The following is a 57,138-nucleotide window of genomic DNA, read 5'->3' as shown; positions in this document are numbered from 1 at the left end:
CGACCCAAGCCACGCAGACACAGCAGTCTGGTAAGGGCTGGGCCACCCTAGGGACAGACCTAGAGAGGCCCCCATAAAATTCGTACGTGTGAGCTGCTGGTACCATTTTGAAAATGGGACAACCGTGGTCCGCTCGCCTATTAAAGTATTCCCTACCAGGCACTGAAAACGTTTAAAAATGCAACTGGCTTTTTAAAATTTGTAAGCACGATGCTCAAGGGGCGATTTCGCTTGTTTCCCTGAAACTGAAAGCTACGCGAAGGAGCCTGTGAGACGGCTCCTGTACCGCTAATATTGACGGGAATTGTGTCTCCAGGGCCAGCGACCGCCCTTCTACGCACCGAGCAAACCAGCGCCCGTGGGAAAAGCATATTCTGCAGGAAGGATAACATCGTAACTAAACATCGTATTTTAATATTATTTCTAAAAATCCGGAGAAATCTGAGACTCGGACCCCATTCCCGCCGGACTGAGAAGGCTCACGGCTGCCCTGGAGAAGAGAAGCATGGGGAGGAGGGTTTACAATGGCATCCTCCTTCCCCCTATTCGTTACGTTTGCACTGTTTGCTCCCAAAAGCATCTTGATCGCACGCCAAACACGGCACAAAATGTTACACTTGTTACACGATGCTTTTTCTCCAGGCTCTACCCGGTGGCTTACCAAGGAGCACGGGGGAATCAAGGCGCGGAGATGGGTGGCGCTGGCAAGGTTATAGTAAATTGTTAGTAGAGGGGGGACACGGCACCAGGGCTTCGGGCTGCCAGGCCCAGCTTCCTCTGGTAAAACCAACTGCACTCAACCAGATTTAGACAACTGGGAAGCTAGTACTTTTTAAAGTTACAGCTTCAGGAATTTGTATAACTGATTTTTAAAAAAAAAAAAAAAAAAAAAAAAAAGTTTGCTTTTACTATTACGTTTTCCTTCTGCTCTCTTTGACAGCTCTACAAGAAGAAAGAATAACAACTGTTTAGGGGATGACTGCAATTTATGGAACAAACAACCTTAAAAAACATATCCTTGCCCTCCCATTTTAATCCTTTTACAGCATTCATTACAAAATTGTATTAAAAATGTATGTAATTTAAAGTTGTCTCTGCTGCCTATTTAAATGCATCTGTTACATTTTGGTGACTATAATGTTCTACCTTTTCTGGGAAACTTGTAAAAGAATCTTGTAAAAAGAAACTTGTAAAAGAATTTAAGGACATCAAGGTGCTGGAGCGTGTCCAGAGGAGGGCAACGAAGCTGGTGAAGGGCCTAGAGCACAAGTCTTATGAGGAGCGGCTGAGGGAACTGGGGTTGTTTAGCCTGGAGAAGAGGAGGCTGAGGAGAGACCCTAATTGCTCTCTACAACTACCTGAAAGGAGGTTGTAGCGAGGTGGGGGTTGGTCTCTTCTCCCAAGTAACAAGTGATAGGACGAGAGGAAAAGGCCTCCAGCTGCGCCAGGGGAGGTTTAGGTTGGATATTATGAAAAACTTCTTCACCAAAAGGGTGGTCAGGCACTGGAACAGGCTGCCCAGGGAAGTGGTGAGTCTCCATCCCTGGAGGTATTTAAAGAACGGATAGATGTGGTGCTTGAAGACATGGTATAGATGGACTTGGCAGTGATAGGTTGACGGTTGGACTCGATGATCTTAAGGGTCTTTTCCAACCTTGACGATTCTACGATTCTATTCTATGAATCAAGACTGTTTAAAAGAAGTCAAAAATTCAAATTTAATCTTGTTCTACCTACACAGTTAGAGAACTTGTAGGGAAATGTTCATTAGATGTGAACACTGAACTCACTTGTGACTCAGGGTGCTCCATAAATAGAGTACACGCTGATGCCGTATGTCAGCAGATGCAGATTATCTCCCTTTTTCATTATGCTATGTCAAAGCGTCATGCCAAGATTTGTCACTTTTTGCAGGACTTTCCTGCTTGCTCTTTTAAAGGAGAGATCAAGAACCCATGCTTGTGCTATCTTTAATTCTAGATTAAATACAGGTAATGACTAAATAAAGAGAGTAAGTAGTTAATTCTAGGTAGCTAAAAAAGTTGAAGGATTTTTCGTTGGGTTGTTCAAAACCAGTTTTGTTTTTCCCTTTTCTTTCCAATATCTTATTTTAATGAGAGCTTCACCTTCTGAAGAAAGGTAATCTGAAAAGATTCAGGTACTCCACCCTCTCCAATTAGCATCTTGCTCATCAGAAAATTTGTTCTGAACTTTCCAGCAGATTCCTTCAAGGAAACCAGGGAAGATAATGACATTTCTGAAGAAAAAACCTTCAGACTTGAGAAAAAAGTGACAATCACGAGGAGAGAAACACCCACTTGGAATATTAAAAGAACATTTGCAGGCCATATTTAGAGCAGGTTAATCTTTATGCTACAGGAAATAACAGCATCCTTCTACATGCTACTGCATACTTCAAAGCGTGCAACTACTTAATCTGTTAAACGCCAAGTAGCATTTTTCCACCAGTATAAACATATTCATTGTTTCCTTCTCTGAAAATGGCAATCGCAATAGATAATCCAATGAAATACAGCAGCCTAGGTCTCACTTTCAAACTGCTGGGGCACCTGCGTTGCTACGGGACGCAGCCACTGCATTATTCCAGTTTGCTGAGGTACTGATAGCAATCTAACCAGCCTGACCCAGCTCCGCACCCGCCCCTTTACCTGCTTCTCAGCTGCAGCAGAAGTAACTGCAGGGCTGACATAACCCACCCGGTTATTATAAGCAGCTTTGCTAAGACCATCTCTTCACTCCGACTTCACTGTTCTGACATTTGACAAATGCGTTATAGATCCTTCTTCCTCGTAACTAAAGGATCACCTGCAAGCTCCGACTCAGTTGTGAATGGGAAGGCCTGAGTGCTTGTTAAAGCCTTTGGAACAATTTTCTTCTATTAAGAAGACACAGGAGTACCAATGTGTACTTTGATAGTTTCTTTTCATTAGTATAATTACAATACATTCTGGACAGTTACAAAATCCGGGGAATCACGTTTTCTCCATAAACTTCTACTGCAAACTTCAAACATTTGGGTGCCTTTCCGTTACTTCTGCATACTTTTCCTATAATCTTAGAAAGGACAACCGGTAAAGCAACCCTTTTTTTTTTTTTGTTTGTTTCAGCAGCTTTTAGTTCTGCTTTGTGCCTCAGGCTTTGATGTCCACCTTGAATGCTGGTTTAGCTGCTTAGTTAAAAGCCTGCAGCTAGTCTCTCTCATGTTACACCAATTCAATAGAGGACATTTCCAACAGGACAGTTTAGAAAAGGTATATACGCAAAATGTACGCAAAATGATTTCTGGGTCACTCAGAGCAACAGCATTTAGTGTATTTCTAAAGCCAAATCCTGGTCTAGATCAGAAGGAATTCCAGTGAAGTCAGTCAGGTATTTAAACTTTCAATTTAGGAGAAGAATTTGGCTCCACAGAAACCGAAAGCATTGTTCAAAGATAGCAGTTTTCTCAAATAAAAAATACTGCCCTTATTATGAGCCACCTGGCATTCTCAAATACAAGACACATTCTCCTGCATAGCACTGTTAAAATGTAAAAACATCAGCTACTGAACCTAAAAATGTTTCCAACCCACTTTTGATAAACTTTAAGTACATTGTACTTAGCTGCTTCAAAACACCTCTTTGCATCAGCAGGCGTGGCTGCATATAGTTTCCACGTACAGGCCGCTGAGTTACATGATCTTGTACGTAGGAGCCGAACGGTACGCGTGCTCATTTCTAGAAAGTCAGTCCACCGACATTCTGGCCCAGAGAAACGCGTGCCCTACCTCTTCCGCCCCAGGGACAAGCGATATGGCTCTGACCATAGGAGCATACTGCAAACTAGTGAAGCGTTTAAATAGTTGGCAAAAGTGTTGAAAGGCACATAGCTTGTCCTTAGCAGTATTTCCCTGTTCCACTTGTAGGGCCCATTGAGGAATCAGTGTTGGGACCTAGCTTGAAACAAAAAAATAGTAAGAAAATGGAAGCCTCCCAGGAAAAAAAAAAATCAGGTTGCCTTTTTTTTTTTTTTTTTTTGAGCTTTAAGATTTTACTATTGCATGTTTTCCTCTACCTTTCCAGTGAAAATTAAGGAAGCTATGGATGCATGTTAACCGTACGTATGGAATTACTAGTACTGGAATACCAAATGGTAGAGCTGCTGTAAACTGTTGCAAGTACTAAAAGCAATGCTTATAATGGTCTGTACAGCATTTGCAAATATTTACTTTGAAAAGAGATTAGTGTAGTTCTTAGTTTTCTCAGCATTGCTTAGAAACACTAAAAAAACTACAACAGCTAACTGCTACTCTACACCAGATCGATAAACCCCAACAGATATTTAGGAATATATGCCATTATATTTAAAAATACCAAGTTCCTCTAAGCTGGTAAACCTAGAAGATTTTACATAGAGTTAGAGATAAAATATTAAAAATTCTTGTTTCAATTCCACACACTTGACATCTGAATAGGAGTAATGTAATCATACTATTTATTCCATCAGTGAGACAAAATGTTGTATGGAACTAAATTTCTGAGATTTTAAATAGAAAGTCATTTAACTCGTATATACACAAAGTGTTCTTTCCACAGATATTTACATGGCAAATATGTTAGAGGAGAACCACTATGACTACATCTCTACAAGTATAGCATCCTTTCTGAGCTATTCTCTCTGCTGAAAGAATTCACAGAAGCTTTGAAGTAAAATCTAGACAATTAAAGTTACCTATATTTCACAGTAGGTAAAGAAGCCATTAAATGATATTTCAGCATAAGGTTTCTGGAAACAGCTACACAGTAGAGTTTTACATCCACCCTTCTTTTCCAGCATTCATGGTGAAACTAAATCTCTTCTTAATTTACAAGAGAGATAACGGCATACGTAAAGATGTACGTGTATAATTGCAGTTCATCCTCCTCGATAGAGGCTGGTCAGCCGTTCTAGTTCTTTGCAGTTGTCCATGGACATGGAGTCTGCTTTCTTTCGGAGACGGTCATCTCGATATACTTTTGCTGCATAAAGTAAGTCTGTTTCTTTAATGAAAAAAAAGAGAAAAGATTTTTCAGGTTAAAAACTGAATATGTTGCACATGATACATTCCTTCTCAGATCTGTCCAAAACACCTCAGGTTTAAGCCTTGCCCTTTTTTCCCCTCTGTCTATTCTAACTACCCACAGACACCACCTAAAGAGCACTGCTACAGCTTCCCTTTGCTGGATCTTCACAAGCATTCGTCTTTTTGAGAAGGGGAAGTGGTAACAGCCTTCCAGCACCCTCATATTTCATACCGCAGTACCTGATTAAAAACAAACAAACCAACCAACCCCTACTACTTCTGTCAGACCTCATTAAACACTACAAATATAGGCCACGCTCAGTGATCTTGGATATTATTGACAGCTCTAGCGTCTTGTCTGTGCCCAAAAATCCATCCTGAGTGTTAAGCCCATTACTTCAACTGATGCTGCTTCAGACTGCCAGCGTTCAGAGGTATTAATAAAGGAGCTCTCTGTATTATACTGGTGTTCAATAGCTTGACATTGCTGAGCATTTTAATTCTCTAAAATCTTTTCCAGCCCTTCAACTCAAAATGGATTACCGAGGCATTCTTAAATGTTAATCAACGCTGGAAAGATTTTAACTGTCAAGGAGATCCAACACACAACAGGTATTTTGAATCCTTAAAACCACAATATCAGCTGTTTCTAGAGAAAATCTATTAGGGGATGCCTTCTCAAAATCAATTTCGGTAGTTTTCACAACCTGATACATTGCAAATAGCAAACAACATGACAGTCACCACCTTCAAGTTATTTTTCTTCTTTATACTAGGGTCAGATGTTTCTCTAGTCATCACATTTTTCCCAGTAAATATGTACATATGGAATTGTGGGCCTCTTTGCATTGTCCAAGACTCTGTTCGTGCTTAAAAAAGTAAGCATGTCAAGAATAAATGCTGAAAAATGGGAAAGGTATTCTTTCTCCTCTTTCCTTCCCCAGGTGGAAATTGCATATCAACATTTTCAAAGATATTTGGACAGTAAATACATTACAGGAGACACAAATATAACATGCCAGTAAACCTAAGTGTAATGACTAGGTCAATAAAAGCAAACTATCCTTCCAGATCTACACTCCGCTGAAAAAATGTACCAATAATATGTCCTCTTTTTATTGTGCTGGATTGTATCTTATCTTTAATTTTTTGTTAACAACCATGATCATTTTTGTAAATATTTTATTATAAGTTTACCAATCATTCATCTAGCAACCACTTGTAGATGAAAAATGGGGTATTCATTTCATGAAGAGCAAACATATTCAAACATTTCAAGATGATCAAAGGACAACCGAGCTGGAAAAATACAACAGTTTTTTATATTTGCTTATGAATTATACCCAAAAATTCTCTGATGCTTTCCTCTGTTTGAAAAATCTGGGAAAAATTATTCCGATCAAATCTCACACTCTGGGCAATGATCTGAGAGTCTTCCCCCAAAGTACTGGTGTTTCTCTTGCAAACCTGTGGCCCATCAGCAGAGTTTTCTGCCCACAGTTCTTTCCTGTGGGCGATTTGTAAAACTGTGGAGATTTACTTATACGTAAGCAATGCGTACTCACGAGTAAGGAGTGTAAAGCCTCCAGGAATCATTGGGCCTACTATGCATGGGCAATGCAGTTTGTATTTGTATATGTATGGGCCAACTGTAATGAAGGTACGCAGTCCTATTCAGGCGTTTGACTAGCTGCGATGGCGGGCAGTCTTTCACAACTGGGAGAAGCTAAGGGGCCATCTCAGCTGAAAGGTGGCACCACTGCACTGCAGAGGGTAAAGTTGCGCAGGAACACCCGATTTCACTCAGAGAAGAGCATTCTGTTTGCTTCTGGTCAGTTTACTGACAGTTCATCAACAAATTATTTATCCGGTAAGCTATTACTGAAGCTTACCAGCTGAAAAGTTGAAACCATCTTGTTTCAACACTGATGTCTTTTTAGCAGCGCTGTTCTCACAGAGCATGAAAGGCTCATGAAATGGTCACAAATAATAGAATAACAGGTTAAAGTTGACGATGATTTGGAGATGGACGATGCTATTCAGTATTCTTATGCTTTAACACTGAATTCTAGGCTTTTGAAAGAAAATAGCTCCTTGTAGAATATTAAATTAGATTGGAAAAATAGATGTTAAACTAAAAAAACCCATCTGTTTTCAAGGTCTGATATAGCCAAGCTACCAAGTCCAGGGAGAAAAATTATTCAGCATTGGCAAAAGATCAAGCACTGATTTACAGCTTATGATGTTTTACAGGACATGCTGCGTGTCCCTGGTCACCTGGAAAAGCAGTGTTTGTATGCACTGTGGTCCAAGACAGATTATTTTTTTCCTTCTCTGGAAACACCTATATAAGTTTTTGTTATATTTATTTATTTATTTACATAAAAGCACCTAAGGAAATGAGATATTGCCATGATAAAATAATGTGAAAGAGATTAGAATTCTTAGCGTTTGTCCTTAACTTAGAGCAATTTCTTTCTCATTATCAATTCACTGTAGTCTTTATTTTTCTGAGAAACGGTCATAGCTAATAGAGTAGCAGGTTAAAATCGCTGATGATTTGCAGATGGTTGTTAGGCCACTGAGTAAAACACAGATACTAAGTGACACTGGCGACACTTTCAGAAGTGAGAAACAGTAGGGAACCTTGCACTTGCTTTCTCATTCAGATACTTTAATAATACAAGCACTTCATTCTTGCCTGAGGCAACCTTCTTTTATAGTAATGAATGCTTTCACGAAATTACACATATTACCAAACTTACTTTGTTGCCTCTCCTTCCAGCAGTTATTACGAATGTTGGACACATAATCCTCTTCCACACTCTTTTCCACTTTCTGTAATGACACTCCTTTGTATTCATTTCTAAAGTCCTTGTTGACATAATAAACGACACCCAAGTTTTCTGTCTGCATTTTTATGGTCTGCCCCGTACTTCTACAAAAAAGGAGGGAGGGGGGAGAGAGACTAGTTATTTATTTCATTTTTTTTTTTAACACCACAAATACACTTTAAAAAAATATTGCTATTACAGAAGAAGAGCACATCACCGTATTTGCCATTTCAAGGCAAGTAACGAAATGAATGGCTGTATAATCTGCCAGAGAATAAAATTACTACATTTATCTGAACATTAAACTTCTGCTGCTTAAACCCGTGATCTTGAAAGAAAAACCATGTTAGTAAGACACTTCTTTCATATCTCTTTAGTTAAATATAAGCTTTGGTAATAGAAAATTACATTCAAACTCAACAGAAAGAAAAACAGGTCACTATTCTGTAGCAACCCAGTACAGGCATCTCCATTCTAAAGTGTTTTCTGCCAGCCCTGACAAATCCATTTTCCTGCTGGCATTCTGTGGATTAAAAATCAAAGATTGTGCGTAAACATTTTGGCAGAGAAGTGTTTATAAGCCTCACAACAACTTAGTCGCAGAAGGGAAAAACATCACACCCTGGAAATAAGAGAGGAGAAAAGAAACCTTTCTGTTGTGGGGATGAGAGCTCTGCAAGGAACTAAGGACCTTTAAAACAGTTATGGCGAGTGGGCTAAGGCTACTAGCTGGTTGCATGCTTGATTAAAGTTATTTACTTCTCTCAAGGAAAAAAGGTTTAAATATCCTACTGTACAAAACAGGTAAGTTTCACTAGTAGAATTCTTTGCAAGAAAATGAAGATAAGCTATTTTACCACTACCTAGAATGAAGCAAAGAATAGACAGTTTCCCCAGCCCTCATCTAGTTCAAAACTTAAATAAGGATGAGCAAGTTGCTTTCAAGCACTTCACTTGCTAGAAGCACAGATGACCCCTAAAAGGAATAATGAGCCCTGGCAGGGTTCAGGATTTGGTTAAATATGACGGAGATGCAAACATCTTTGCAAGATGCTACGTTGCATGGACCCACTGCCTTGTATTAGAAGACCTCCTAAACTCCAGGTATTGCTGACCTCTTTTCTCCATTACGTTCTCACAGCATGTTCTTAATACCTAACTTTCACGTTTTGTTCTGCTTTCTCTATACCTTCCCTCCCTTTCCCCACTGTGGGAAATCAAGGACCAACTAACGAAGACTCTCTAAAATGCTTCTAAGTGGGAGATGCTGATTACAACATCCTCCCCTCTGTTTTAAGCTAATGTAATCAAGCATTACTTACGATCTTGGGTATAAGGCGTAAGGAGGGTTAGATACCATCAACTGGCTCAACAAGGAAACAAGGATCAACACAATAATAGGCATCAGCTGAATGAACATGGAGAAACCTCCCTAAGGAACAAAACAGATTCAAGGATTTCATAAAACAGCATCAAGTAAATAGGTAAATTGGACAAGATTTAATGCTAAGCGTGACTTTCTGCTTTAAACCATCAAAAGCTGCTAGGAAAACTATAACTACAAACCTGCAAACACCATGATGTTATCTTAACTTTCCAATGCATGCACAATATTCATAGAGTGCTCAAGCTGCAAGAGTTCAGAGGTTAGCATGTAGCCACAAGCAATTACCAAACGAATAGCTGGATTCAGCTGACATTATATGCCATGATTTGGTCTCATCTATACAGTGATATGTAATTATACAGGACTATATATAATTCATATAGATGAATACTGAGCCTTAAGTACAATTTTTACCTCAGCCCAAATAAAGTTTTAAATGTAGACAAGGATTAGTGATCAGAATTAGTGGCATATTTAGGCTAATACTACCAGTCACTAGTAAGACAGTGACACAGAACAACAGATTTACAAAACCAGGCTATTATCTTCTCAAATTTGCACGTCTATTTACCAATCAGTAAGACTACCACCTGCCAAAGTTTTAAAATACGTAACTGGCAAGTAGAAATCCTCCTCTACAGTACAGAGCTCCTGTGCAGTCACATCACCAAAAGCGACTACCAGCAAATTTCACAATCCACAGTTTAAAGTCAATGGTGCTTAAACATACATCACCCCTCTCTTCCTCCCTCTCATGTCCACTCTGACGGTGCTGATTAGGATGACTGTAGCCAGCACGACCATTAGAAAATGAATGTACACCACCTAAGGAAAGAAATAGCCACATTTAAATCATGTAAAAAAACCTATTTAGAGGTCAATACAGACGCAACAACATAAAGCATTTAACAGTACTGTACAATGACACATAAAGTAACTCAACTTCAAGATATGTTACAATTTCAAAGTTGTTTAAAATAAATAGTTTAAGCTCTAAGTTAACTGATTTGTTATTTCATGTGCCACAGAATCACCACAGCAACCCCAAAGAACTGAACTCACATTTTGGGGATTTAGCAACACATGCAGATTAAAGAGTTGGGGTCCGAGGCAGGCTGGAGTAATTTTACTGGTTTATAATGTCACAAACTCTAATGCCACTCCAGGCAGTACCACTGTATCCCAATGATTATACTGATATATACAAATACCTGTTGGAAAGGCCCCTCCAAAAAACATGTTGAATAGGTCCTCTGGAGTAATATCTGCCTCACGACCTCTATGGAAGTTGAATCTGCCATTGCTAGGGTGATTGCACGTTTGCTCTTCACTGCCTGTAAGGTCATACTGCTTTCGTTTTTCTGGATTACTCAGCACAGCATACGCATTTCCTATTTCTGAAGCAAGGAATAAAAGACAACTCCCATAAATGAAAGATAAGAGCTATTCCAGCATGAAAATTGCCATTTCAAAGTCAAGAATAGGCAGCAAATTATGTCCTTTACTGTACATTACAAATCAACTATAGTACAACAAGGTCTAGAAACATCTCTACTTTTCTTATTATAGCTTCCACAAAGTTTCCCACCAACCCTATTCAAAGGCCTTTTATCCTGTTGACCTGGGCAGAAGGCAAGAGAGCTTTGATCCTTTTTCTAGGGCAACACCTACACCTGTGGAAACGTTCTCTCTCACTGCAATTACAAAAAAAGCATCAAGCATTACAATGAAAGCTTTGAAGTGGGGTAATTGCAAAGTTCAGTTTGCTCTAACAGCCTAGCTTAAAAACATCATAGACTCAGTAGGTTTTCTTTGGTTTCATTTCGTAAGTGGTGGCTTCTTCGAATGCATCAGCTTTATTGTGTACAAGAGTGTGAACGTATTTTTTATATGCTGCTTAAGATATTTTATGGATTACATTAATAACACAAAGTTTTGCATGATGTAACATGAAAAGTACAACATGCACACACAACGGGAACACGTGTGTTCCCAAGGTTGCCAATACAACCTCAATGTTTGGAGCGCCTGGCCTGGATGCCTGTCCCTGTTCACACTACATTGTCACAAATGAACAACTTCAATTTTGACAGTAGTAATGGAAAAACTGAGTTCAGTGAGCATGGAAAGAATCAGTGTGAAAAGACCACAAGCTCTCCTGACTTTACAAGCTTTCACCCTATCTGATGTGTACAGACATACAGCTCTCACAGGCTGAAGGAAAATTTCTGTTGGCACTCGATGAACAATCTTCACTCAGTCGTATCTTCATTAAACCCTTCCTGCTTTCCTTCTCTCTCCTCCAGGCCTCTCTAACAAAAGGCTTCTTTTGCAGCCAACCAACACAAGCACAAGGCACACGGACTGTTTTTCGGTGTCGAGTGCTGTTGTGACCAGCAGGTCGTGGGAGGCGATGACTCTGCCCCTCTATTCTGCTATGGTGAGACCCCACCTGGAGTACTACATCCAGCTCTGGGGCCCCCAACGTAAAAAAGACATGGACCTGGCTGGAGCGAGTCCAGAGGAGGGCCACGAAGATGACCAGTGGGCTGGAGCACCTGTCCTATGAATACAGGCTGAGAGAGTTGGCGTTGTTCAGCCGGAAGAGAAAGCTCCAGGGAGGCCTTGTAGCAGCCTTCCAGTACCTGAAGGGGGCCTACAAGAAAGCTGGAGAGGGACTTTTTACAAGGGCGCACAGTGACAGGACGAGGGGTGATGGCTTTAAACTGAAAGAAGGTAGATTTAGATTGGATACAAGGAAGAAATCCTTCACTCTGAGGGTGGTGAGGCCCCGGCACAGGTTGCCCAGAGAAGCTGTGGCTGCCCCCTCCCTGGAAGTGTTCAAGGCCAGGTTGGATGGGGCTTTGAGCAACCTGGTCCAGTGGAAGGTGTCCCTGCCTGTGGCAGGGGGGTTGGAACCAGATGATCTTTAAGATCCCTTCCAACCCAAACTATTCTATGATTCTATGATAAGCCATCAGTCATCAAAAGTTTGTGAAAGGTGCAACGCTATAACCTCAACACAGGCAAATAAGACAATGGCTTTGCATAATTAATGTTTTCAACATTATCCAATCTAAAAAAAACTTAATGAGTCTCAGCTATTTGCCTTTTAAGATGCCCTTAGAAACAACCATTAGCAGTCCCTTTAAGTGGAGGAGAAAACCCAAAGAAATGAAGCTTGGTAATTTGCACTGAGAGACACCAAATATTGCTACAAGGTTCCTCTGTTACTCAGCAGGAGGATAAAATTGGTAGTAAAAATTTAGATTTTTCCCAACACTTAAGAATTTAGGGAGACATAAATCAGGTGACTGCACATAAAGTGATGACATCATACTGTCAAAGTATGGTCAGCAATCCTTTTTGACTATTTGTTATTTGCTTTTGATTATTTGATGCTAATTCACAACAGATTTGATTAAAATATAATTTTCTTTAAATAAAGGACATACAAAATTTAAAAACTGCTCAAAAGTTTCAAAGGAAAGATTTTTTGATGAAGCTGGTAAAAGAGATTCTAAGAGATTAAAAGTGATAATATTTGCACAAACTTTTTAAATCTAAAATATAACCCCAGGGAGACTGCTTAATACAACAGAAGAGTAGTACTAGGTAGCTCAAGATCTAAGTAAGTACCGTGCCTAACATCAAACTCAATTCTGTTTTCTAATGTGGCCTTTCCTTAAAACAAAGCATTATTATGAAATAATAGCTATTATAATGAAACTCCTTTTCTCAGCTGGATGTTAGAAACTCATCAGACACCTTTAAAGGCAAATTAAATCATAAATTTACTCAGCCATACAAAAAGACTACAATAATTTCAATGCGAGAAAAATGCTAGGTTTCATTAAATAATATTTAGTCAACAAGATTCCCCTACAAAATTTTCTGTTCATTTACTCATCTAATTAAGAACCAGAAAGTGAAATTAAGCCGAAGAAATAAAAATTGTACAAAGTGCTAATGTCAAATAAAAGATTAAATAATAAGAAACTGATTTCTTACATTTTAAATATTATTTAAAATGCTATTAACAAGGAAGAATTATTTTATTCATAGGGCTGGAGACAATTTTGTAAGAATAATCTTTTTTAGATAAAGCCATCACACAGCTGTATTAAAATAATCATTAGCAATCAACCTTCCTGCTATGTTCCATCTACTTTTCACCTGGAATTGTTAATATATTATTATAATTACCCCTTAAAGTCTGTATCAGAAGTCTTGCTCAGGACTTCCCCCCCCCTCCCCCATTTAAGAGTTTTATCTGATTGATTCTTTTCAAATGTCTGCATGAAGACCTCACACAGGAAAAAATAAAAAACACGTACAATAATCAGATTGTTTATTTATGCATGACTATTTCTTACAGATTCACATTTTTCTTCATCTGTGTCTGAGATGAAGGTGTAGTTTTCTTTAAAAAGCTTTTCGTCAACAATTTTCCTTGTGCAGGGCTAAGCTTGGCAGCCTTAGATCAGGTAAAGTCAGATTGTAAATTTTACCTAAGAAATGGTCAAAGGCAACTATTAATAAGGCCATGTTTGAACCCAGGTATTTCTGTGTGGAAAAAGTAGTAAAACTACACACATACAAGGAATTCTAAGGCAAAGGTAAATTAGCGTCACATGTGATTCAGTAAAAAATGCATTTTGCTATGAAGTATTACTTTGGTTTTTTTCAAGCTCAAGTATAGTAAAGATTCAAGATAGTAAGATTCAATTGACTACATTAAGTCAACAACAGTAAAAAAAGTGCAAAATCTGGGTTTAACAGATCAAGTATTTGCTCCCTGTACCTGAAAATTACAGTCAATCCTCTGAAACCGAACCCTACTGCAAAATTCCCCATTATTTATCTACGCTTCTAAGTATATGTTAAGATAATAAAGGTCAAATATTTTCTTGGATAAAAATGTCAGTTTAATATTAGCTACAAAACACCACATTGACAATTTTGTAAAAAGTCGAGTGACCAATGCAGATGAATTTCTTTTAATCTGACAAAGTTTAATCATAAAAGAAATTTTGAGTAAAAATAGTACTTTACTTTTAAAAGCCTCTGTTGCTCCAGGTGCATGGTTTTTGTCTGGGTGGAATTTCAAAGCAAGTTTTCTATAAGCCTTCTTTAGGTCTTCTTCACCGGCATCCTTTGACACCCCAAGGACTTCATAATAATTTTTACATTTCTTTATACTGCAAAAGAAAATGAAGTAAAACGTTGTAAACAAAAAGATGTAGAAGTAGGATGTTAGAACACAGCTGCAAATGAGGTAATACATTGCACTGATGCAATACACTACATCTCTCACTTTCAATATAAAATATAAAAAAATTCCACTCTAGAAACAAAGAATGCCATTTTTCATAATAAACTCACTATTGAGCACAATAAACTACTGTACTCAAAATTACTTACAACATAGATCTATTTTACTACTTCTACTGTAGAACCACTACAGTTTTAAGAAAAGGTTTCAGTTTGCAATTACTGTAGCATTTCCTCATCCCCAATTATACGAATATTGCTGTTAATAATGCATAAAATGAAGATTCCAAATTTACTTCACAGAGCTAGTGGGTAGGAAGGCCTGTTTAGACTGTCAACAGCAAATGCACTTTGGTATGCATGGTATAAAACAAAACAAACAATACCTCCCCCTTTCTCCAAACGAAAGTCAAGTCATAACACCATTCGAACATTCACTTTTCAGGGAAATAAGGCACATGAAAATACCTCTGCTGCTGGGAATGCACCTGGATCTTAACAAACTTTCTGTAAGTGTTTTGTATAAATTCAAATAAACAATAACAGCTCCAGCAATTCAGATTCAGCTCATCTCCTATGTTCAATGTAGCATTTTTTTTTAAGCTCTGAAAACTCAGAAATATTCTTCCTATAGGCAGTCTCACCCAGACAGGAGAAGCAAAACCTGGAAATGATGTAATGATTTGGTATGCTTTACAATACTCTGAAGAGAGAAAGAGCAGTTACAGGGGACAGAGAGAATAATTTTATGTGGGCATTAATTTTATGTGGGCAGGAAGAACTGACCAAACCAATAACTACACCTTAAAATCAAACCAAGTTACTTCGGTAAGAATTCAGAAACTTAGAAAAACAAGGCCGAATCAGAAACTTGCATTGCAGAAATGAGGCACAGTGACATCTGGTGCATACCAAAAGGAAAGGGCTGGTCTGAGCAAGAAATAGAAATTACATCCATAAATATTTTAAAAGCTTCGTGTGAGTCTCTTCACACAGCTGTAACTGTGTCCACATTCTCTTAAACGCACAGATTTCTACCTAAATATGGGTTTAGTGTTACAAAGACTATACACAGGGCAGCCAAGTGGGAAAAAAGGGGGTAAGCAAGCCTTTGGCATTTTCATGAAAGAAGAATGGGTACCCTATAATTAAGGGAATAGTAGCATCAGAAGCATAACCACACCATCGTGTGTGGCCCTTCATAGTTTACAGATTGATCAAATCAAGTTTCATTTAAGGGATCCTTTTTGCTGTGTTCAAACAACATTAGCTTTTATGGAAGTCTCGGTGTAATGCTCACAAGAGCACTGAATTGAATATATGCAGGCAGCTGCCAACACGAGCATCCTGTGAAATAAATATAGCTCATTATATTGAAACAAATATAGCTCATTATATTGAAGTAACATTTAATAAGCTCCAGTTAGGAAGCTGATAAAGCTAACTAAAAGGAACACAGCTAATCCATCATCAAGAAAGAATGGAAAGAAAATACATTAAATTATACTCTGAATACTGGAAACTTTTGTTTGTTGATTTGTACAATAAGAAAAAAATCTGGTAGTGTACAGATCCCTTCATCCTTAGCCTCAAGTCCTGGATTACTTATGAACCGTATCAAGAACAGATAGCTTTATTTAAAAGCGTAACAGTATCAAATTAAGCTTTTATTTAAAGAAATTGCTATCTCGGCATCCAATCTAAATTCTTCTCTTCAATAATTCAGTATCTGAATTATCTGTTTGTAGACCAGGCTCTTCAGAACTTTGGTTGATATAAAATTAGGTAGTGAGTCATCAATGTTTAGCAAAGTTGTTATTTTATTAGCATTAAAACTGTAGTGCTAAATGTTTGTTCAAGTGTTTTTAAGCACTGTGCATCCTCAACAACTTTTTCCCGTAACAGCCTATGTTCATTTCTCATGGAAGTAACAAACGTGAAAAAAAAAAACACATGGAAGTTTACTTCTTTGCAGACCTGATATGCATTTATTTCACAACTCTAGGATGCAGAGAGGAGAAAAATGGGGGGGGGGGGAACAACAACAACCCAAGAAATGCCAAACTGTTCTTCTAATCCTCAAAAACTCACTCCAGAGTTTTTTCCCATTCATAACCAGTGTAAGTCCCCCAGTTGGAAACTCTCATGAGAAAAGCAGGAATGGTGGGTATCATCAGAAGACGTTCAGGTCAGCACATGACCCACCAGCTTCCGACACCACGATCAGCTTAGAGCCAGCGCATCACACCAGAGCTAGTTCCTGATGAGAAAGTACAGGGAAGAATGCAACCACCCTCCATGCAACAGCTACCCTGAACCTGGTCCACAAATGAGCCATTGTTCTTTATCAAGAAACAAGCGTTCAGCCAAGGTATAACACATTTCTGCTTTCTCTTAGCAAGTCTTTGCTAGTGCTAGTTAAACAAAAAATTCTACAAATATACAAGCACCTCTATTCCAACATTCCTGATTTTCTGTGAAGGTATGATTTAATATTTCAAGCACATCTTGTATCAATCACCTTCCTACCCTGACCTACTACCCCAGGCTAAACGGCTAGTCTCAAACAAAGAAGCCTTTGTGAATTTGTGATAGCCACCCCAACTTTTATCCTCCCTTGCATGTTCTTGTCAGGATGGGTATGCTCGCAGCAACATCGCCTGCAACAGCGCTGCAACCGATCCTCCAGATCATTTACGCTGCCCTCCTTTCTACTGCACAGGATCAACGCTGAGATACATAAACCCTGTTCACCGCTTAGCCCATTGTCATCTTCAGGTCTCAGCAAAGTCAGTGTTGGCTCTCAAACCTCAGCAACAAACATAAGCCACTGTAAGTACTGTGCCGGATAGCCTGAGAAGCACCGCCACATGTGACTTCATGGTGAATCACGTGGAATATACATACACATATGGCAATTTCGCAGAGTTTAGCAGGACTTTGGATTAGGCAGATCAAGCTTTAAAGCTAAAATACATTAAGTGATTGTACAAATGCACAGGGGCCAAAACCCATACCTAAGCCTGGAATTCTCAGCAATGACCTTGTGCTATGAAGACCTTGCTACACCCTGCCATCAGACAACAGTTTTATACGATTGCTTTGCCACTTCAAGGCAAAAAGCATCTGGACTGTAAGTAGCTAGCATCTAGCTAATGCAAAGTTTCCTACAGGGAGGGAGTTAGTGACTTCTGCCAGGAGGTCCCTTACTGAGCACAATTCAGGGCAATCATTACAGAGTATTGGCTCGGTTTTTCCCCCCTCAGCAAAGTCCATGTGAGTTTTACACCAAAACTTGTACTGCAGCACCTTTGTACTGGGGATGATGGGGCAAGCAAACATGATTAGAAGGTGCTTTCCAATTAAACAGAATTATCAGTGTTTGTGGTGCACTCCTGAGAGGCAAAACTTTAACGCATCACAAACTCAACCTGGTAAGTCAGTTTATAGCAGGACAAACTGTACAGGATCACCAGGGCAACCCACCAGATCCTCAGGTCACACATGTGCTGTGCAGTCACCAGGCTTCTCAAACACTGCTGGAGCACACACCACATCCCTCCTCCACCTTAAAGACATAGGGATCATGGGCTTTGCACAGAGATTCTCCAAGACTTAAGTCCTCTTCTTCCAAACTACTGCTGTCCTGATGAGAAATTTCTCTCCAGCTGCTGGGAGCTGCTGGAAGCCATGGCCAACCTGATCCTTGTCCCTCAGCAGAAGCAGTCCTTTTTGGACATATTCCTCACTCCTTGTTTCTAGTAGACTGATATCTGACAATCCTCACTCTGCCAGAATCCCTCACCTGGAGCGTTGAACTGTCCTGTGGAGATTTGTCACGGGAGGATAGCTGGACGGAAGGAACCATCCCCTTCCCACTTCTCTCCTATTGCAGGCCACACATCAGCCAGCAGAGGCTGGGAAAAATTAAGAGTAAAACCAGTGGAGATGTTGGAAAAGACCGATCACTGATGTTACTTATGGCTTTTAACTGCATCCAAAACCCCTGTCCTGCAGCACTCTTAGCATGAACAACTAACCTTCTGAAAACTGCATTTCAAATTGCCTTTTTTTTTGGTTTTGCTGCACTTAAGGCACTGTAGTCCCTAGTGCTAATTTTCTTGCATATGTAAACTCCACACAGATGCTTCTCTTGAAAATTGCAATTTACATATCACTTGCTTATGGACTGCCCCTTTTGTATAGAATTGGGTTTTTTGTTGTTTATTTCTGGCTTATTTGAAGTCTGGTGCTTTCACTGTTAATTTGTTTGGGGTTTAGTCTTTTACGAATTGCTTTTCTTGTGCTTTTCCATTCCTGGTTGGATCACTTCTGTATCTGAATTACTATCAAATTATTTCTGTTGCGTAGCTAATTTCTGTCCTTGCTGAATTGTTAGTCCCCTGCCAGCACCTTGGCACTGTCCTTCCGGTTAACAGATTTGCTGGCTGTTTTAGGAGGGCACATTGCTGGATATTCCTGAAATAATATAGAGAATATTAGAGAATAGACTTCTTTAGGCTCTTTTAGAGAATAGACTTCTCAAACAGCATGAGGGCAAGCGATGGCCTACATTCATCCACAATCTGTTGACAGAGGTATCTCGTCATGACTTGCAAAGCTCCACTATCCCAGCGTGCAGCTGACAAGCCACCTGCAGCAGAACTGGTCAGCCAGCATCAAACTGCAGCAACAGCCAATTCTGCCTGACGCTGGGCTCCTCTCCATGCTCTGACGGCTGAAGGCAGAGGAAGCCCTTCAGGTCCTGAAATGTCTGCTCTCACCTGCAGAAGTTCTGGGGCTACCACCACTGGTTCTCCTGTGACTACGAAATGATGTGATCCTACTGCTGTGCTTCTTGTTTCACTTTTCAAATCTACAATTCAGATTAGGTCAGCATCAACAGCTTTTATCAGGTTAACAAAACCTATCAGAGATGCTTGCATTTCTGTATCACATACCCGCAGTGATCCATAATCATGAAGCTTTGAGTACAACTAGGTATTTCAAAGGGCCTTCCAAAGCCTGTCTGCTTTGCAGAGGGACAGCCCAAAAGACAAATACTTCAACCGCAATCTCTAAAAGCTTGCGATGGGAGCCACAATTATTTCTCCCAATGGTAATCTGAACTGAGCAGCAATGTGAATGTTGGCGACAAAAAACTGAGCAAGAGGAAGCTACACTGACTTCTGATCCCAGAGCTGAGCAGAAAAACACAGTAAAATGCAGACCAATTTCTACATAGGTGAAGTTTCCAATGACGCCAGAGGGCCTCATGCAAATGGCATCTTGCAGCTGAATTGGGAATGCGCCAGTCACAGTTTGGATGACGTAAGCGTGGTCTGCAAGAAGATTGGGAAGAGAAGGTCACGGCATTGTCGAGGAACTCAGGCTGGTACCAGCATACCCCTAGTTTCTGAAATGAATGCACCAGAAGTTTCAGATATCTGTTTCACTGATAGATTCAACAACACATTAAGGTGCTTGTCTTAGTACCTTGCTCTTAGATATACCTGGTCAGTTTGTTTCTTCTGTGTGTATTACATGAAATATTCAAGGCTGCATTTACATCAGCATACTTCTCTCCAGATTTTGTTTAAGCTTTTGTTTTAGCTACAAGAAGTGTAGGTTAAAGGCAGGAGCTTTCTGACAAAGTCCACCTATCTTCTGTGACGCTTTTCCATGACAGGCTCTATAACTGTGATTTCCACCTTGACTTTCTCAACCATACAACTGGATATTTCAACAATTCATAGTAGTTCTAGCAGCCTAATTAAAGGCATGCCCTGATTTCTTTGCTTTGTTTTTTTTTTAGCATGTGTAGATTGCTCTTATTATTCCACTTTCAGTTAATTATCTTCTTGACCCCATGTTAAAAAAGTAACAATATATCTCTTTTTGCTGAATTTGCAAAAGTCTCAGCAGAAGGCCTGGAAAAAGTCTCTCATACAACTTACATTCCTTGCAGTTTGATCCATGAGATGCATAGAGGCAATTTTTTGGTTTACTCCATGAATTCATATCAAGTTGCTGATCATTCTTGACCATGACTGGATGACATTTAATCCTGTCTTGCAAGGTTCCTACAGAACTCATGCCTCTATTGGTTTATTTTGGTTCTAGCTCAGAGATCCAAATACAAAATTTCATTCTTGTGCTCTCTTCAGAGGGGCAGGCACTGGCAGGGCAGGAAAAGCAGTATCCCACCACAGTTTTCACAAGACAGTAATCCAACTTTAGCATACTACTAATCATGACCGTTATCTTTCAGATGTCAAAAAGGTAATATGGAATATATGCCACTGCTTATTTACTAAGAAAGAGACATCAGACACCATATGAGTTTTAAGACCATTTAAAGGGAGTCTGTATAAAGTGTACGACCTATCTATATCTCCAAAACTATTTTTTTTAAATCATGCAGCAGACAACAGATAATACACACTTCACAGCATAAAAATAAATGGGAAAGATTAATACACAGCAGGCAAATGATTTTTTTTTTTTTTTTTTTTTTAATTTCATGCTGGTCCACAAAACCTTTCCCAAGGGTCTGCACACTTGGTATGAATAGGCAGATATGATGAACAGAATCTGTTTGAAAGTAACTAAGAACTTTGATAACGGTAATCCTGATCAGCATTTCTTCAGTTGTTTTAAGTGAACTAGAAGAAAAAAAAGTTTAAATTTTCTTTCTTACACAAATGTTTCATTTCTTTATCTCAGCAAAAAATGCTAATAACCTACATCAAACAGTGAAGGAATTGCTTTAAACCAAAGACCACAGAATCCAAAGGCAAATTCTCCCTTTTTTGTCATGCACACGATTCTCATGCATTTATCTTAAGTTGACATTGCTCAGACAGCTTTCAATATTGCCTAGAGACTTCCAGGGCACTTGCTCTAAAAAGATATAAGTCTATTGTGGGTTCTAACTTATTTCTGCTAGTCTCCTGTCAATCTCTCTGATATGCAGGTCACCTAAAGCGTTAAGGCAACTCAATCCAGCCTTCAGTGACAAGATAAGCATCATTAAGAAAAAGATGTGCACGTACTACGGATGGTATTTTCAAAGCATTTAAATTCAAAAGCAACAAAGTGCTTTTGGATATCTCAAGCTTCAAACTGTCACACTGAAATAGTGAGCACCATTCCCACAAAGAACAGAGCATCACCCAGCACTTATGCAATCAGTGGAAAGATATTGCATCTTACGCTTCTCCCTGTCGAACAACTTGTTTGCAAGCTCATGTAATGCTCTACAGAACTGTTATGGTAGCTTGCTAGTGATCAGTGTCCCCTGTGTACGTGGAAAAAATACAAACAGCACAGAGGTGTTTGTTTGTACTTATACCTACCCACATTACTAGAGTAACCCTGAAAAAAATCAATGCAGTTAAAATTAGTTTTAACTGCTCCAAGCGTGTCTTCGCTATGCTTCTTAAATCTATTGTCACGAGCAAATTCAAGATAGCTGGACGACTCCAGGAACACTAATCAGTGATCCAACTCAGAGAGCTCAGAGTCAGTCGCCCTGTTCGACTGCTCACTGGAGCTTATAAAAAAGGGTTGGAAACAGCATGTGTAGTTAAATCAGGAATGCTTTTTCTCAGTCTATATTCAATTACTAATACAGAAGCAAAAACTCCCAGAGGGAAGAATACTTGAGGATAATGACCCCCTTTCAAATCATAAGCATACAAAGCAACTTAGTTTGACAGAGTCAAATTCGTGGTAAGATTCAGAATTTATTAAAAACTGAAGATTTTGCTACCTTGCTATCTAGAAATTTCTTCCCTTATAGGAAAAAAAAATAAAAATCAGGCATGAAACACTATCTAAACCCACCTCTTTTCACGCAGCATTTCTTTAACCAATTCAAAGGTCCAAAACCCATTCCGCTGTGGCATGGCAGAAGCATATGATGGTGACAAGCTCTACTCTCTGAAGAATACCCTCCCCAGAGGGGTGCATTTCATTTAATTGGAAAAGTCTGGGGTCTGACTGAAGCAGTAGCATATGCAGCCTGTTGTATTTCCAACTAGAAAGCTCATTCTTGCTGTGGTTTAAACGTGAACTTTCCCTCAGCTATCATCACTGAATGTGTTATATTTTTCCATTAAGTTCTAGCCCACTGTTTGTATTTAATTCTGTTCTCCTTGGCAAGGTGCACACGTTTTTTAGTTCTTAACCACAAATTTTCTAAGTGGAGTGTTGATGTCACTAACTGACAACATGACAAACATTTCAAAACTTCCAACAAGAACTGGGGGGTTGCTCTGTTGATTACTGCGCACCTAAACCAAAATTCAGTCTCTCTCCAAAGGTTTATGAACTGCTATACTAAACGATGGTTGCATCACTCAACCTAAGGTCAAGATATTGTTTTAACAGCTGAGTTTCTAAGTGGTATGTAAAATACAAACAGACACGGTTTGTTCTGCAAGCTATTAGAATTGCATATTTGTAAAAATCTGGGTACTTCTTAAAAACCCACATTTTATATTCATAAAGCAGATTGTTGAAAGAGGTACCAAGGAGCAACGTTGCATCAAGATTATCCTCAGTGCACACCTTCCATGAATACCCCTAACTCTGGTTCTGATCTCAACAAACTGGATTAATTTTGTCTGGTATCTAGTGAATCCCTTCAAGGAAGCAATATGCAATACCACGAAAGCATGCCATGGAGAAAAGTTGGCTCTACAACGTCATTTTACTCAAGAAAAAGTAGGCAACATTACTTTCTGGTAAAACAAACAAACAAAAAAAAAGAACTTGCAGGGAGCCTGATAGCAAAGCAGACTGCAGCTCGGAATTGCTCGTCATGGGTGAGTGAACACTGGCAGTAATACAGCCTTCCCTGTAGCAACTTTCTGAGAACGTGTTACACGTCTTAATTTGATCTAAGCCTCATTTTACAGAGGACTTCCTTCTGGATATTTTGTCTCATGCATTGCACACACACGTTTTGCATTCGTTTTAACAGCTAACGTTTCAAGGTGTCCAAAAATGTACATGCTTATTCAGGTTTTACTTTAGATGTATCATGAAGGGCAATAACATTAATTAAGCAGAGACGATGGTAAATGAAAAGCTCTACTAAATAGCAACGCCAAGAGGATAACCATGCCAGAGATGCTGCTGTTTACCTGCCTGCATGCAGAGCTGCTGTATCAACAACAACAACAACAAAAAAAGCTGCTTTTTCCTCACTGTTAGCACAGCTGAACAGGTTATTGAACTTCAGGATACGATCCCAAGATACTATCAACAGCAACATAACATTTCACACAAAAAAAAAATCACAAATTTCTGGTTTGCACAACAGTTCATCCAATCTACACAAACTAGGAGATGAAGACTTCTTAATTTCCTTTCTTTGAGCTCCCTTGAAAATATCTGGGCTAGGCTCATCTGAAAACACAGGTGGATTTTGAGGTGCGCAAATTTAGAGTGGCCGTATCCATATTTCTTTAGCAGAAATCAGGGCATATATCAAACAATATTTTTCTCAATCCAAGAGCCAAAAAGTGTGTAACGATAACATGACTTAAGAGTTACTGGCCTCAAAAGCACATTTTTATTGATGTTTCTTTTCACACATCCTCCTTTCCTGATGTCGCCCCATCTTAATACCACCATGCTGCACGAAGTCCAGACAGAGTTTATAATGCAACTTAGACTATGTGCTTCAGTGCCTCTCAGATACCTGTACTTCCAGAATGGAACAGTTTTAACACTGGTCTAAGACCAGCCTGTACAGCAAGATTAGCTTGAAAATAAACTTTACAAGCGAGCATGTAATGTAAACTTAGATATCATGAGTATAACTGTCCTGCAAGTTGTACTATAGAATTTTCATTGCTTCTTCCATTTAACATGAGATCTACTTAATAACTATTACAAGTATTTTCTTTTCAAACCATCACGGTTACTTTATATAAAGATGAGTATCATCTTTCTTGCAGAAAGTGACAGCATCTCATACTGTGCTTAAACACAGCAAAACTCTCCTCTTCCTTTTAGTCACAGTTCAGTACAAGTAACCCCTCTCAGCTAACCTTGAATTTTCTGTTGCTTCTTTAGGTGCTAGAGCTGAAAGCATAAGTACATAATACACAGAATGAAAAGCAGTGATGTATTTAAGCAAGGCCATACCTGGATACTCCTTCCATTTGGTCTTTGGTGTAGCCTTTTCCACTTTCACCTGCAGCAGATGCATTGCTCTCCTTCGTGCTATTGGGCTTACTTTGATCATTGCTACTGGCTGGTTTTCGGCAGTAAGCGCCTCCCCCAGCAGTACTTCCATTCTTCATAACAGCTTCCAACAAAACTATAAAACAACAGTATATCATAGTATCATTATAGGCATTAGCAATTAAGTTGGGGCTCTCAAGTATCTTAACTGGGAGCACCACATTGTAAAAGACTAGCTGCTACATCCTCCTTCCTCATTGGTCACCACTTTGTACCACAAACGTTTCTGAAGCCAGTCTAGCAACTCCTTTTCATGGCAAAACTATGGAAAAGTGTTTCAAAATTAGTGGCTGGGCTCCCCTCCACCTCTGCCAAGGTAATTTAGTACTGGAGAGAATTTGCCCAGGTCCTTCATTTCTAGGTAGTTTTTAGAGGCACTGAATCCATTCTTTGGCGTGAAAACATCAGAATACCTGAATAAGCAACTGTAAATAGAAAAGAGGAACTACCCTAATGCTCTAAAGAACCTGCAAATTATTCCATACAGAGACCAAGCCCATCTCCTGCACATTTCAGTTGCTACAGTACATAGCTATTTGTAACCTGAGCCATTAGTGGCCACAAGCTGATGCTCTGCCAGGCGATACCAGCTGAAAAACAAACTACTGTTAAATGCCGCAGGTAGGTCAGGACCAGTCAACTACACCCAACTCCTGAGACCTGGATCTTGAAAACCGGCATGCGCTTGCTAGGTCCTCTTTCCTTCCATGTTCCAACAGATCTCAAATTTAGCAGTTTTAGTAAATCATCAGACACTAAGTTTTCTTTTTCTTTCTGGATATAAGCCTGTATTTTGGGGGTATCTGTCTTACCAATAAATCAGAAACAGTACCATTCTAACTTAAGGGACTGCACATGAAGCATAATGTGGACGAAAGATTATTAAATAGTCTATCTTTCCTGAAAAGAGATCCCTTCAGAGCAAGATGGCAAACTACACAGGCCAAATTTGTTTCATAAACAACAGAGTTCCTATCTGCATAAAGAATGCCTTAATAAAAATTCCCAAAGAAAAACATCCTACTCACTGTGAAAGCATGGTATAGCTTTACTGTTAAAAAACATTTTCTTCCAGAAGCTAGTGAGAAGAAGCCTGAAGGATTTTCTCCTAAATCTAATTAGAAAATTTCTCCTCTGACTAGCATGGTCTCTCTTAGAGCAGCAGAAAACTGGGATCCTACACATCATAGCTTGTATCTCAGAGAAGCACAGGAAAGAAAAGAAAGCGGAGCTTTGTTTAAAAGGAGAAGAACCACTTCCCTAAGATGTGCTTCTTAAAACTCTCCAGTATTTGCTTTTACTTATTAATTCACTTATTACCCACTGGCCACAGCAGTCTGAAGTACTGCAGATGAATAGCGACACTCGGCCTGAGCAAGAAAGTCAGCTGACTTCAGTGCCGGTCCTGTCCTCATGCCTGCCTCAGCAAGATTCGTCAATTGATCAGATCAGGCTTTTTACTGCAGAAATAAATAAAAGGCTAACATTTCGATGCTGAGTTGTACACCAAGGGGATGTTTTCACTACAAATGAAATTAAGTTCTTGAAAACAGGAGAGCTATAGTTGCATTATGGATTATAGCTGAAGCACATATCCAAATATTTGCAACAGTTTATTCTAATATCATCCGTTATGAAGTAATAACAACTCCAACAAGGTGACTGTGTTTGCAGGCTAAGAACTAATCAAGAACAGAGATTTGAACAGACAATGCCCTCAGAATGAAGCATTTTCAGTCCAAATGTGCTCCAGACGAGTGGTAACAGAAAACAAAATTATTCTTTTTCTGTTCTGTGATGTTAGATATTTAATAATGGTATCATGTGGAATCCTATTGAACATGTGACCCTGACTTACCCTCTAGAAATAACGCTTACTCAACAGTTTTGCAAATCCTGCCTTTATATTGGTACTGCTCTAGAAATTCCCCATCCCTGCGCTAATGCTCGTGCAAAATCGGTAGTAGCAATAACAGTAGAAATGCACATATAGACCGCAGTTTGCATTTTTAACGCCCAGTGCCTCTTTCACAGCAAGCTTAGCTGCTAAGTCTTTTCACGAATTGGTTTGGCTGCACTATGCCTTCAACATTTCCTAAGCACCTTCTCATCCCTCCCATCCCCATAATGGAGCTGCACTGCTGAGAAGACAGTAGTGCAGGACACTTGCAAAAAAAAAAAAAAAAAAAAAAAGAATTCAAATCCGCAAGTGTTAACTTCTTAAGATAGCAGGACACAGCATACACAAACATGCTATTGTTCTACGTTGAAAAAGAAAACCGTACAAAAGGTCTGGGGCCATTGTTTTCTTCAAATAAAAAGATACAGTTCAGATATTCAGAAACAACTTTTGACTCTTCCATGAACTGCTGGTGGTAAAACCAGCTGTTAGAGCTGTAGTACTAACCGTGTATTAAAGAAAACCTGCACTATGCCTGCAGGTGTTTTAAAATAGGACATACAAGGAACCAAAGACTTATTTTGCTAGCAAGTAAGACAATGAATCTTATCTCCAAATGTGTCTGAAGGCTCTCTTGTGTGTACTGTTACCTGCTGCCGAATGAAAGATCCTTGCACTGCATTTGATTCCACTATGCATTGAACATGACCCCACTTTCACTAATGGAAGAACTGTTGAATTCAGAATTCATACTAACGCAACACCCTAAAAAACTAAGCTCACAGTCCTGAAAAGCTTGTTTTTACAGGCGGGTTCAGAAATAGTGCAAGAAAACCTTAAGCAGCACTGAAAAAAAAGCTGTCCTTAACATCATTTTCTGCCTTCAACTCCAAAAAGAATGGTACCTGAGTTTGAAAAGATCTTGTCCTTTGTTATCTTTAAATCCACTCTTACAAATCTTTTCCAGACAAGCAATTATTTTCCATTCAGTTGCAAGATGAATCCTTAGCAAAAATCATAATCAAACAACATTTTGAACAGCTGAATTGTAAAACAATTTTCAAGCAAAGAGTGATGTCAACACGAACACTGCTACTATGAAGTCATTAGCTAAGTATCATTAAATAAGCACTGACCTTACATTTCACACTAGTAAAGCCTTAAAATAGCACTGCTGCAGTCAGCGTATTTTGGGCAGAAGCTTTGTTTAGCAAAACTAAACTTGACTGATGACTGAACTAGTGCTGAATGCACTTTAAATGCAAATGTTGCCAAAACCAAACCACGCACAGTATTGTTTTAGAGACAATAGTTAAAACCTGCTCTCTGTCCTTTTACAATCCGCTATACTATCGGGAGGATGAAGCTCCCATCGGTACAAGATTCAGCACTACCATTCGCGTTGCTTTTATCACGGATGGAACATCATTTGTGAAATGGTGGGCAATTGTTCCTAAGGCCATACCAAAGACACAACCTATCAAGCATTCGTGACTTCAGCGACAAATTGGTACGAACTACCTTCTAATACACACCCCAAAGAGAAAACAAGTGAGCACAGTGACAACTGGGGCTGCGCCATATTGTCCTATCACCATATAAACCCAACACATTATGACTGTAAAATAAGAATTTGTGTTAGAACTAAGAGAGCTCATAAAACCCTAATGGTTTCCTTCTCTCGGCTATGCGCTATGATACATTTTTAATTATCTAATGAATTAGTGTATTTTTTTCCAAGTGGACCCTCCCCCCGCTTAATTTATCTAAAAGATAACAATGAGATAATGAAGCATTTTGTTTGTTCTTCATCAGTGTAAAATTCCAGTTCTAATTTATTGCATACCTTCCAGCTCCTGTCCTAAAAACAGGACATTCTGTGTCCTTGCAGCTTACTGCACTTTTAACAGGGCTATTTAAGTGCCTCAAACTTTAAAAAAAACCAAACCAAACCAATGAGTTGGTGTTGTTTTGGGAGGAAATGGGATGAATTGAAAAGAATTACCAACCTCCACAGCTAGAAAACTGAAGTACAGAAATATTACAAGTTTACAGAGTCCCCTAATTTCTAAGTACCTAGTTCAAATCAGGCCTAGGGCCTGATTTTTTTCAGTGGTATTAGGGCATCTGCAATTCTCATTAGCTTCAGATGGAGCTTTAAGTGCCCACCAGTTCCACAAATCAGGCCCTTGTTTCAAGCTGAATACCTGAAAAATGAAGCACAAACAATTAGCCGTCACTAATGGAAACGGAGCGAAGTGACTTATTTTACATCACAGAGAAATTCTGTGAAGCATTTAGTTTCAGTACACAATTCCCCAGATCACTGCCACAACCACAAGACCATCTTTTCACCAGATCTGTACCTCGTTTGTGACATACTTTGCTAATTTCCACAGTGAATAAAACGAGTGTCCTACAGACAATAGCCTAATTAGCCATCTATTTCTTGCACCGAATACTTTACAATGGTGGTTATGTAGTAGCAGTCCTACTTAAAAGAAGAAAAAAAAAAAAAAAACCAAACACTCAAAATGTAAATCAGATGGAGATATTTTTTTTTTTTCCTGAGAGCTACTGTAACTCTTGTCTTGGAGGTATAAGACGGTAATAAGCTATGTGAAGCAGACAAAGCTATTCACTCTCTTTGGCGGAAGAGACTGAATTGAAACTCTCAGTCTTCCTGCCTATTGACCAACACAGCTTCCAGAAAGCTGAAACTATTTTCATGCACGTCATCTCCTTAAAACACAAAAAATTATGTAAATATGGCAAACAACTTCTTGTTTTTATTTCAGAGGTATCTAATGTGGCAAGAATATAAACAGTGCCACGTTCGTAATCCAAAGCAATGGTTACCTTCTTCCAGGTGATTTACCAGCAACAGCCATCCTGTCTTGCATGAAAAAAAAAAAACAAAAACCAAACACACCCAAAAAACTATAAACAAAGAACAGCAGTGATGAGACCTTCGCTCATTGTTTGCATATAAAAAGTAGTCAGGAGATAAGAGAGGACAGAAAACGTTCACTGAACCTGCTTGCCTGACTTAAAGGCTTCGCTACAGAACAAAATACAGCACAGAACACTTCCAGTCAGGATTTCACCCCAAAGCGACGTTCCAAAAATGGTAAATGCTGAGGCCTTTAAGTCAGTACAGAGCACCGAAGTCCTTCCTATTTCTTCCGTGGCACAGACAACGTAAGCGAGAACCAGAGGAACGCAACAAGTCACTGCTGCCTTCAACGGTATTTTGAGCCGACGTCTGACACTGTGCGACAGAGACTCCAAGACGGGTAGCAGGTCTGCATACACCAAAACCCTACTATTGTTCCTTTTAAAAAATAATTTCTGAACACCTTTTGCTAGAAGGACGCTAATTATTTTTCAAGTTTTAACCCAGAAGTGTCTGAAGAGCCGATTAAGTCACAGGGGGAGCCACCTGCCCCGTTTCCTCTGGGAAAGCGAAACCCGCGTGCGATTCCTACCTCGCTACTGTGCAACCAAAGGGAAACGAAACCAAGAAATCCCAAACCAGACCTAAGCCGGAGGGTGAAGACACTGCCCCGCGTGGAGCGGCAGCTCCCACCGCGAGCTGGTAGCGAGGGCTAATTCACAGCGACGGAGGAGAAGCCGGGCCCGCGGCCTGAGGCGTCCCGCTGCTAACGGGGTCTACGGCCAGCCTCTGCGGCCGCGCTTACGCTGACGGCTACGCGGAGCGGGGAACGCAGGGGAGGAGCTGGGCTGGCCCAGGGCGAAGCCCTCTGGCGAGGAGGGAGGCAAGCCCGAGGCCGGAGGCAGGCGCTGAGGGCGGCAATCCGCCTGCCCCCAGCGCTGCTCCCGGGCGCTTCGAGGGCCGCCTCGGCCTGCCCTCCCGGCCGAGCCCCGCACGCCGCCAGGGACCCCAGCCCGGGCTGCTCCGGGGGCAGCGCCGTCCGAGGACGCGCCGCCGGGTCCCCCTCGCCTCGGCGCTTCGGCCTGCGGGGGCCGCCGCCGCCCGGGCTCACGGCCGCCCCGGCGTGAGGATGGAGGCCCCCCCCGCCCGCCCTCCCGCAGGCCCCGCGGTCCCCCCCTCGTCCGGCGGAGCAGGGCGGCGGACGGGCGGGAGAGGGGAGGAGGGGCGGCCGCGGCAGCAGGGCCGACGGGGCGCCGGGCGGGGGCCGGGCTTCACCTCGGGCCGTCTCGGTCGGGTAGAGCTTCTGGGCCTTGCCGAGGAAGCGGAGGGCGCGGTCGCGGTTGCCGGCCTCCAGCGCCTCCCGCGCGATCGCGATGCACTTCTCGGCCTCGTCCCGGTTCCCCTCCATGGGCTTCTCCTTCCGCCGCCTCCGCCCGCCGCAGCGCAGAGAGAAGGGGCCTGAAGCCAGAGCGGAGCCGGGCGGGGCAGAGGGGCGGAGAGCGGAGCGGGCAGGAGGGCGCTCCCCTCACGCCGCAAGGCTCATCCCGCCGCGCCGTGCCCAGCCGCGCCGCTGCGCGCCGGCGGTGCCCGCAGCCCCAGCGTGGCGCTCGGCCCCGGCAGCCAGCCCGGCCCGCCGCTGCTTCCGGGGCGCCGCCGCGCATGCGCCGCCGCCGGGGCCCGGGGGCGCCCCGCCCGCCCCGCCGCCCGCCCCGGGGCTCCGGCAGCCGCCGCGGCGAGGGGCCGCCCCGCAGCCAGCGCCGGGCTCCTCCCGCCCGGGGGCCCCGCCGCCGCCCGCCATGGAAAAGTACCGGGCGGGCGGCCGTGGGCCAGCGCTGCACTGCGGGCCGGCCCGCCGCGGCCCCGCTGGAGCCCACGCCTTGTCAGTGACGGTGCATTAGGCGCGCTCCCAGGTACTCGTTAGCACCTTGTAACTCCGCGCTGTAATTAGCGACATCAGTTGCATCCTGCCAGGAGCCGCGCTGCTGCGGGGCGAGCACCCGGGGCCGCTCCGGCGAAGCACCGCCGCTCCAGAGGGCGAGCGCAGCTAACGGGGCCTGACCGACATCTGCAATCTGGGTCACCGCCTCCCAGCGCCAGTGCTGCCGCAGAGATTATTACCTGAAAGAGGTGACAGAAACGGAGGAGCCTGTTCAGCGCAGAAGCAGCTTCATCTGAAGCACGTCACTGCTGGAGGAGCAGTTCTGGGGGGCCCGGAGCTCCTGCCCCAGCCCCGGCAGCACCAAACGGGGGAGGTGTCCCTCACCGCAGCGGTGGCAGGCCTGCTCTGGGAAAAACGAGCTTGCAGAGAGCTGGAGACGCACAGCGGAAGGAGATGTGGCCAGAGCCCCCTTTTAACTTCTGCCGTACTGTAGCAGCGGGTTAAACCCTACCTTTAGCGCTCCATCCCCGAGCTGCACGGCTGGGACCCGCGTCGCTATAGGGCTTCGGACTAACGGGAAGCGAGCGCTTCCCCGTTCGGATCCCTGCAGCCGGCAGAGGCGAAGCCCACCCGTGGAGAAGCCCCACCAAGACAGCGCCACGCGAGGGCTGCCTCGCAGGCGGGTTTTGGACTCTTCCTCCAGGTCCAGGCCCTGTGAGCGCGGGGGGGCTGCTGCGGCACCGCCCCGGCTCCTGTGGGTGCCCCTCCCTCACCTTCTACAGGAGCCGTGAGAGGGGCCAGGCTCTACCGTAAAGAAAATCAACTGAAGTGTGGATTTTCAATATCCCTTCAGCTCACCTTCTTCCCCCTCCGTGACAGATTCCTTCCCTCTACCAAGGCCGACACCAAGAAAAACTGGCCTTAAACAGCGCCAGCCTTACACCCGCCCTGCGGGAGGCAACTCTCCAGGGCAGCAGGCTCAGCTAGCAAGAGCATAACTCCGCAGGATGAAACCCACCTGCCGTGTCGTTTGCTGGTGTTTACCAAGCACATATTCTGCGACTGTGTTTCCAGACAGCCCGAGCGCAGCTGGCAGGCCCGTCAGAGCTGCACGTTCTCACAACGACTCTTCCAGAGCTGCGTAGTTGAGACCAAGTATTTTTGAGCGAGCGGACAAGAGACAATCAGTCTTGATATAACATTTATTGAATATTTCCACTCTAGTGGATGAAAAGTCTGTACAAAACCAAACATTTCCTTTACTTAATCAAACCAATCTAAAAACAGTCAGCTCAATCAAAACCCACTACAAATACAATAGCTTCTTTGAAGCCATGGTAACACTTAAATACGGTTAAGACTTCAATGCAGAAATTTGGTTTCTTAGGAAGCTCGAGGGAGCTTTAGCTTCTCAAAGTTACAAAAAGGCAAAATCGTGTTTCACAGATACAGTCCACTGGAATCACCAACACTGGACAATTAAGTACTTAGAGTCCTGAGATAACAAGGAATCCTGGTATCCTTTAGACAGTTTTCTGTTGTCCTTTCTTTCCAATGAGAGACTTGTGGATATGTGGTATTACACCTAAGAAAGAGCAACAATTAAGACCGTGTTATTTCTCTTCAACAATTTTCCTAAACTTTGCGCTTCAAATAAAGCGACAGCATTAAGCAACCTCTCATCTGTTAAGAGTTCTTGCCACCCACTCATCACAAGCAGTTAGCAAGCAGTGTACGTACCGCCACCAGCAATCGTTGCCTTAATGAGAGAATCCAATTCCTCATCTCCTCTAATTGCAAGCTGCAAGTGACGGGGAGTGATACGTTTCACCTTCAAGTCTTTGGATGCATTTCCTGCCAGCTCAAGAACCTGAGGACAAGACCATTTTTAAACTGCGTTACACAAATCAAGCGAGATCAACTGCACGGCCTTAGCTATTTTATTCTCGATGCCAAATACGCTATTAGTGACACCAAGACAGCACGCAATGCCTCTTCTGAAAGGGCTCCTCCTTTGGAGCTCTGCATTTAGTTTTCCTCAAGAACAGAGTAAGTGTTTTGCAGCAGATACGATACGCTGTAATAGCACATTTTATGAAATACTTCACTCTTCCATCTTTCCTGTAAGTCACAGTGATTTGATCTGCACAAAATGCAGAACAAAAGGTCCCATGCATATTTCATGGTCTCCTGATGACACGTGCACTTAAAACTGGCTCAAAGCAAGTGATGAGTTCACAACCCAGTCCCGACTGGCTAAATACAGTAGGGTCTAGTCATTATACCATTTTGGAGTTGACCAACTTGCTTGCACCCCTTGCAGGAGCTTTACCTCAGCTGTCAAGTACTCGAGGATTGCCGCGCTATACACAGCAGCTGTGGCTCCTACACGCCCATGGCTGGTAGTCCTAGACTTCAGGTGCCTGTGGATGCGGCCAACAGGGAACTGGAAAATAACAGAAGAACGAATAGGCTGTGATGACAGAGACAGAGAAGGAAAGCCACTACTCTAAACCACATGCTAGGCAACAGAATCCCAGCGGCAGAAGTACGGACTACATTTCAACACTTGAGAATCCAGCTAAGAACACTGCATGCCAAGTCCACATCAGCAGCTTCACAATTCTAACCACAAGCAGTAGCAACAGCCACAAGGGAATCCTCTTCCCTCCTGCACAGACATACAGAAGGTCTAAAAATACTCAAGCCAGACATTAACATGCTCAAGGATTCTGACAACAGGCAGACCGTGCAGGTTTCACAAGGTACAGCCACCCAGGAGACGGAAGGCCAACCTGACTTCCCTTCAGCCGTGCCTCAGTCCCTGCTCACCTGCAATCCAGCCCGCTGAGAACGGGACACCGCTTTGGTCTTGGTCTTTCCAGAGTCCTTCCCGGCTTTACCACCAGCCTAGCAGAGAGACGGGCGGTGTCAGGGCGGACGCCCCCGCGGGGCTCGTACCCGCCAGGGACGGCGGCCGGGGGCCCCGCAGGGCGGCCGGGCCCCGCCGCGCATGCGCGCCCCTCCTCCCCGCCCCCGACCTCCCCTCCGCAGGGCGGCACGCGCGCCACCCCGGCGCGCGTGCGCGCCGCCCGCTACACCTAGCGGCACGGGCCGCCCCGCGCGCGCATGCGCGGCCGCCACTCCCTCTCCCCGGCCGCACTGGTGCGCGTGCGACCCCCACCCCCCCCCCCCCGCCGCCGCCTACCGGCAGGTAACGCGCCCGCCGGCGCGCGCCGCCCGCCTTCCCCTCCCCCGCGCGCGCTCCCCCCTCAGCCCAACGGCCGCACCGCCGCCATCCCCCGCCCGCCCCCACCCGAGCGGCCCCCGCGGCTCCTCACCATGGCGAACCGGACCGCAGCGCCGCGCAGGGGCAGACGGAGGAAGAGAGCGTCCCGCACGCACGGAGCCCGGGTGACAACACCGACCTGCCCCGACCCGCCGCGATTCAAACTGCGTCCGCTCCCGCCTTCCCCCGGCGCTTTATAACCGCCGAACGTGCCTGCATCCGGGAACCCCAGCCTCGCCCCTAGCCAATGGCTGCGGGCGGGGGCGGGCCGCTCTCCCCCAGCGACAACCAATGGCGGGGCGGGGCGGGGCCGGCTTCGCGGTGCAGGGTGCGGGACTGGCCCCGCCCCTATTTAAAGGGACAGGCGCCCGGTTTTTGGGGGGGCCACTGTGAGAGCGGGGGGCGGGTGCTGAGTCCCGGGCGGCGGCGGCGGCGGCGGCGGCGGCGGCCCCCAGGCCGGGGGGCTGCGGCTGCCCCGGCTGTGGTGGCCGCGGCTGCAGAGCTCCGCCTGGCGTTCCCCGGGTCGAGCTGCCCGGCCCGGAGCCCCCCCCACCCCGTTCCGCCCCCTGCCGTTATTTCATGGGGACGGAGGAGCGGTCCCCGCACGTCCCGGCTCGGGGCGCGCTCCCGCGGCGCCGGTGCTGCCTGGGGTGTCGCGGGGCGCCTGCCGCCGAGGGGCGGGCTGCCCGCCAGGCCGGTCCGGCAGCCCGCGGCCAGGGCGGCCTTCCGGGCGTGCCGGCCGCTGCCGGGCCGGGGAGTCGCTTCACCAGTCCCCGATAGCGGGTCGCCCCCTCTGAGAGCTGAAGTCTGACTGAAATAAAATGAAATGAAATGAAATGAAATAAAATAAATAAAACCCAAGCGTACCTGGAGCGGGCTGGGAGCCGAAACTGCCGCCCCAGGCGCAGCCGCCCGCTCGCCGCCTCAGGCCGCGGGCGGCCCTGCCCGCAGGCCGCGGCGCCGGCCCTCCATCAGCCGCCCGGCCCCCAGCCGCCTCCCCGCTCACCGAGGCGTGAGGGCCGGGCCCTGCAGGCCCCCTGCCCAGGGCCGTCGGGGGAGCGGGAGGCCCGGCTGTCGTCGCGGGGAAACGCGGCGGCGGCCGCAGCCGGTAAGGACAGGCAGGGGCTGGGGTGCCGGGGCTGGGTGGGAGCACCGGGGCGAGAGCTGGTTGCCAGAAGTCACCGAGCGCCCCAGCCCATTTACTGAGGGTTATTTATTGCCAGGTCCCGTTCCCGTACCGAGCCTAGCTCTGCCTCGCCGTTTCCTCCGGTCGCTTTAGAGCCACTGCTCTGCCGGTTGAAGCCTTCTCCAGTAAAGTTAATTGACTTAGCCTACAAAGCGCCTCGGAAGCAGCCTGAAGGAGACGACACGTCCCGGGCTTGGGATGAGGAGCTATTACGCTGCATTAGCCAAGACACGAGGCCGCCCAGCGCCGCTTGAACGAGGATGAAGTCGCATCTACTCTTCATGGTGCTGGGGGCGGGGAAGTGCCAGCACGGCCAACAACTCCACATGCGTGCACTGGTTTTTATTTTTACCTCCATCTTATGCAAGAGACGCGTGATTACCAAGGGCAACCCTGCCTCAGACCCATTTCTGTCACTGGATGTTTCACAAACTATGGCTAAAATCTGTTCATCGTGAATTTGATTCTGAATGTAATGTTTAATTAGTGCCATGCAGATGTCCTCAGCTTGGGCACTTTGAAGCCCTGCCTGTACTTCTCTGAAATGAAGCCTTAGCCCCATTGGGGTTTTTTCTTAGGTGCCATTTTCAGTACAGCATCATTATTTCTACTTAAGAATAAAAAGCGGGCTAGCCATTTAACGTCAGAGCTCAGCTGGAGATGTTCTCAGTCAATCCACCTCTTTCAACTCCAAAAAAAGTAACAATTCATTGTGCTGGTCCAGAACACCACAGATCTTGGTTTTCCGAGAGACACTGGAGTCATCTGTGAGTATGCAACAAGCTCGGGGAGAAACCTTGGCCCTTCAGTGGCTGGATAGCTCTTTAGAGGGAAGACTAGCTTAATCCATCATGCGCTTTACCAATCTAATCACAAAACCACCACTTTAGTAGGCGTTAATGTATGTATTTCCTTTACCTTGATATCAAAGGGTCCCAAGAGTGATGAGTACTCTTACAGACAGACGTTTATGGGAGACAGAGCTGAGCATAAAGTTGTCGTGAGGATACTCTCTCTTCGCTGTAACTTTTCCACTTTCTTTAGGTCTACAACAAGCGAAATACTCAGAGCTTGTAAGATAGAAGGGTACGTGCTGATCCCTAGAGCTCCTCTTCAAGGTTTTTTCAGCTGTTTACTGAAACAGTAAAGATTTAAAACTTTGTGGCTCTTCTGCTCCTACGGCTGACCCCAAATGCTTGGTCCCCTGGTTACAAAGGACCCTTTGCTCGAGTCTGCAGCCAGCCTAAGGCCACGTGGGCAATGCCTTCAACACCCATTTCGGTTCGGGCATTTTGTGCTAGCTGCTCCTGCTTCAGGGAAGGGAGACCTACTTCCAGGCACACGCGCAGAGAGGCAGGACTGAATTGAGAGCAGACACTCCTACACGCAGGAATCTGGCGGTTTGTTTTTATGTAACTGTCTGGTGCTTCTGTCTGTTTGAAGCATTAGTTGTTTATGCTCTCCTTCAGCAACCAAGAAGAGGGTTTGGGCTTTTTTAAAGTTTAAAAACAAACCTCAAGATTTTACAGAAGCCTGCAGAATTTAATATTTTGTTCAACTTGCTATTTTAAAAATTATTTCTGTCCAAAGTGCCTACAGCAAGAATCCATTTGCCCTTTTTCTTACGGGGAAGAGAAGCCAAGTTGCAGGCCGTAAGACCCTCTGGGAAAAGCATTTGAGATGTAGGAGGAGAAAAATTGATTTTTCTCCCCAGTTTCTGTTCACAGAAGTGCTAGGAAGCAGAACAAAAAGGCCTCCTACCAGACGGAAATAATCCTGCCACAGACGTTCCCCGCTTCCCATGTGAGCTTCCCCAATGGCTTGCTTCGGCTGCACGCTTTCAGCCACTCAGGGCTCCTAAAGGCTGGGATTATGCGGGCAAGGCAGCCTAACACCGGAGGTTAAGATAACACAAGGGTGTATATTTACCATGCAGATCAGTTTAGGGACATGGTAGGTAGAGTATGTGAAACTAGCCTCGGATCACTCTGTGCTAGCTAACGAGCCTCTCTAACAAGCACAACCTGAACTCCTGCCCCCCCCCCCCCCCCCCCCGTGATATTTAAAGAGAGAAATTAAAACTAACTGAGGTACACCAGGAAAAACCCCAAAGCAACTTGAGACCCAGTTGTGAGCACAAATAACTCAACCTCAATCCTGCATACACAAAGGGAGCGCTTACCACCTCCATCTTCCTGATGAAACCGGTACCCCAAGCCTACCACCCACCCCAAGTGTCTTATCCAGCTTTTATAATGTAACCACCTCATGGGGAAGAAGGCAGATATGCTTCAAGGGGGAGCAGAGTAACTGCCTTTTATTAGTCTGATTTAACATTAATAGGTCCCTTTAAGAAGGTGAAAAAGCCCTCTAAAAGGAAAGGTTATAGGGAACCTGGTGAGGAAAGATGCGGTCATGCAGCGAGTCTAGAAAGGGAATTGCTGATAGTTGGGCTTGTGTAATGGTATTCATGCCCTGTGGGCTCAGTGGTGAGGCGTCCTGGGGTATCTTTTTATTATCTCTGAAGGCCAGCAATGAAGGGCTTTGCATCATTTACCCAGCCCTTGTGCCACTGCCTTATTAGTATTAAGTTTTTCTGGTGCTTCTCATTACAAGATGGTGTATTTGTTGTACTAAGCCGTTGTCTGCATTCAGTAAGGTATCCTGTGATGACCTCCTTTCATTGTAGTACGTTACATGCAATCGAACAGACGGGCTGCTGATATGGTATCCTGGACCGCAGGCGCTTCACACCTACCCCGTGAAGCCGGACGGCTCTGCCGGTGGTACGCCTGCCAGCTCCGACTGAGTGCCGCGCCCCAGCTTAGCAGGCTTCGTACAGGTCCTCGCTGGGAGGCCGTCAGCCTTGCAGTGTGAGCTACCGGGTAAAGATTCCCTCCCCTTTGGGGAGAGAGTTGTAGCTGAGGGGCATTCAATCGCCTGGCTACGTTCTCAAAGCGGGTTTTTCAACGCGTCTTAGGAGAATTGGGGTGTAGTGCGGCTTTCCTTTCTACTCTGTCTGCTACTTAATATGGTTTCCTTGGAGGCTAACACTCATTTTCACTCACCTGCAAAATATGGACACATTCCCTAAAGCAGGGACCACTTCTCACTCCTCACTAACTACTAGGCTATGAACACGGTATTATTTGGACTCCCTCTTGAATTCGTTTCTTGCAGGTTTTAGTTTCTGTAGAAGTGGTGGAGATCATCTTCATTAGTAGACTAATGAATGAAGCACTCCCGGAAAGCTCTTTGTATCACATCCCTCAGGGAACTTTGCAGTTTCTGGATCCTGAACAAGTTTATGTCGGAGATATACGCCTAGGTGCTCAGCCCTGTCGTGGTATTCCTGGGATACAAATTTGAATATCTGGGGAATTTCAAAGCCACACAGGGGAAGGCATTTGGGGAATTCGTTTTTTAGGTGACAGCTAAGCAGAGACAGCTTAGTTTTTAGCACACAGTTTTTAGTCAGAGCTTTTAGTATGCCTGACTTTGACCTAAATCCACGTTAGGTGAGTGATTTAGTTTGGTGTTTTGTTTTTTTTTTTAAGTCTGTAACCACTGCTTACAGTCATTTAAGCTCTATTTTTGTGGTGAGATCAATTACAGTATGGCTTGTATTTGCTCCTGGGGTCCTCCCCCCTTGCAGAGGGCTTTCCTGCTGCCCTTTTGCAGGACCTCTCTCAGATAACAGGGCTCTGCTCGGTTGGCTCTCCCTGCCGGCTGCTGTACGTGGGTTCAGGAAGATCACATCCTCTCTCGTTGCACTGCTGTGTTGTGTGTGGTGACAAATGGATGCAACTGTTTGGTTTAACAGATATACATTTATTAATTTGGTATCTGGAAACAGCTTCACACGTCTCCGTAATAGATCTGCGGATAACACTTGCATACTGATTTCAGAGCAACTTGAACTCCCCTTATATCTATGCTGGTGTTCATTGTACGCTCTTGTATCTGCTATTAATAGTGTCATAATGACTAGTCTGAATAGATTTTTATCTTGTTCTTGTTTAGCCAGCTGTGAACGGAAGCTATAGCTAGCTAGTTAGGCAAAATGAAACGGGTGTCTGTCAGAGACAGTGCCAGCCAGAAGTCCTTACCCTCATCCCTCCCATCATCTTATGCAGAAGCTTATCCTCCCCCACGCCCTTTTAGTTGCTGCGTGCGTTCGTCCTCTCTGTTACCCATACTTGAGCTCCGTTCAGTATAGTAACTGAAGTAAGTAATATTTACACCATGTTTTGTGTTGTTCTATAAAGCCATGTGCGAGTACCTACTCCAACTGCGTTCAAGTTGGGGAACTCTCAGGGTGGATCTAATTTGTCCTGTGACACCTATGCCCAGAGGACATTGTAATTAAATACGCTTGTACCAGTTGCAGCAATTTGGTTATATCCATTTCTTTTCCTAATAAAGCAACCTGGGAAAACCTTTTTGGGCTAATCGCGTCTTGTTGTTTAATCCACTGTCACTCCTAGATGAAGCCTACATTGTTAACAGTCTGCGTCTGAAGTGGTGAACTCAATGTGTTTGGTTTGAACTGGCAGTGTGCTATTGAGTGTGTCTTATTTTGGTTCGTGCTTTCAATAATATATATTATATAATTCTTTCAATAATTGTATGTTTCTTCAATCAGTCTGCTTACTAAAAGGTTTAAGTTCATTTGGAATAAAGAGCAGCAAACTTAAAAAACCAAATGAGAAAGGATGAACGCAGTGTTTCACATCTGGCTTTCAGTGCAATCCTTTGAAAAGAAAAGAAAATCCTTTCTCTTCTCTGTGGGACTTCAGTCTAGTCACCAGCTCTCCCAAACAGCAGCTTTGTCCTATTAACTCTTTACACTCACAGCCACCCACTCTGCTTCCAGCGCTTGACATCCGCCTCTCCGTTGGAGTGGAGTGTCTGAGCGCTTCTAGCCCCGACCACGCCAATGCAGCAAGGAGGAAAAGAGAAACCGTGTGATTAGAGAAAACCTTTATGTGGAAAAGAAACGGGAGGAAAATTGTGTTTTCCTGAACGTGGCTGGTTCCAGGTTTTCGATCAAAATGTTCCTTTGTAGGAGCTGCAAATGGTTCTTCACAAATTGTTCTGTGACGATGAAAGGGAAAATAGAAATGCCATCTGCCCCTGGGAAAAGCAGAGAGAAAAGTCACAGTGGCGCTTGTCCTTTCCTTGCCAAAGTTGTTGCAGGTAGAAGGGATCCAGTTCTTTGTTGGTAGGAGGCAGCTATTCCAGCCATCCTTTGTTTCTAGATTGAAAACCGTGTTTACTCCCTCGTGGTGTAAGCTGATTTTTGTGGAGAATTAACTCAAGCTCACAGCTGAAATGAGACCTTGTACTGCACCTGGCTTGTAACACAGACAGCATAGCCCTCACTGCATAATGCGTAATTAGTAATATGTTCTCATTTTTAGTCACCTGCAACAAAGAACTGCAACCCTCAGGGTCTGTTTTACACCGAGAAAAGTACCGATTTCGTGGAGCTAGGTGATGTGTCAGTATGAATGTAACTGTTACCGCTACGCCTTTACAAGCAACAATAACTCACGAGCTCACTTCTGCCAAAATTTGGGATCTGCAGCTATAGGGTCGTTCATTCCCAAGAAGAATGACTCCCTGAGAGGTGGTTTTTCTTTATCTTTAAACTATAATAATTGTAGCTAAAAAAAAAACCCAAACAAACAAACAAAAAAAGAAGGGTAAGTGGGTATAGACTCCTCACATTATTTCATCTCTCCCTTGCTCTTTGCTGCAGTGAAGGTCCTTCTGCTCTGGACTTGTTTTAGAAATTTCTGAGTTATTTTAGTTTCCTTAATGCAGAGGTTTGCACTTGGAAGTAGTTGATCCTGCAGTATGACTATTAATGTCCAATTACATTTGATATATTGTGAAAATGGTTTCACAGTTTGACCAGGGGCATAAAGATGGATCGCTTCAACCCTAACAGGGCTGTGACTGAGCAAATGAAATTGGCCCAATGGTGGCAGCATAACATAAGAAATAAAATGCAAAAGGATGAAGGGTTTCCTCTTCAGTACAGTTTTTAGGCTGAGTCATCACTGCCACAGAGGTATCCTCCTTCTTTGGTGGTGGGGTTGCCTCTAAAACCAAAGCACAGCACTTGTTGTAAAATTGGAAAGAAAAACCATTTTATTTTTTACTGTCAGGCAACCAGGCCAGGTCAGCACTTCGCACGAGATGGACCTTGTCTGACGGCCATCCGGTTAAGAGCCTCTGCTAGGGCTTCAGAGCAGGAAAGGTAACATGCATTAGGGATCTTGTGTTAAAAAGAGATGTTTTCTTAGATGTGAAGGCAAAACGGAGTTTAGTGCCTGAAAGTCACTAGGAGGAGTTACTGCAGATGAATAGAGGTATAATTATACAGCTATAAAATGACTGCCTTTAACAGGTAAGCTCTTTTCTAGTGAAAAAAAAAAAGTACCATCCTGTCGAATTTTGTGGGGGTTTTGTATGTTCTGATAATTTCCTGATTATACATCATTGCACCTTTTCTAATTTTCTCACCGGGGGCTGGGCCTGCGTGTCCTTGCATTTGTCCAAAATCCAACACATCAGACCCCACACGCCCGTGGAGGCCATGCAATTGGCATAACAAGATACTGAACATTTGCAGCGGTGGGTAGTGTTATCATTGCTTGTGAAGCACTTTCCTTCTCATGCAAAAAGCAGAAAGAAAAAAACTTCACCAAGTTTGTCAAAGATAACGATTTACTGGTGGGGGCTTGCAACACCTGGGAGCAGTCTGAAGGAAGAGAAATATTCAGCACAGAGAGAGTTAAGTGTCAATGGTTTGAAAGGGTTTCGGCAGGAGCATCTTCTCCTTTTCTATGACTCTGCGAGGGGACGTGTGTCCATCCCTCTTATCTTAGTGAAGCAGCTGGGCTGCTGCTACCATAAATCAGGAGCAAAACTAAGGGACGGTGATGGGGAAGACTGATGGCAGGGTGGCAGTGGTGCCTGGCAAGACAGGGAGAAGACCAGGTTAAAATGAAGCGCTCAGACCTCCTGCAGGAGGGAGAGATGGGGGACGCGAAGCCCGTAGTGCGGCGGCGACTGGAGGGAAGGGGCAGCGCTGATACCTCCCGGGCAAATCCTTCTCCAGGGGGTGGGAAACACCCCAGCTTGGCATGGAGCAGGTGGGAGGTAAGTGTGGGGCTGGGGTCGGGGTGGGAGTGCTGGCATCGGGGTGTTATATGATGCCCTGGACCCCACAGCTGGCTGGGCATGCTGGGAAGTGATGCCAGCCCCTGAAAGCCACGGGAGCCAGGGTGGGTCGAAGCAACAGGGAGCCGCTTGCACAAAACGGCCTCTCAAATGTGAGTCTTGCAATGCCTTTCTCAGTGCCATGGCCTTGCCCAGAGCTGATTGCAATGTCACCGAAGCCTCTGCAGAGTCCCTGGGCTTTCTGCTGACCGGCACAGGAAACACAATGCAGAGTTTGCTAGCACATGGTAACGTGACATCTTCCAGTGCAGTCATTACAGGTGGGATTTTTAGGCATTCCTCTTGATCACCTTTTTGATCCTGATCACCTGTCTTTGGCACACGGGTGATGGAGCAGGCGAGACAGATGAAGCTGCTGTAGGAACCAGGTCACTTAAATATGCGTGCACAGTCTGGTTTGGCTCCCTCACTGCCTGCTTCACCGGCGTAGCCCCACCGATACCACTGGGCTTCCTCTTGCTTTAGTGCAGCCCTGACGATGCAAGGTCTGAAATATGCAAAGTAGTTTCCAAATGAGTCACCGTGGAAGAAAAAGGTGGGGGCGAGAACCAGACACCTTCCCCCAAGACTACGAAGGTGGTTTCAGGCCACTGGTCCGCTTCCCACCCCTGTGTGGGGCAATGCAACAGGCTCCCCGCGTTCCTGCATTTATGATAGACTAACGCTCATTTGGTCTCCGAGGAGCTCTTGGTTTCGGGGACCGCTGGTACACTGCGCCTTTGCAGAGATCTTGTGCTGGGATGTACCCCCGTGGCGCTGGTGTATGGTCGCAGACTGGCTGTAGAGGTTTCCCCTGCTACCTGCAGCACCTTTCCCACCATGCCCTTTCCCCTTTCGTTTAGAAATAGTCAGTTGTTGGTTTGCTGTTATGTGCGGTGGATGTACCAGACCTGCAACGGGAACAGCTCCTCCCAAACACCGCATTTCCCGCTCCCTTCCTGAGACTTTGGGCAGCCCCACATAGAGCGTGAAGGAAACACCACAGCTGCGAGCATCCTACAGCCCCCGGATCTGCACCGACCTGCAACCTCTTGCAGCATTGTGCACCCTATCTCCTGCAACCACCTGAACCATTCCCTGACATATTCCAGCCTCTGCAACAGTGACAAAAGAGCACCATGACAGTGGTAGGCAGCGGACGGTCGCTGTGTGAAACCAGCCTCTCACTCAGCAGCCTTTGCTCTTCAGAAATGCTGCCCTTCTCTTCACCAGAGATCTGCGCTCAGCTTTGCCTGAGCCGGACCATTAACATCAGCCGTGTCTCCTACAAGGAGACATATTTCTTACCATATTTCTAATGGTAATCATAATTTTTTTCAGGAGTATCATTTCCTCCTCTTAAATACGACAAAAGTGTTCAGCAGTAACTGGATCGATCTATGACTTGCATTTCCCCTTGGACTCGCCATTGGCTTACAGGGATTTACGTACCCATCGGTGCTTTCAGGCCCTGCAGGTTCCTGGTGTGTTACAGGAGAACTTTTTTGACCAAACATCTGGGAATCATCCCAGTCTGAACAATGGCATCGTATGGGCTGATTGGGGGGGTCTCAAACAGAACAGCAAAATTTCCTGCATCCCTAAGCTCGTCAGCCAGATAATCAAATCTTGGGGCATTTGCATGTCATTATTGCTTACCTATTTTATCTACTTAGCCTAATTAGCTAACTAGGCTCATTTAATCCTCAGCATTCGCTAATCCCAATTAGAGATGGGCCTGAACCAGGACCTGGGTCCCAATTAGGAGATAACAAGCTCTTGGCAGCCTACTGCCTCCAGCAGTCTCTGCAGCTGATCATGGTATGTGGGAGTGCAGGAGCCCCTGCAAAACAGCGAGGAAACTTTGGCCCCGTACCACCTCTGCCCTCAAGCTATCCAGACAGCCGAGAAGCAGATCAGGACTTAAATGTGTTATTTGCTTTGCAGTGGTCTGCACATACCTTGTATGCCATACCCCCCAAAATGAGGGGGAGATGTTTTTTGCACCCATCTGTATCCGTTGCAGTAAACCCTCTGTAGTGGCCAGAGGAGCTCCCGGGTGTTAAAGCTCTTGTGTCTTCTTGTCCCCTTGGCTCATTCTGAGCATAGCATAGTGACAAACCCACATATGGGCTGCAGTCACTATTCACAAGTACCCGTAGCAATAAATTATGCACAGATGAAGTGTGCTTGTTCTGTGACAGCCGCGGTCATGCGGACAGGCCTTAGGACCTGTTTCTGTCTTAGCCATTGAAATGGGACTGTTCGTATCTGCCCTGCTCCTGTGTCTGCAAGAGAGGGACGGTGGCATGCAGGGAGCCTGCAGGCGCTTCGGCACATCCCCAGGAAAACCAGCCCCAAGAGTCCAGCATTGCTTGCACCAAAGCTGCAGAGCTGAAGGATAAGGTATTAGCAGTCTCCTCCAGATCACACACCATCGGCATGGTTTCTCTCAGCACAGGGTCGTACTGAGAAACCTGATAAGCACTTCCCTCCAGTATTGTTTTCAAAAAGACCCACATCTTCCACCCGAGACCGTACCTGGCTTCCATCTCCCCATGTAGTAGGGAAGGGTTTTACCTTCTGCAGTGCTGGCGCCCTTGGCGAGACGCGCTGCTTTCCCCTGCAGGGAGGCAAAGGGCTCCTGGTAAATTGTGCGGGCAGGAGGCTCCGTGTGGGGCTCCTACAGCCTTGCCTAACCCCACTCTTCCTTCCCCAGCCAGGGATCTCTGACCCTGCCAAGATGTGGTTGCTCAAGCTGCCAGCTCCTCTCACTGGAAGCTAATAGCTAGCACACTGAACAAAGAAAATCCAATTTGGCATCAAAAAGCAAACAGCCCAATTCTGATCTCTCATCTTTTTTTCCTGCTGGTGCAGTACATCAGGCTTTTCGCCGATTTATACCTTGGATGCAAGAAGAGTTTCAGACCAAAGGTTATTCTCCTGTCAGGTGTGGATGTTGGCAATGTGTTCTCGCTGTAACATGGGGTGAACGCATTTATGAACCGGGGACATTCACAAAGGAAGCGTTCACGTCTGTACGGCGATGCTGCGGTCAGCGATGGGCTGAGGACCCAGCTGCCCAGGGAATGAGGCTTCTGCTGGCAAACCCCCTTGACAAATTGCTCATAAAAGCCTGATGCCACCTTGTGATTTTTATTTTTCTTCTTTTCTTCAAGAGGACCACTAGAAAATGAAATGACTGTAGTTTCCTTTGCTGCAGCAGAGCTTAAAAGGGATAGTGACTCGGGAGCTGGTCCGCTGATTGCTGAAGTTGGCGGTGCTTTTTCTGCCAGCTTCAGCGGGTGCTAGAACCAGCTCTCTATCAAAGGCGACTTTGATTTTCTGTGCTTGTGTGAGCCTTTCCTCCCGTTTCTCTGCAGGGATTAGCTTCGGGAGGCTTCAGAGCTCACATGAAATATTTCCTGTAGCCGATCCTCAGCTTCTTTTTCTCCTTGCATCATGACTGCTCCTCTCTTTTACAGTCAGCAGCTGTAATCACTGCTGGCCTCCTCCTGCTGTACATCCCACTGTGCTACGAGGACTTCCATTTCCACGTGGCTCACGTGTACGCTCGCCTGGGGTACCCCAACGCCCAGCACATCGTGGGACAGAGGTATTTGCAAGGTAATATTTCTCCAAGCCACGGCTAACTTGCTGCCAGAGTATGCACGGGTGTAAGCCAGAAACACAAACGTGGCTCTACACTATGTGGTACACCACCACGCTAATGGGTTTTAGACACTGTATTTTATATCCTAACTATTACTTTGCTACCTTGTCTCACACCCAGGAGCTGGAGTGGAAAAAAATGAGGACATGGCCATGCAGTGGTTCAGGTGAGGTGCAAAAAAACCCCAACTCTTGCCACGGCAAATTGCCCACTCCTGGGAAAAGGCTACCGTGGAGTGGGAGGAGGAAAAGGAGCCGGCAGTGCTTTGGGGGCAGAGCTGGCGCCGGTGGGAGGGAGGTGCAAGGGGTGGCAGCAGGGAGACCAGGAGCTCCCAACTTCTTGCTTGTGGTCGGATGTTTCGCTCCACTTTCCCCACCTGCTATTGCTATTTTTTGAGTCAGTGGGAGGCAAGTAAGTATCTTGACAGTGAGAGTGCAGAGGGATGCTGGCGCTGCTGTACAGCCTTTTGGGGAGGTTCGAGCTGCAGGTGGGCAGCGGCAGGAATGCACAGGCACAGGAGGGGAGAGGGCCAGGAGCTGCTGAGGCAATGGAAAATCAAGTTACGGCAGCGTATTAATTTCCTGCTCTCGGCACACGCTCCCAAGAGGTTTCTGCCACGTAAGCAAGGCAGCCGTGCCCGGCGTGCACGTTTGCTGCAGTACCCCAAAGCCTGGGCTGCGTCCCCCGAAACCCTCCTGCTCCTGCTGAGAAATGGGAAGGATGAGGGATAGGGAAAGTTACTGTGCTACCCAAAAAGCGGGGGGAGAAGGGGGACACGTTTTATGTTTCCTCTGTGTTTGCTCAAGGCGTAGAACAGCATCAAGCTGCAGGATTTTTAGGGCTGAAATAACTGTGCCTGTGACAGCAGGGGCTGTTAACCAAGAAGGCATATTTAAGGACATCTGTACTTGGAGAAACACTGAAGTCTTGGCACCTTTCTGAATAAGGATGTTTCCCAAATCAGGGCCTCAAAATTTTAAAGGGGTCACATTTCAGGACACTGATTTATACATATTTTGTTTCCTTCTTTGCTCTTACCTCACTTTAAAACATTCAAACTCAGGTTTTCTTCTTCCGTACTTTCTCTTACCACTTTCTTTGGTTCTCTCTTTCCCCCGTAGGCAGGCTGCGGGGCAGGGCCATCCCCACTCCTCCTTCAACCTGGCGGTGGGGGCACTCAGAAACATGACCGTGGCACTCCAAGAAGGGTAACCTGAGCTATTCCTCTTCCTTCCCCTTACAGCTGCATTCCCAGCTCCTCCTGGGGAGGGAGGGAGGGAGGGAGGGAACTCGGTGCTGTAGATACTCCATGCATGCAGCTACTCCAGCATTTCTAATGCCCTCTCCTGGTATTGTCAGTAATGCAGCCCTACCTGCGGCAAGAAAACTGAAAAACCCAGTTAACCCAATGACGTTTTAAAAATTAGGTGATATAGTACCTAAAATGCCTGTGGTCCGATTACATATGTATTTCCATCGGTGATTTCCCAGTCAAGGCAAGGGACAAGACCCATACTGGTATAGAAAGAGCTATTGAAGCGACATGCAAGTTTTCTGCTAGAAAGAGCTGTCTGTCTTTCTTGGGGGAGCCCCCTTTTCGCTCCTTCCCGCCCAGTGAGGTCAATGAGAAGTTTCCTGTTGACCGCCCGGAGGTTGGGTTGAAACCGTCCGGGACACGTTTCTCTCCCCGACGTGCCCGCGCACACTGCACGCCAGCGTTCCCAGCAAGGCCCACAGCCAAAGAAAACTTGCCTTGTGCTTTGTACGTTCGCTGTGGTGACTCGTCCTGGGGCCAAGTGAAGCTAAAACAACCGATGAGTTCCCATCACAGTGAAACCCAGTCCTTTTTTTTTTTTTTTTTTGTATTGTTTTGTTTTGAGGTTTTTACATTTACTCCAAGTCTGAAAATTAAAATTGAGGTTGGAGAGAGCAGTTTTAAGCTAACCGAAACTAAAAAAGCAACCTTTGGGCAAACCCTGTGAGTTGAAGCCAGCGTGTTTCGTTTCAATCTCTGTTGCATGTCGCGTGATCAGGCAGACTCACGTATTGAGTGGTAAAAGGAGTGTGTATTTCAAGAGCTCAAAATCCATCTCTACTTCAATTCAACTAAGACGAGAAAATCACCAAACCCAAAACATACATGCTCAGACCACAGGGAAAAGTAGAAAGAAAATCAGATCATTTTCTGAATAGAAGAGAGTTAACTTTACAGATACTTTCAGATCCAGTAGCTGTGGTCCTCTTATAAAAGCCTGGGTAAATAAAATTTAGCTAGGAATGAATCAAACCTCCTCCTAGATTTTCTTGATGAAGGTTTCATGTCCTTCAGGGAAGTGGAGAAACTCCTCAGTGTGGCAGCAGCCCATGGGCTCCGAGAAGCTCAGCAACTTTTGGAAAACATCCTCAAGAGCAGAAACCTTCCCTGAACGACTGCTCCAACACCGATGCTCGTCCACCTTGCCTTCTTCTGCACTTAGCAACCCCGTTTTCTCCTTGCCAAGTGTCTAGTCCTTAGGCATTTGAATCATTCATCAGACATCATTACATTTGCTTTGCACTGGATCTCCACGGTCGGGTCTATGGCAGTGATGTGTTACTGCTCCTTCTCCTTTTGCTTCCTGGCTCACCACTTCTGAACAGCGCTGGAAAGGCGGGGTGGAGGAGACAAATAGCCTTCAGGGTTACACTGACGATGGGCATATGAATGTTATTGAAAAACCACTACTAGTGTTGCACCAAGAGATCTGCTAATACTAAGTTAGATCCAAATGTTGATCTGGGCTTGATGCGGTGTTGCTTGTGCTTTTGTGCTGCGTGTATTTCATGCTTTGCTTATGCATTGCAATAAATTATCACGACTGAGGCTTTCTCACTGTAAATCAGCATGACATGCATGCATGATGTAATTTGTAATAGAAATGACAGTGATTTAATAGAAAATATAAATAATGCCCTCACTTAATAGCTACTGTTCTTTATCAACGTTACCATTGCCATGCCAGTTTCAGGGAAAAGTAATTCAATTTAATGAAAACTGCCTTCATTTTCAGGGTGGTCTCAGTTTAAAACCACAGTGGGAGCAATTGCATTTCACGGGAAGTGCACTCACTAAACAAAGATCCACAGCTTTTTGCTAGCAATAAAATTGTTTCCCAGGGCTGCCTTTGTTGCTGTGCAATCTTTCCTTTTTTCCTCTCGTGATTATCCAGCTCACTTGTTGCACTACACGAGGTCCTGCACTCCCCCTCGGTGCCTGAGGCCACACTGGTGAGCCCAAGACCTGGGGGCTGCCACTGAGGGAGCAAATGGCACAGCAAGCCCATGGCAGAGGCCAGGCTTCGGTTTCTGAGAATTGCTTTGGTGCCGTGACTCCTAGGCAAAGGCGTGAAGGATTTTTCCCAGACTCCTGTTTCCCTGTCCCCTCGGGTGTGAGCCTCAGTATCTCTCTAGGGCGATGCCGGCAACACCTGGGGGCATCCCGCAGGCACAACATGCCGGCACCCAGCGCAACGGGGGCCGGCGGCCACACGTTAAGTGAGGGATGGCTGAGCTTTGCCTCTGCTCCAGCTGGCTGTCCCCAGGCTGGGCTCCTCAGGGCCAGCTCTGCATCTTGCTCCCGGGAGGAGAGGCCAGAGCGGAGGAGAGCCGGGGCCTGGCTGTCCCTCTGCCTCCCCCAGCCCGTCCCTGGCAGCACCTGCTGCAGACCAACGCGCTCTGTTTGCGGCGCAGTCGCCTGCTCCCCCCGCCCGCTCTTCTCCTTTCTCTTTCCCTTCTGTGCTCCCTCCCACGCATCCCTTTATTAAATCTGGTACCACAAAACCCGCAGCAGAGCAGAGCACCAGGCGAGTTCCTCTCTTCCCTCCCCCTCAAGCAGAAAAGCAGGATAGTGTTTGCCAGCTCAAAAAGGAGCTTATTTCCACAGCCTCTGCAGCGGCTGTGGACCGGGGCCCCAAGCCAGGTCCCTTCGAAGGCAGGGAAATATTTCCCTTGACATGAGGCTAGCGCTGCATCATGTCTCATACCCACTTTTTTTTTCCCTCATACAGTAAACACACGTGAGCTGTGGCTCCTGATTTGGAAACTCGACCTGTGCTATATGTCTCACATATATAGAGACCCACCAGTTAAGTGCAGTGGGCATCCTTTTCAGGCCTGCAGTACCCTCCTTTTTGTGTCTGTGAACAGGAAAACCCTGTATTTGTCCCTGCAAACCAGCATCCACCAGGCAAATGGTGTGAGGGGCTGTGTCAAAAGCCCTCCGAAACCCAGACCTGCGGTGTCTGTTGCCTCTCCTCTACCCCCAAAGTCATCCTCCTTGTTTTCTCCATCCTCCATAACCACAGCAGCCAATATCAGAGGGGCATTCCAGCATGGTTGGGGAGAGCTGTGCCCTGCTGTATACCTCCGCCAACTGGTGATGGCCAAATTCACACCCCTTTCCTATTGCCGCTTGGTCCAGGATGATGCTGTTAGCTGCCTAGGTTCGGCATACAGCGCTACCTTGGCGAGCACCAGGCGTACTAACCTGGGTATTCGAATAGTGAATATGCTGAAGGCCTGGTGGGCAGGGTCATTGCATTTCACAGGACTTAAGAAATCACTTTTTTCTCCCCCCCGCCCCCCCACCCCAGTCAAAGCAAGCGAGCAGATTTTTGATCAATTTTCCCACTTGAAGCATGTCATTGGCCAGCACCAAAATGGGCATTAACACCGGCCGTGAGACTCGGCAGCTACTGGGCGACAAGTCAGCCTTGACGTTCACACTGCCTTCGCTTTGGTGGCAAGGTGTAATATCAGCATGTTACTCATTTTCTGGTTATTTTGTGCGCTTTCTCAAAAAAGCTGTTTTGGGATATGACATTTTTTTCCTTTATCTCAGCTGGGGTTTCCTTACTGGTACACATGGTCTCGTACAATGGGCAAGTGACTTATCATCCAATGCTTTCCAGGTGGCCTCTTTTTTAATAAGGAGTAGTAAGAGCTGGAAAATAAATCACGAGCAACCTTACACACATTTCAACAGAAAAAAATAACTGCAGATTTAATAACGCCAGTTATCAAACAGCAGCGGGAGAAGGCTATTACGACTCAACGCGGTGCCAAGACTCCACCAAGAAAAGATGTTCACCGGTTTCATGCAATTTGCAGAATTAGCGCTTGGATTTCTACCCTTGCACCACTTCCCCTGAGACACGAGTGCCTCCTGCCCTAATTGCTGTCAGTACAATTTCTCCCTGGATTTTCTTTCAGTCCGATCCCACAAAACATGGTTTAGCAGTCAACGGCTGAGGGGGCGCACATTCGCGTTCCTCCTACCTTTTTCCCTTTTTCTCCACCAACCTGCCTCGCCGGGGCTGCGTTGGCTCCTACTGGGTGCGGGCACCCTGTCCCCTCCGGGGAACGGCCCCCGGTCACAGGGCGCTTGTCCTACGTGGCACCGGCTGGACCTCCCCGCCAGCTGCCAGCCCTCTCCTCCTTGGCACTGCCTGCACGCAGGCAATTAGAAGGATTTTTTTTCCCAAAACACAGCTCTAATTATAATCTAATTCAGCTTATTTGAAGTACATTTTGGTAGCATTTCCATTATGCAAATATCAATTTATTATCCTCACATTATGTTTTGACTACAGTTGTGTTGCTAATTAGAGGCAATTTAACTGCTTTAAAAAAACCCATCCTTTCCTCTCCATGCACCCTTACTTCCTCACAAACCACACAGAACAGACATTTAGCATGGAGTCAGTGATGAAAACCTGCAGTTATCAGCTCCATTTTCATCACTCTAATTGACTTTCATTATGTTAGAAGCCACTTAGAAAGTACAGATTTTTCTGATTTACTTGGGTTTGGGGATGGAGGCACGAAAGAGAGGAGGGCGACTTACTCCAACTGCGTTTCTAACATTTTTCTGCCCAAACCTTCAGGTGGGTTTGGTGTGGCTGCCCGCTCCCAGTAACGGGACACGCTGTTGCCTTTGGCTGCGGGGGGGAGAATTATAATGATAATGATGCTGGTCTGGAAAAGACGGTACATTTCAGGGATAAGAGGGAGGAAAGCTGACCCTGGGCGTCTGGGATAAAAACCTCCTAAAATGGGCTGTGACGAAGAGGTTTGTGTGCCCTGCCAGCAGAGGCACCAGGAAACTGGGGCAAAACCCCATGAAAGCAGCAATTCCCGTCTGCCCTGGCTGAGCGCAACGAGGAGACCATAGGTTTTGGCCATGGGGGCTGCCCAGCTTGGTGTGGGCCTTAGAGGATGGGCAATGGAGATTTTTTCTGGGGGGGAAGCGAGGCAGCCACGGGGAGGTGTGTAGGAATAGGGACTAGGTAGTGGGAGTTTACAGAGGGCTGAGCACCTCAATCTGTTACTGACCTTAAAAACCCCACAGGGTTATTCCTCCCAACACCTTTTACAATGACCATGACTTCTGACCGCTTTTCTGCTGCAAACTTTTCTATTGGGCTTGTTAGACGTGCCTGCTACGACGGCTCAGGGCAGGAAGGGACCCTACACGCTACGTGGGCAGCATGAAGGTTTCTGCCTCCCAAAGCATCTCCAGGGGCATCCCCGTTTGATGCGGCTGGCATGTTTTCTGACTGTAGAAATGTTGTTTTACCAAACGTTTTGAGGAGCTCTCAGAGCTTCCCAGAGAGATGACTTCTGGCAGAGGGAAGGAAACGTTATTGCCCGTAATAAAAGCCCATCAAAATGATCAAACCCATAGATGGCTAAAGAAGCTGTGCAGCTCTGGCTTTGAAGTGTGTGCTTCAGCAGCAGCTGAACATTAGGGGTCCCCAGTGGACTTTCAAAGGCTTTGTCGGGGGGGCGGGGGGGGGGGAAGACTGAGGCCTTCCTGAATTTCTCTACAATATAAAACCCAATACCCCACCCACCTACCGGGCGAGCTCTGTTGATACCAGGGGCGAAACAACAGCATTAATGCTCTGACGTAAAGCGAAGACAGCAGCCGCCACGCTGTGCCTACAGAAACCCGGGGCTCTCGGGGAGGGCCTTTTCTTCCTACCCAAAGTCAAGCTTCAGAGCTTTCTGCCCCGTTTTGTTCTTAATTGCAAGTGCTATTGCAGTGCAGGGGGTTCTTTTTGTTTTGCTCCCCCCGCCCTCTGCCTTTTAATTTATTTTCCTCAGGAGACATTATCTTTCATTTGCAGAGCGAATTCAGTGTTCCTGTAATGGAGACTTAATGGCCATGGGCAGGCGTGGGGGAAGCTCTGCCGCGGCACCGCCACACTGCGCCAAACCTCCTCCGGCAAGCGAGCAGCTGGGCTTTTCCCATGGGAGAGGAGCCGGCGGCGAGATTAGGCAGCTCGTTTGCACTTATCGCATCCATCAGATGTCTTAAGTGCATGGGACGCCCTGACCGTCTCCCCATCCCGCTCTCCCACCCTGCGAAACAGCGCGGGTCCTCCACCGGCACCGCGATGAAGGAGGGGCGGGCGTAAGGAGAGGCCGAGCGATGGCGTCCGTGTCTGGACGGGAGCTAGTGAGGGTGTTCCCAGCCCGGCTCAGCACTGGTGGTACTGGGGATGGTGCCCCTCTTTCCTCACCACTCCAGTGAGTAATTAGCGAGCGCACCAGGCCAGCGCGTTGCCAAGCCCCACCGCTGCCCGAGGCTGTTTGGCGCCGGAGCGGGCAGGGGGTGGGAAGCAGTGGGCTTTGGCCGACAGGAGGGAGATGCAGACCCAAGCAGGTCTCACACAAGTGTCGGGCAATCGCAGAGCATCGCATGCAGATCCCCCAAGATCAGCATTTTGTGGAGGGCACCGGGCCTGCAAAAGGCCTCTGCGATTTGGGAACCCTGCTTCAAGCCCCTGGGTATGGCGTTAGTGTGACTCTGGCCACTGGGAGGGGAGGAGATTTTACCTACAGTGCAGACAACTTCAAGAAAGTCTTTTTTTTTATGTATCCCACTACTGAATAGCAGCACTTTAAATTAAGGAGCTTCCCAGAAAGGGAAGACACAGTGGATTTGTCTTCCTGAGGCTAAAATGAGTGTTTTGATATAAATGTCCAACAAGAGCCTGACAGCACTTTAAAGGGCTGTCATTTCAGTGTCCCGCAGCTGACAGCTCTGTAATTCAGCTCTCAGACATTATCACATAAGATAACCCGCATCGCTTCCCCTCATAGGTTAAAGAGGGACAAATACCGTAATATTGGATCTTTAGTGCATTAAGAATTTCTTCATGCAAGACAGATGCAAGACGAGCACTGCATTTCTGCTTGGTCAGCGTTCTGTGCGGGGTGCTTGCTGGCAGCTGCTCCCAGCAGGATTTAGGACCTTTTGCAAACACCATCTCTGCCACGCAGTGGACGCTGCCGGAACAGGGCTTCGCAATCCCCCCTTTCCATTTGCAAACCCATTTTTTAACGGTGAAAGTGGCAGAGCCCTGAAACTGCTGAAGGTTATCCAAAGACTGGATGGGGCACTATTAATGATGGGTGGGTATCAGCCCTCGTGGCCTCCCTGGGGATAACCCCTCGGCAAAAGGCCGAGTGGTGCCGTGGTGCAGGGGACGCCGCGGCTCACAGGGGCCGGTAGCGCGGTGTTAGCCCTGGCACAGCATCGCATCCCCACAACACAAGCCCAGCCTTACAGGGAGACACCAAGGTTTGTCTGGCCTCCTACCCTGCCCTGGATGTGCAGGGAAGGAAACCACTGCGGTGCAAAAACGGGGCTGCAAGGAGATCTCCATCATAAAATAAAGTCTAAATATTTTCAGGTTGCGTCAGTTTCTCTGATGTTATCGAGGTGCCTCTGAGGGAAGTTTTCTTCTGCCCCCCTGTAACAGAAAGTTGCCAGCTACTCCTCAGGATGGTCGATGCCTTCCTGTATAGGCTCATACGCAGCACGGAGCCCACCGGCGCTGAGAGCCAAACTGTCTTTATATTGAATTGGGCTGCAGTTCTGCCTCGCCAGAAGAAAGATGTGGACCCACATCTTTCCTGAGGGGCAGAATTTGTCACCAGATAGTAAAATAAATGTTGGATATTAATGCCAAATGCAATTATCCTTGGGGTATTCCCAAAGGCAGTAAAGCATCTGTGATTCCCCAGCTCTGTGAACTTTCTCCCTATCAGGTATGTCAATACATACTCCTGAGCATTCCAAGCCAAAACCTGTTTGGGAAATGGCTTAAGCGCAGGCAGAATAAGCGCCTTCCAGTGCTACATATCTTAACTGAGGCTTACCGAAAACACGACATTGTCAAGCTTGAAGTTTTGAACCTGGCACCACCTTTTCAAACCCATTTCTGAGCAGCTGCTTCCCTCAGCCACAAGCCAGGGATCAGGGTGCCCTCGCTAGCTGTGAGCTTTACCTCATCCCGGTAAACAAGGATTCACTACTTTTTTTTTCCACACTTGAGGCATCGGGAAGGAAAGGCATGGTGCCTTCTCACCCAAGCCTCCCTTAGCGCTGCGGATAATTGCCATCTGTTTTCCAGTTTGCTCATGATTAGGCAGGGGGATCGGATAAAAACCCAGCGCACGCTGCACAAACTGGCTGGAAAACACCTACCTGCGACAGGTCTCTAATACTAATCAGCTAGGACCTACTCCCTCCTTTCTGGGAGGAGGTGAAGGCGGCAGCTTTGCAGCTGCAGACCCCCCAATTCACCCCTCCCTGCTCTGCCGAGCGCTCCTGGTGCCTGTCCTGCGGCCGGGGCTGGGAGCGGGGTGATGGCCTTGGGAATAAATAGGCTGCAGCACAGGAAAAAGTTCCAAAGCTGGATTTTCAGGAGGTTTTTAGGAAATCCCCATTGCTTTTGGGAAGGCCTGGGTCCAGGTCCTCTCTGGGAGATTTCTGGGGCTCGCTTTGGGCACGTGCTGTGGTAGAGTGCCAGGGAAGACAGGCAGCTGTGGCCGGGAAATCTTAGGGATAGCCACAGCTTAGAAGAAACGCGGTGATGAACAGTGCAGCGGTTTGTACAGTCAGCAGCCCCCCTTAAAAATAGGTGATGCACCTATTTTGCCATCGGTTGCCACCCAAATATCCACACATCCCTGCCCAGAGGCAGTGATCCAGCCTCGAGGCTGCCAAGACGGTGGGATGGGCAGGAGGGAACGGGAGGGGGTAGAGGGAGCTGTGGCAGGAGCCGTGCGGTGCAGGCAGAACTGAAGCCCCTGCCTCGGCACGGGACCGCAGCCCTTCACCTGGCCATCTTTGCAGGAGAGCCGGCGGTGACTCAATCACAAAAACCCAAGGGAAAAGTTTGACAGGCCACAAAAGTGGGACCCAAGCAAG

General features: G+C 45.6%; 2 protein-coding genes across 5 annotated transcripts; both read right to left on the bottom strand.

The window, feature by feature from the left end:
- Nucleotides 1-2,372: 2,372 nt before the first annotated feature.
- On the bottom strand, nucleotides 2,373-31,165 carry DNAJB14 (DnaJ heat shock protein family (Hsp40) member B14). 4 transcript variants are annotated; one of them, XR_014228640.1, is made up of 9 exons: nucleotides 30,890-31,165; nucleotides 24,720-24,894; nucleotides 14,340-14,485; nucleotides 10,496-10,681; nucleotides 10,015-10,109; nucleotides 9,220-9,329; nucleotides 7,829-8,001; nucleotides 4,733-5,040; nucleotides 2,373-3,957 (listed from the first exon to the last, which is right to left on the bottom strand). XR_014228640.1 is itself a non-coding variant. In XM_082316129.1 (9 exons), the coding sequence occupies exons 3-9, from the start codon at nucleotides 24,875-24,877 to the stop codon at nucleotides 4,916-4,918; spliced, it is 993 nt and encodes a 330-aa protein (XP_082172255.1). In that variant the 5' UTR covers nucleotides 24,878-24,894; nucleotides 28,795-28,925; nucleotides 30,890-30,972; the 3' UTR covers nucleotides 2,373-4,915. The 4 variants fall into 4 exon arrangements, 2 of the variants coding, with proteins under 2 accessions (XP_082172255.1, XP_082172254.1); XR_014228641.1 differs by having other exon boundaries at nucleotides 2,373-3,953; XM_082316129.1 differs by adding an exon at nucleotides 28,795-28,925 and having other exon boundaries at nucleotides 2,373-5,040; nucleotides 30,890-30,972.
- Nucleotides 31,166-32,683: 1,518 nt separating this feature from the next.
- Nucleotides 32,684-35,025, bottom strand: H2AZ1 (H2A.Z variant histone 1). Its single transcript, XM_082314958.1, has 5 exons — nucleotides 34,835-35,025; nucleotides 34,326-34,403; nucleotides 33,826-33,939; nucleotides 33,234-33,363; nucleotides 32,684-33,078 (listed from the first exon to the last, which is right to left on the bottom strand). Exons 1-5 carry the CDS (start codon nucleotides 34,835-34,837, stop codon nucleotides 33,017-33,019), a joined length of 387 nt encoding a protein of 128 aa, XP_082171084.1. The 5' UTR covers nucleotides 34,838-35,025; the 3' UTR covers nucleotides 32,684-33,016.
- Nucleotides 35,026-57,138: the final 22,113 nt, after the last annotated feature.

The sequence above is a fragment of the Platalea leucorodia genome (assembly GCF_965183815.1).
Source record: "Platalea leucorodia genome assembly, chromosome: 6".
Taxonomy (NCBI): domain Eukaryota; kingdom Metazoa; phylum Chordata; class Aves; order Pelecaniformes; family Threskiornithidae; genus Platalea; species Platalea leucorodia.
The sequence above is the reverse complement of the archived record's forward strand: the minus strand, read 5'-3'. Positions and strand labels throughout refer to the sequence as shown.

Bases quoted from the DNA above. Each gene is read 5' to 3' on its own strand.
- H2AZ1 (XM_082314958.1), bottom strand. The intron at 33,940-34,325 runs GTGAGCAGGGAC...GTTATTTTCCAG, and splicing joins CTCAGCGGGCTGGATTGCAG to TTCCCTGTTGGCCGCATCCA. The intron at 33,364-33,825 runs GTAAAGCTCCTG...TCTTGTCCTCAG, and splicing joins TCGAGTACTTGACAGCTGAG to GTTCTTGAGCTGGCAGGAAA.
- DNAJB14 (XM_082316128.1), bottom strand. From the start codon at position 31,022: ATGGAGGGGAACCGGGACGAGGCCGAGAAGTGCATCGCGATCGCGCGG. The intron at 24,895-30,889 runs GTGAAGCCCGGC...GTTGTTTTATAG, and splicing joins CCCGACCGAGACGGCCCGAG to TTTTGTTGGAAGCTGTTATG. The intron at 14,486-24,719 runs GTATGGCCTTGC...TTTCTTTTGCAG, and splicing joins CAAATGGAAGGAGTATCCAG to TATAAAGAAATGTAAAAATT.